We start from the raw sequence: 70,729 nt of genomic DNA, 5'->3' as shown, positions 1-70,729 counted from the left end.
CAACAATGAATGAGTTGTCATGTACTGTTTCATTGTCTAGTTACTTAGTATATTGCAATTCTTAATAGTCTGATTTTGTTTTTATGGTCCTAAACAATTCAGTGTCAGTAGGTTTTGCACACTCCTCTACCCATTTTTCAGGATCATTCACATGTATGTACAGACTATATACAACAGACTATTGCAAAGTTCCTTTTCAGACATAAAAGCTTTCCTTCATCCTTTGTGAAAGTGAGCAATTTATTTCTCCTCTTCAATTCTACTCTTAACTAGACAATAAAACAATAATACCTTGCCAGTTTTGGGGGTGGGCGGGCATTCTTCTTTTCTGGGGTGACATTTCGAGGTATTTCCTTTTAAATATTTAAAACCATCCAAATTCAAATTTGGCATTTGAACTGTAAGACCACTAAAGACTATTTGGTACTGGTAGTAATGACTTTTTTAGAAATGTAGAAAGTCTTTCAGGTCCTGGTTTTCAGTTTCCATCTGGAATGGAATGGGAGTGCCTAGTTGTTCCTTTTGGCTGTGAAGTAGTAAGCACGTTTGCTGTTGATAGGCATCTAAGCTGCAGAATAAAACCACTGCCTGCTCTGTCTTTGCTTGTTGAAAAACAAAGCAATGAAAAATGGTCAAATTCACCTCAGCCTCCGGGAGGAGTGGTTGAGTAGCACACAGTTCTACAATCGTTTGGGCAGAAGAGAATTTCTAGGGCTACAAAGCTGGTATCTTATTGCCAGCATTGTGCGAGTGCATTCACATTATGTAAACACAACTTGGAAAATGTTCTTTAAATTATTTTTTTAATAAATTGTTTTTTTTTCCTCACTACATCTTTATTGTAGGTTAACATATTAGTCCTTTGTGAAGTTTAAGAGGACAAACTGATCTCCAGAGCATTTTTATATAGCTACTTTTGGATTGTGTAGCTATGCACTGAAAGGTTTCACATGCTGCCTATTGGGCATTTGCACAACACTTGCATTCATTCACAGTCTGTCATTTCCATGTGACGTAGTTGAACATTTAAGATAGAAAGGAGGAGGACTGGGGAAGAAGCAGGTGTGGAAAGGTGGGTGCTGGTCCTCCCCAGTGCTGAAGACAGAATCCTCAGGTGAGAAGCTATTCAGATGTCACATGTAGTTTTGTCACACAGAGGGATTCATTTGGGCCTCTGAGGAAAGTGATCACAAGGTGAAAGATGTCATGAAATGCTGGCGACCTGGATTGAACCTCTTTAACCAGTAATTCATGTTTCTGCTTTCAAAAAGATTATTATTTCAGAGCTTTCAGAATAAGGGTAAATGAAGGAAAACAGATGCTTGCCATTTGGTTTTACATCCTTTCTTCTATGTTGTATTTGTCTTAGGAAAGAAAGCACATGTGATGCAGAAAACATCTGATTTTTTAGAGTTTAAGTAGACTATTTGTAGCTGTGCTGAACAGTGAAATGTCTGGATGGCCTCTCAGTGAGAAGTATAGTTTCATCCACTGAGTCTTTTCATTTCCAGGAGGAAAATAAATAAATATAAATATAAATATAAATATAAATATAAATATAAATATAAATATAAATATAAATATAAATATAAATATAAATATAAATATAAATATAAATATAAATATATTGTATATATATATATAATATATATATATATATATATATATATAAATATATATGTCTACTATATATATATATATAGTAGACAGTCATTCCCAAGGAGATGACTTCTAATGTGACCTTTTCTTATGAGCCTTTGAAGCCAGGAATAGAATGGGGGCTTGCTTAATTGCATTAATGATTTCTAAATAAAACGATTATTAAAGCCAGGAATGGAAGAATGGGGGCTTACTTTATTGCATTAAAATAGATACTGCTGAGTGCCTTTGCTTACTACTGTGCAAATTAACTGAAACAAAGAGTCTTGGGGCCCCTCACAGAGGATGTTTCCTGACAAAATGGGGAACCTGCCTCAAAAACCAGCTGAGACCGACCTTGTGGTTTGGACAAGAGCCAAGGAGCAGCAGAGTCTGTACAAAGGCAGGGGGTCAACTAGTGGTGATGAAGAAGAGTTATCAGCCTTCATCCCCACGGCCACCACCAGAAGGCACTGCACAGGCGCAGATGGAAGGAGTTTATGGAAATTACTTCTTGGAGCTAATTTTAATACAAAGCTGGGATAGGTTATGAATATGTATGGCATATTGGGAAACTTCATGCATATGTAATTCTTTACTGCATATAACCAAAGCAAGCTGCTGTGTTAGGGTGCGCATGCCTTTGGGAGCTATCCTGCATGCGCCCGGTGCCAAAATAAACCACATACCTACTTTATAACTCATTTGCTTTGAGTTGCAGAGTTCTTCCACGAATTACCTTGTTATTTCAATTCCTAATTCTTATTTGGACCACCAGGTGGAACTGAGACTTGTCATTCTTCTGTCTGAAAACATCATTTTACAAGGTATGTCTGGACCTGCTTAAGCCATTGGTACTTCTGCAAATGAAGAATGCAGCATGTGAAATGAAAGGATGGTAAGCAGGATGTAATGTGTGCTACTTGTTCTGATCCTAACTCTGGTTTCTACATTTCTCATAGATTCTAAGTGGGAGTCATTGGAGATAAAAGAAACAAGCTGAACAGTAATAGATTAGGGGAAAAAACAGAATTGAAATGGACTTACAGATTGCATTTAATTCTTCAGTTGTCACAGTGATGTACTCAATGACCTTTAAATACAACAAACATGGTGAGTCATGAGAAAAACTGATACATCTGGGAATAAGGTTTTACTGAACCCATAATTAAATTTATTGGGTTACTTTCAACCCTTACAGGAACCAAGTACTAATCTCATTGGTTCATCTCAGAAGTATTCCCAGATGAAGAGTTTATGAACTAAGATTGAAGCATATATGTATGAGAAAACTTTCAAAAGACTCACAGGACTCATCCAAGACCTGAAACTTGGATGGACTAGATTGTAGGATATGGTACATACTACATAGTAGTCAATAAAGTTAATCTAGGAAGTGGTAGGACTGGTGGCTCAGTCAAGAGGATCAGTAGGATAAGTCTAGAAGTCATTCCTCTTCTTCTGTGTGCCTCATTTAACATATCCCAGACTCTCGTCGTCTTCATTTCACCCCTTGCTGTCACTCAGGAATATCAGGATGGGCAATTTACAGTGTGTGGGCTGCAGTAGCAAGCCTACTATTGGTGTCCTTTTTAAATGAGACTGACTCAGGCCCAGGGAGGAGCAATTCTGTACTGACAGATCTGCTACAGGGAGAAATGTTGAATAAGATTTTACTGAATGTGAGATATTGCCAAATCCTTTTGCCAAATCACTTTCAGTCCCTGTGAGATATTTGCTATTTCCTCTCAGTCCAATTGCTGTTTCTAACACTAAGGTACAGCTAGAGTACACTATCAGATACATGAACCTGAAGTTACTGTTGTGACCTGTTGTTGCTGAGCTCTGGTTTAGAGCCATACTGTGGTATGGAAGTCCAGCTATTCTAGATTATAAAAATGTAACTCACACTGACTGCAATTTTAAGAACATTTGAAAATATCCTAATTACCTGAAGAGCTGGTGGATCATACCACTGTGCTGTGACAACAGGGTACATGCATGTCATTGGTCTTGTTAAAAAGAAAGTTTTTGCTCCTTTCATGTTCTGAAGCACTGCTGCATTATAGGAAGGCAAGCGGTAGATTTAAAACTACAGCATGAGTATGGGTGGATATTTTGCCTGTGGGTTCATAGGTATGTGTCAGAAGCTGAGTACTGGGATGAGTCAGTTCAGAAGTGTCATCAGATAAATATAGCTCTAGGGTACAGCAGGGTTTAGTAGCTACCAAAACAGATGAGAGCATGGCACTCACGTGGAGGGGAGTTCTTCTAACACTCCTACTCTCCCCTTACCCTCCTTCATTGCCAGCCTTCACATTTTCCCTTTAGCTCCTATCTGCCTGGATCACCAAGAGCTTACTTGGTTTACCTCAGGTACAATGGACTGGGTCATCGCTGCAGCAAAGGGTCAGATAGCACAGAAGAGTTAGTGGGGTTCCTATAGATGCCTGAAGTGTGGAGCAATAAACATCCAGGCACAGAGCCCAGCCTTCACCCCTCTTGGTGGCCATTTTGGCTTTGGCTACCGAGTGGTGGCAGAGAGAAGCAGTCAATGGTCAGGTGGCTGGATGCAATGTACTGCCTGATTGAGGCCAGGCAGAGGCTAGAAGCAGTGACAGTGCTGAGCACAAAGCCCTCTAGGACTGAATTACTACAGAATTGTTAATGTCTAAAGCAAACTGATTCCTGAAGACATTCTCCTGAAGGAATGGGAAAGTCACAAAATATAGAGTTTACAAATGGGATGCCTAAACAAGAGCATCTAGAGTCACCTTATATAACCTAGGTGTCCCTTCTGGCCTCCAGCTACCTCCCCAGAAGGGAGAAGGCCTCCTATAGATCCCTGTGTCTTCTGAAAGAGAAATATTTGAAACTACTTTCTCTAGATAACGCATGTTCTAAGTATTTTCTTGATGAAAGTATTGTGTGTAGGAAATTCATATGGAGAATTGCAGCCCCAGGGGAGCAACAACCTTACCAAAAATGCTTCTGATTGATGTTTTCTGAAGGAGAGCCATGGAGCCTCTGTCTAATGCTGGTCATTGAAGTCTCCCAACATCCTGTTTCACCAGCTCTCACCCTGAGCTTGCTGAAGAAACAGCCTTGCTACCCATTAATATTGCACTGGGAGATGGTCCTGTACCCCTGTGTAGAGATTCCCTCACCTTAGGAATGTGATGCCTTGGTGTTTGCCAGCCACTCTGAAACCATCCCTAAGAGCAGACAATAACTAAATTAGAAATGAGGAAGTGGAGCATTTACTACATGCAGATGCTGACAACACGTTTAATGTGTGCACAGGAACAGTCCTAGTCTCCAGTAAAGTAGATGGACATCAGAGGGAGCAAGCCTCCGGGAGCAGCGTGGGAAGACCAGGTTTGCTGCTGCTTTCTATGAGGGAGGGTTTGGGAGCTGCTGCTGGAAGGATTGTATCCTGCTGCACTCTCTCCCCTGCCTTTCTCTTCCAGCTCTGCCCCTTTCCCTCCCCGTTCCCCTTCCAAAGTCAAGAAGTCCAGTTCATGCACAATATTTTAGGACAACAGCACAGGCTTTGCCTGCAGAGTTTAGAAGACTTGAATTGGTTCTTTGCACACAGAAAATGAAGAATTATGTTCATTCAGTTTACATATAAATGTAGATTAGCTCCAGAAGGTTTCTCTTTCAGTGCACTGTCAAGATACCCCCAAGCAGAATTTTTTCAAATGCAAACTTCGTAGCCCAACCCTATAAAGGTTGGGCTACGTGACTCATACCTTAATCTGGTATTCAGCTTTAACACTCCTTCAGAGGACTACTGACCCCGAAATTTAACTGCAGAAAATACCGGGCAAGGCAAAGCCAACCTCCCTACCAGACAGTGAGAAGAACTTGGTAACAGCTGTCACGGCATTAAAAAATATACAAGTCACTACTATCACGTAGGATGTGTCTAGGTATGTCAGTGCATTACTGCTTTATACACCCTAACTTGTGTTTTATATATGCCTGATGCAAACTGATGGTTGTACTTTATACAAAACAGGAGCAGGAATCACATGTGCAGTTTATACTGGTTCTTTGCAGAGACTGTAACAAGAACAAGTAATTTTTTATTAATAATGGTGTGTCAGTGAATGCCTTCAGCTCTGCCTTAAAGAAATGCCATGACAAAGAATTTCCTTGTCATTCAATGAACCTTTCAGTTGTCCTATTTACAGTATTTTATTAGATTTCTCAGCTCTACAAGAAAATATGAGCAACCTGATCGAACACTGAAGTTAGCCACACTCTAAGCAGGGAGCTGGACTAGGTGACCTTCTTCCCAAATAATTTTTTTGTGATTTTAAAATGGTGACAGTTGTGAAATGGAGAGGAAAAGGAACAACAGTACATTTCAAGGAGAAATTAATACAAATTGGGACTTACCAAAGTGTCTTGTTGAAGTGTCTTCAGTGAACATACATTCCTCTGGGGTATCAGGCAGAAGCCATTAAATTAAGTTCAGCCTCCCACAATGTGTGTAAGGTAGATTTAATCTAAACCCTTGTAGGGTCATGACATGAGAGATCTCTCACTCTCAGCAGAGGCAGGACTAGAGCAGGAGTCTTTATGGTAGCTGATGACTCAGCTTAAGGATGCTCTTTCTTCTAAGTGTTACATATAGCTTGTGATTAAATGGCTTTCCCCTGAGAAAACCTGGAATTAATGCTTCTATTTTCATTGAAAAACTTTCTATGAAAAGTTTTACCTGCCAAAAAAGTTGCAATTTTGAAAAACTTTGAAGTAATTTTCTCTTGTCAGAAGACATCTTCTGTGAAAAATTTCAACCTGCTTTCAATCTGAACTGCACATTTTATTATTTAGATTTTTAATGTATTGTAATGGCATTAATTATATTAATTCTATATTTTCTATATTATATAATCATAATTGTGTTATGTTCATTACAGTTTATATAATTATATGTCATAGCTTTAGCAGATTGTAGCATATAAGTATGTATGGAATACTACAGGTGATAATTAGAGGGCATTTATGAGGGGGAGGAGGGGGGGAACAAACTGGTTTGGGGATGGAGCGTGATAAATCTAAAGATGTGATGTGGTGAGCATGGCTGCAAAGTCACGGTAAAACATCTGTGTCCCAGGGCTCCCTCCAGATTTAGACTCTCACGTTTCACCCCTCTTGCTGTGACAGAAGCCAGTCACGTCCCATAATGCCCAGGTGCTCATCTATTGCAGAGTGACATTGTAACTACAATGCCCAGCCTTTCATTCAGCTCACACAATGCATGCCTATGCAGTATTCTGCTGCACAAGGCTTTGCTTTGTGCAAAATGCACAGCCTGGGCTTTGACCACTGCACTTGTTCAACGTCCTGGGATTATTTTTCTTTGCCATATTCAATTTGCTAATCCAAGTGCTGACCAAACATTACTGTGGACAAATGGGCTCCCAGTTGCTTCCACTGGGTATATCTGTACGTCAGCTGGCCGCACTCTTCACTTTCTCTATGAGCTGTTGTTTAGTTGCTGGACCATACTTATTAGTAACTGATAAGGGGAACCTGAGTTTCAGCAGTTTGTGGGAGATCCTACCTATAAATTGGCCATTGTGCTTGCAACATTTATTTAGGAAATCTTAATCGTGGGATTAAATTGTGAAAACAAAGATTTGTTGTACAGAAACATTGACGTTCTTGTGCATCCAAATAACCTAAGGAGAAAGACACAAGTCATAAGAAAAAAAAAAAAGCTCTCCAAGAAACTATGCAATGCAGCCTTTCTAATCCAACTGTAAACAGTGTGTGGCACCAGGACACAGTAAAGTCTCTGAATAGCAATGAGAACCCGCAAGCCGTTTCTAAATTACAGGTTTAACCTTCATTATTCCCCATCTTTTACTGCCATCTACTGGCTATGACTGAATATACTCACCGTTGTCTCAGATAAACATGTTTTCTCCTTCACTCTGTTTATTTAAGAGCTACAAGTTTTGGCTAAAATCTTTTTTCTACTGGCCTTGGAAAGTTTGTCTTCCTTTCCTGCTTAAACCACTTTGATTCACTGTTAGCTTTTCAGCACAGCTATTGAGTTACTCGTGGAGAAAAAAAAAAAAGAAAAAAAAAGAAAAAAAAAAAGAGTAATTTTGGCAACTAGAAATTACTGTGAAATGTTTCTTTATTTTCAAAATATGAACAAAACCTTTTAAATTACACAAAAATAACAAAACCAATACAGTTTTCCAGAATCTCAAAGTTCTTGGTGTTTATTCCAAATACTCTTGCTAAGAGCCCTTTCCTTGAACACACTGGCAAGACTCTTCCCTCCCCTTTGACCTCCTCTCCGCGTGCCCTGTCACCAAGCTCCCAACACAAAGATCCAGTTGGAGACAGTAAAGAGTTGCATGGTTTTGGAGTCCACATCCAGGGACTGGGCCAGGAAGAACAGGTTGTCTGGGAAGCTTTAGTTTTAGGTAATGAAAAGTGATAAGAGAGTAGACAAAAAAGCCACTTCTCTGTTAGGACTCACTGGTGCAGCAGGAGTAAAATGTCAGAGAACTGGGAAATAATTCAGGTAGCAGAAAAAAATATATATAACAAAAGCAGTAAAAAATCCAGCTTAAAAGGGGCCAGGAGGTAAAGGAAATGTAGCAACCTTTCTGCATGTGGTGTGAGTTCAGCAGTTCCAAAGGAGTGCTATATGGAGTAGGGGAATAGGATCGGCTTTAACAGGACCTGACTTTTTATTATCTCAGACAATACTGAATGTTATGTTTTCAGAGGAAAGTAAATTCCATCACCACCTCAAATCTTTATTCAGTGGTGGGGTAGAGTAAAGCAGAACATCCCTCATATTCATGAGGATGGCTGGCATTCGCACACAAACACACGCCCATACACAATTTTATAATCACAAAACATCAGAGAGAGAGGCTAGGACAGGAGAAGTGAATTGCTTCTGTCAGCAGGGTTCCTAGTGTGACCCGTATCACTTCGTGGAATACATTTCTCCCGAAAAACAGTGTACCAATAAGGAAACCGCAAAGAGGATTTTTGGAATGAATTAACTTGCGGGAGTGTGGCCATGGGGGTCGACAAGCCCCATGTTTGGTGATAACATCGGACTCTTAACGATGAGGCCATCAGGAATGTAAAGAGTTTAGAGGGAACAAAGAAGGGTGATTCAGGAGGCGCCTTGCTGTCTTGGGTTGCTTGTTCTCCAGCCGTAAAGGCATGGAAGTTGCCGGGTGTTTGCTGTTGCCGGGCAAAGTTGTTGACCAATGAATAGTGGAAAAGTACTGCTGTGGGGTAAATGTAGAAGGGAGCCTGTCCTCGATAAGAAGACGAAGTTATGCCCTCAATAAGAGAGAGTTGAAGTTATGTCATTAGTAGCAGTTACTGATCCTAAAAGAACCCTGGTGTCCGTGTGATCATTACACCACATTAACTGAGATGCAATGCTTGTGTAATGGCAACCTTGGGCTGTATCTGAAGAGAAATTATGATTAAAGAAGACAAGATATATTTTTTTTTAATTTTAAGGCAAGCTTTTTATTGTTAAAAAAAATAAATACACAAAATGTCCCAAAGTTCAATTTAAAACAGGCCTTTATCAAAGGTGCTGAAATCCACCTTGAGAATGTATCTCAAAAGCATCACAGGTTTTGTGGCCTAATCAGCAACCAGGATCAGCAAAATGGCTTCAAGGACCTTCAGGCTCCCTCAGGTGAAGGAAAGCAACTTGCTCTTTGAACATCAACATCCTGCTGCACACCAGACAATAACAACATTTAGGTATTGGTTGATTTCATTGCTTCAGGAAACTGTCCCTGCTCTACTGCCCCAGTTAGTGTTGTAGCTTTAATTAGTCTCCTGTAAACAATCAGACAGACATTGTAAGGTAGAAATTGTTTGGAAAAGGTCAATGCTTTCATGTTTGCTGTTGACAATAGGAAACAGGACAGGATGGATTTTAATTACAGGTGGCCTTTGATAGATTTCTTCTCTCCTACAAGCAAGCATTAGTAAGCCCACCTGAACACACCAGTGCTCCCTGTGCCAGAACAGAACAGCAGGTTCCAAATCCACGACTTTCCCTACTGGTGCAACACAACCTCCCAGAAAAGCCGTCTTGCTATTTCGGCCTCTCAGTCCACTGGGAACTGCTGTGAGTCTAACAGGGTTTAGCTCATGTTGCATCTTAGGAGGAATTTCTAGAGCATATGCATTTCATAAGGTCTTATAAATGTCTAATGAAAAGGTACTGTATTAGATCACACCCTGGACACTTTTCTTATGTGGCAGATCAGGATTTTTCTCTGCGATCTGTTATTTGTGACTCTGATATGCTTTTATGCAACTTAGCTTTAAAGTAAATGGCCACCCCCACAGAGACTGAGACTGTTTTTTTTTTTTTTTTATGAAAAACGTACTGAATGACTTAGCTATAGGCATGTCTCCTTCTGCCAGGTAGAGTTGCTACCTGCCTGCAGATACTTGCCCCACAAAGATAATTCTTTACTTCAGTGCTTTTCTTTAGTAATCATAATCATAAACCTTTTACACTGCTTCAGACAACTCCCCTCTACGCTTGCCACTTCTAACCTTTAAGATATCTTTAATGACTTGCCATAAAACTTTGAATCCAGTAGGTTCAATCTCCCTACCCATTCTCCCTGTAGGCAAGTGCAGCCATTAGGTATATTACAGTTACTGGGACCTAGCTCAGAGAAACCAGAGAAAAGCCGTCTCCGACGAGCAGGCTCCAGACTAGAAGAGAATCACAGAGCCCATGCCTGCTTTGACACATCCTTCCTCTGCAAAACTCCCTGAGGACAAGAAAACAAGCCAATGACATTCTCAGAACTGGAATTTATTAACTCTGTGGTCTTCAGTCACTGTGACAGGCAAAAGCAGAATCCTGTATCGCAGACAGGTGCTCTTTTAAACTTAATCTAGTACTTACATATAATACACTTTCTACAAAGTGCATGTGTAGACGATACTCATGGGTAAAGGAGTGTGTTATTTACTCAGTGACAGAGGACAGTTTATATTCCTTTCATACTTCCACTCAAATACCCCAGATACTTACTGTCATTGTATTTGCCACAGTGATATGGAAAATAACACTTTGGAAAAGACTGAAAAAGCAGTCGATTTTCATGACATCAAAAATAGTCATGAAATGCAAGGGAAAGACCACTTCAGAGAGACGTTAGAGGACACAGTAATATGTTCCTATACCACCTAAGGAGCATTGTGTGTTCTACATTTCTCCATTACTTTCTCAACCTCAACTTTTCTCACTGCTGTACTGAGCTGAGCTTCTTATGCTGTGCCCTTGCTTGAGATTTGACCTTCAGCTCCCTGTCTTAGCCCAATCAAGGTTCCACATAGATCTGTGGTGTTCACTGTCAGTTCACTCTCATCTTTCCCGACCAAGCAGGAAGAGTGATCAGAGTTTCTGCCAACCGGAGTTTTTGTTTTGTAACAGAGGCAAATGCAAGTTCATCTGTAACCTAAGAAAGGATGTGTTGGGATAGTTCTCTGTGTGTGTGGTCTCTGTGTTTTTTATGCAGTCAGATTTGTGAATGTGTGGTTTGTGGTAGATGTATGTGGCTGAGGAATGGTTTTCTGATTTGAAATATAGGTACATTGTACTCTACTTGTTTGTCACTGTAACACAAATTATAGCTTCCAAAGTTCATTGTAAATGTAGACATCTTGTTCCTTTGCCTTTTCACATGGAGCCAACAGCTGGCTTTCATCCAGTCTTCTTAAAATGGTAAATAAACAAAGATACGGAAGCAAGGCAGTGTGACTGTCACTACACAATTCAGTGCTTGAGTGAGCAGATTCCTTTTCTTGATAAGGTCCTTCCAGATACTCGATTAGAAAAACACCTCCTATTGTGCATTCACTTTATGTCACATTAACCCATAAGATGCTGCAGGAAGCCTTGGCTGGAGCAATGATACACAGGAGCATCCAGAGAAAGGAATGGAGAATGAAGCCAAAGCAGATAGTTTGGATAGGGAAAAAGAAAATGATGGGTTCTGTGGCAAGGACCAGAGGTAAGAATAGCTAACAAGTAGGGGAATAGGCTTCCCCTCTGTTAGCTGCTATTTAATAGATTAGAAAGGAGCCAAAGGCAGATGGGAAGGTTCAGTGTCTGGGTGTGTGCACAAAGGTTTGTTTATAAGTGCTACTGCTGGAAAGTTAGCTCAGCGGCTTTATCAGTCTGTGGACACTAATGCTTGCACCTTTTTTAACATGGTTAGAAAATGGAAGGTCTGATGTAGAGAATGGTGTGATTTATCCAGGAAGATAAAACTCTCCATTAAGCTGAGCCCATTTCTGCTGTATGATGTGTGGCAGGGAAGCTAAGCTAGGGCAGTGGGCAGCAGAGACTCACCAGGTACCAAGTGAGCTCAAGAACAGCTCCAGCAAGCTTGTGCTAAATTTCTTCCTCAGTTTCTTCATGAAAAGGCATATTTGCATTGCAGTACAGTGCTATATTTTAGCCTTGCCAACTACCCAGCTTTTGACACACTCAGGAGCTGATCAAAACTTTTTAGATGTCAATCTGTCAATAGAAATTTTTCTATGGCCTTCACTGACTATTGTTCAGGTTCTTGATTTCTTAGTAAAGAAATTCTCATTTTCCATCATCATCAGCTTTTTCCCAAGTTTATCCCAAGCTTTTTCCCAAGTACTTCCCAAATAAGTAAAATTATTTTGTTTATAAGCTTTTCTGCATTTTGCAACACAAAAATCTTGAAGGAAAACACTGACAATCCTTTTAAGTTCTTCCACCTAGAAGGATCCAAAAATTATTTATTGACAATAATTTTCAGTTACTTCAGCCAAATTTGAAACACATCTTCTGTCTGGTAGAACACAGAAGGCTTCAGATTGCATTTGATCCAACACTTCCCAGAACAGTGCCAAGCTGGGTGTTAAATTGGGATGGGTTGGTCTTCACTTGCCATGCTGAAGCAGGTGTACTGTATGACTACCTACACATTCATTTAGCATATTCAACTGAATTCTTTAACAATTTTTAAGTACTTCATTGATTTTATTTTGGCAAAAGTTATTGATGAATGTGATCTGATTTCATTGCAATCTCTGATAAATTGTCCACCAGAAAATAGTAATAACAATAATAATAATAATAACAGATTCAGTATCATTTTTCTCACTGTCTGCTGGGAGTATCTTGCAGGATAACGTGAAGATCAAGGGACAATGACTTCTGAAGTCTGTTACCTTTCCACCACAGTAACTATATTATTTTTTCCAAGACAACCTTCCACAGCTTTAATGAAGAAAATATTCTTTACTTCTCTCTTATGCCATTACTGTAAAGTATTCTTGATACAGGTTAGGGGAGCAGCTTTTTGCATTTGACTACTGTACCCTGCAGATATTCAATTTATGAACAGTTTTGAATCACTCTAGATTAAAGGATTTACAAGATTATTAATACTTTCCATTAAAGTCAGTGTAAGGTGTTTTTTCATAGTAGAAGTCTTCAAAAACAAGCAAACAAACGAAACAAAGAAGGAATGACAACAAGAAAAAAAAAGTCTAGATTCTGTAAAATGTCAACAAACTGGTTTCAAAACAATATTAAGGATGTTATTTGAGAAGTATCTTTTGATGTTATAAGATGTAATGTAAAGGTAATCGAGATCAATCAATCCTCTACATTTTAGATCCAAGCATACACTTCAATCACAAGCCCATTTTTCCACTGACTCAGTGGATCAAGTCTTGCATTTTTTAATTTATTATCTTCTCCTTTTAAAACTTTTCTATCTTTTGATAAATGCCATAACTTCAACTTTTCAATAAGGAAGGTAAAGTGGAAAGTTTAAATAACCTGCTTGTGGTAGATCACTGTACTTCCAGTTTTATGACATCAACATACGTACCAGCTGCAGTGAATATAAGATCCCAATTATGCCAGCATGCGTGTAAAAGCACACTGTAGGACAGCTTCTATTTTGAAGAATTTGTGGTTTAAATTCATGCTTAAAGCCCAGACAGTCTCTTACTTTTCCAAATAGATCTGAGACGATATGGGTTTTCCCATTTAAAGGCAGTTCTGTAGCTTCGAATATCTTTCTTTTCCAAAATGTAAAGAAAAACATTCATTTCTAAATTTCTGTATTTTATAAAATATATCCCCAGAAAAATACTGTTTACTATTAAAAAAATATATTTTTTGTTTTACGTAATAAAAATAATTTGGAAATTCTATATTGTAATGTTACTTTTTTACCCTGCACATCTCACATTGTGCAAAATCTTCAGAGCTCCCATTTTCTCCTTAAATTTCTCAGTAGACCCCAAGGCCCCTAAGGAGCTACTTTATAAGTAGAAAATGTTATTCATCACTACAAATCCTCAAACAGACTCTACCCATCTGATCTAGAATTCTTATAGCATACCATTGTAATTTCCCAGCACTCAAAATTCATGGGGGTTTGTTTAAAATCATGATTTTTTTAGAAAAATTATGAATTTTAGCACTTCCAATCTGTCTTTTTGTATCCAAGCCTAAAGCAGTACATGTGAAGAGTTATTCCATAGCCAGCATGGAGTATGTTAGCTCTGTACAAGGGAATGCAAACACAGATTTTCAGGTTAACACGGAACTTCAGAGGCAAGGATTATGAAAGAGAGCCCTGTGGATAAATGTGATATTTGTTATAAAAATCACAAAGTATTTGATTTTTAGGAGCTGCACTATCTAATGCAGGTACCTGGGGAATTCCAAAGACGGAGCTGGGTTCCCTGGGCTGCCCACACAGACCATGGGAGGAATCAGAAACCTAAGGAGAGAAACTCACAGGACATAACGAATGACAACCTATGCACACCAGTGCAAAAGAGTGAGAGAAAAGGTGAGGTTCAAACCCCACCCCTCCAAGAAGGCCAGGCTCCCAGCCTAATGCAGCAGCAAGACATCTACCACTCAGGATCTGCAAGGGCAACCTCCCCTGGACTCAGGTCATAAAACAACCTTTCCTTGCAGTACCCAGGATCTTCCTAGCCACCTCCCAGCCTGTGTGCTCCCATGCACAGCTAAAGCTGATGGAAGCTCTGCTTGTGTACACAATATGCATAATTCAGTGTGTAATGACACTGGGTGCTTTAGGGTATCTCACCTGACCTCCATCTGCAGGTATGAATCTTCCATGTTCCTGTGCCATGTGTCCTAGCGTCGTGCAGGTGTCTCATGTCCCACCCAGCTTACAAAAAGAGCAAGTTCCCTGGAAAAGAAACACATGTATTATTCAAGCAGCTACCCAGAATCAGCAGATACTTGAAAACAGTAGCATTGATCTCTTTTTGACTCAGTTCCCCATCCCTGGAATGTGATAATAACCTCAGCTGTTTGCAAGTGCTGCTGGATAAAATGCATCTATTAATGCTTATGAACCATGGATATATAGCAGTACAAGCCCCACAGGATAAAAATAAAATAAAATAAAAATTAAAAAAAAAAAAGAAGAAAGAAAGAAAAAAAAGGGGAATTAATAATTCTGCATCTAGTCTAAGTGTTATATAATATGCATCAAGAAATAGCTTGAGCTGCACATTGAGTGAGGATGAAAGGGACTACTGAAAGACAGCTCATTTGCTGAAAAAGGAAGGATCCTGTGGGAAGAGGAATATGTGATCATCTAATTAAGAAATGTATAATTATCTCTACAAATCAGGAGGCTGAACTTCAAGCTTACAAGTAGCATCAATTCCAGTATTTCTTTATTTTTCCTTGCTTAACTTTTCTGTTTCAGTGTCTTTGTAAAATGTGTTTCAGTTCTCTTCCAATAGTAAAACCCTAACAGCAATAGAGCTCATGCTGAGGAATAGGGCAGTTGTCACAAACACACACTGACCAAGCTGCATGGGAAACAGGGTCTGGCTCTCCAGGGCTTCAGGTCAGACACCTTCCAACTGGGGAGCTGGAGCAACAGCAGGCAAAGCATATGGAGCATGAAATACTCGTGGCTTGTGGGCTGCTCCTGGAAGGAAGCTGAATTGCAGAGTCCCAGGCTGCTGTCAGGAGGGTGCTCCTTCATTCTCCCTGGCCTATTCATTATCATCTACTCTCCTTCACACCTTTTTATGCTTACTTAGTGTCTTCATTTCTTTTTGTTTGCTGCCAGACCTTAGTCTCTGCTCCCTCAGCCACTGTTTTCTCTTGGCTGCTCTGCTGGTATTTCATCCCCTGCTGACAACATGTTCATCCTGGATGCTTCAGTCCCTGGCAAACCCTGTTCTTGTGTTCCCCGAAGCCCGTGCTCCCTAGCCATCTACTGCTTCCTGTCTTCATTGTAACTTGGGCACCAGGAAATGCATGGAAAAGCACAGAAGGGATAGTCTTCTTGCTCCAAATATTGGTGACTGGTGCCACATTGACAAACAAGAATTGCAATAGCGAGGATGGTTGGCCAGTCAGAGTGTCCTATGGTGCTCATGCGGGAATGACAGACACAGAATTCAAGCAGCAGGCTTGAGCTGGAGCATGCTCAGTGCACCTCCAGACAGCACCTTCAGATAGTTTTCCAGTTCAACTCCAGAAGTCATTCCTAACTGTGTAATGAAAATATTTTTTCAGAATGCAATTACCTGGAAAAATTTGATTGCTAATATTTGGAGGAGTGGCTTTGTTCTCCCCTCACTTAGAAACTATAAAACACATAACACACCTAGATTTTGGCTTTCCATTCCAAAGCATGGAATCACTGCAATTTATGAAGCCAAGACCTAAAATAAATTCAAATGAGCAAAAGCAAAGAATTTTTATCTCACCTCATTTTCAGAACTAAGTTTCTTCTGCTGAATTCTTCAAACAAAAAGTACAAATTTCAGTCCAAGCTATCACAGTTTGGCCAATTTACAAGCAACTCAAGCTTGATATTTCCACCATTTGCAGTGTTAATTCCAGGGTGATAGTCAAGGGCATGGGGGCCCAGGTGGTGTTCTCCTCCATCCTACCAGAAAGGGGAAGTGGTGTGAAAAGGAGGAGGAGAAGGGGTAAGTGTGTGTCCTGGCTTCAGTTAGGACAGAGTTAATTTTCTTCCTAGTAGCTGGTAGGGTGCTATGTTTTGGATTAGGATGAGAAGAGTGCTGATAACACCCCGATGTTTTAATTGTTGCAGAGCAGTGCTTACACCAAGCCAAGGACGTCTCAGCTTCTCCCTCTGTCCTGCCAGCGGGCAGGCTGGGGGTGCAGCAGGAGCTGGGAGGGAACAGACCCAGGACAGGTGACCCAAACTGGCCAAAGGAGTATTCCATACCATCCAAGGTCATGCTACACAATATATAGGGGTAGATAGCCAGGGTGGGGAGGCTGGCAGCTCGGGGTTAGGCTGGGCATCGGTCAGCGGGTGGTGAGCAATTGCATTTTGCATCTTGTTTTGTACACATTATTATTAGTAGTACTATAATCATCATCATCATCATTATTATTATTTTTCTGTCTTAATAAGCTGTCTTTATCTCAACTCACAGGCTTCACTTTCCCATTTCTCTCCCCCATCCCAGAGAGGGAGGAGAGAGGGTGAGCGAATGGCTGTGTGGTGTTTAGCTGCTGGCTGGGTTAAACCACAACAGCATGTCAACAACTGTTTGCAGAGCCGTGTCTGCAACAGGGTTTTGTTTCTTTTACTCTGTTGGAGGATCAAAACAAAACAAAACAAAACAAAACAAAACAATAATAGACCCTTTCTAGGAAATCAGGGTGCCACTCTTTAGTGCCTGCACACTAATGCATGTAGCATGGGGAATAAGCATGAGGAACTAGAGATGTGTGTGCAATTGCAGGGCTAAAGTCTCACAGGGATCACAGATGTGTGGTGGGCTGGCTCATATGACTGGAGTGTTGCAATGGAGGGATTCAGGCTGTTTAGGAGGACAGGCTGGGATGACGAGGAAGTAGAGTTGTCATTTATGTGAGAAATAGCCTGGAGTGCCTGGAGCTCTGCCTGGGGATGGATGAGGATCCAACATAAGGATGTGAGCAACACAAGAATTAAAGAGCACACCAGTATGGGTGACATTGTAGTGGGTGTCTCCTGTAGGCCAACTGATCAGAAAAGAACATGTGGATATGGCCTTCTTCAGCCTCACACTTGCAAGCCCTGGTAATTGTGGAGGATTTTAACCATGCCCCATACCTACTGGAGGGGCAACACAGCAGGGCAAAAGCAATTCAGAAGGTTGACAGAGAACACTTATGACAACTTTTTAACGGAAGTGATAAAGGAGACAATGAGGACAGGTACTCTGCTGTATCTCATACTTAAAAAACAAAGAGGGGCTCACTGGGGATGTGGAGGCTGAAGGCAGACTTCACTGTAGTCACCATGAAATAGTGGAGTTCCTGAGAGGAGGCAGCAGGTCAAAAAACAAGGAGACAACCCTCAGCTTTGGGAGAGTGGGCTTGGAGGGAAGAGGGGTCCAAAATACCTGGTTGATATTCATCAGTCAACTCCTCCAAATTTAAGAGAGGTCTGTCCTAGTGTGCAGGAAAGAACAAAAATGCTGGGAGGCCTGCATGGATGAACTAGAGTCTCCAGGTCACACTCAAACACAGAAGGAAAGCATACAGAGGGTAGAAGCATGGATGGGTAACTTGTGAAGAATACTACAGAGACAGTGAGCATCCAGGGATGAGGTTAGGAAAGCAAAAGATCATCTGGAACTCGGTCTGACCCAGGATGTCAAAGACAACAATAGGGGTTTCTGTAAGTTCATACGTGACCAAATGTAGACTAGGAGAAGGAGACACTGCTGAAGGAGACAGTGGGCCTGGTTATACAGGTGATGGAAATGGCTGATGTACTGAACGTCTTCTTTGTCTCAGCCTTTACTAGTAAGACTGGCCTTCAGGAATCCCAGGTCCTAGAGTACAGGGGAAAAGGCTGGAGCAAGGAAGATGTATCCTTGGTGGGAAAGGATAAGCTTATTGGATAATAGTTAAGCACATTGGACATACATAAAGGGCCCTGATGGGATGCAGGATGTCATTGTGAGGCCACTCTGAATAAACCTTAATCAATAATGATGACTGGTTGAAGTGTCTGAAGACTGGAGGAAAGTAAACATCACTCCTGACTTCAAGAAGGGCAAGAAGGAGGCCCCCGGGAACTACATGTCAATCACACTGAACTCAGTTCTTGGAAAACCACTGGAATAGGTAATCCTGGAAACCATTTTCAGGCATATGAAGGACAAGATCAGTACTGGTAATCAGGAGTAGCCAAGGGGAAATCATGCTTGACCAGCCTGACAGCTTTATATGATGAAATGAGTGGCCTAGTAGATGAAGCGAGAGCAGTGGACATTGTCTTCCTGGACTTCAGCAAGGCCTTTGACACTAACCCCAGTAAGAATCTCAGAGAGAACCTGTTGATGTATGGGCCAGATGAGTAGACAGTAAAGTAGACTGAAAACTGGCTGAACAGCCAGGACCAAAGGGTGGTGATTAGTGGCACAAAGTCTAGTTGGAGTCCAGTAACTAGCAGCATACTCTCAATGGTCAATGTTGGGTCCAAACCTGTTTAACATCTTCACTAACAATCTGGATAATGGGGCAGAGTGTACTCTCAGCAAGTTTGCTGATGACACAAAACAGAGAGGAGTAGTGGATACACCAGAGGGTCATGCTGTCATCCAGAGGGACCTCCACAGGCTGGAGAAATGGGCTGACAGGAATCTCATGAAACTTAATAAGACGTGCAAAGTCCTGCACCTGGGGAGGCACCAGTACATGCTGGGGGTCACCTAGCTGGAAAACAGCTTGGCAGAAATGGTTCTGGGGTCCCGGTGGACACCAAGTTCAACATGAGCCAGCAATGTGCCCTTGTAGCCTTAGGCAAAGTATTGCCAGCAGGCTGAGGGAAGTCAACCCTCCCCTCTCTTCAGTCCTGCTGAAGGCACACCTGGAGTGCTGTGTCCAGTTCTGGACTCCCCAATACAAGAGAGACACAGACATACTGGAAAAAGTCCAACAGAAGGCTTCAAAGATGATTAAAGGACTGGAGCAGCTCTCTTATGAGGAGAGGCTGAGAGAGCTGGGACTGTTCAGCCTGGAGAAGAGGCTCAGCAAAGTCTAATCAGCGTATATAAATACCAGAAGGGAGGGTGCAAAGAGGATGGAGCCAGGTTCTTTTCAGTGGTGCCCAGTGCCAGGACAAGAGACAGGCAATGTGTGCAAACTGAAAAACAGGAACTTCCATCTGAATATTAGGAAACACTTATTTATGTTTGTGTTACTGAGCAATGGAAGAGGCTGTGGAGTCTCCCTCCTTGGAGATCTTCGAAAGCTGCCTGGACGTGGTCCTGGACAACCTGCTCCAGGTGTCCCTTGCTTGATCAGGGAGGCTGGATCAGATGAACTCCAGAGGCCCTCTCCAACCTCAACCATTCTGTGATTCTGCACTGTTCTAAACTTTATAAAATACTTGCAAAACTGTTCAGGAAGCATAGAGATGCAGAAATTAGTCTCAACATATGATAGTTATAATTATTATCCAAGTTGGCAGATTAATTTCTTCTTACACAACTTTTGAAAAGGAATGGAGTACCAAAGCAAAGGAAATGTGTTAACAACTGTCAGCAAGGGAAGGAAAAATGAGACTACCCTGTAATTCTTAAATTTTCTAATTATTGAAATAAATTAAAACATAGAGGAAAACATTGCTAAATGTCTAAAAAAGAATGTAATAAAGTACAGTACATTTCAATGGCTTGAACGTTGTAATTTTTTTTTTCTAATATTAGCATGAGAAAAAAATATAATTATCAACTGCATTGAAAATAAATTTAATGCCAGTGTCTGAATTTTGATAAAGCATTTCATAAAATTTAAGCATAATAAGATTTCCTTTAAAAATTAATTCAGATAAGCATCCTCCAAAATTTTGTGCCTTGAAAATTGTAAAAGGTCACAAAGTTCACAAAGTGACATAAACAAAGTAAGAAAATAAATAAAGAGTGGAGAATTCAAAATTGTGGGACAAATTATCTTTTTCTTTCTTATGTGTATAGCGGGGTGCAATGAGGAGAACTGCAATAATAATTTTCATACAGGATTTGGAAAGTGGAGTAAGTAATTGAATTGGGAGCATTGATGCCTGTGTGGGTGGAAGTGCCTTGAATGCTCTGATGGCATTTTGAATTTCAAAACAGCTCACTGGTTCAATTTTGGTCTCTGGGGTAGCTCAGGCTTTGCCTGCTTGCAGTTGTGGGAGGGTCTGCATGACAGATTTTTTTTCTTTTTTTTTTTTGATATCCGTCAAATCCAGGTTCACAGGTCATGGAGAAGTAGGTGATGCCTCATGCAGTCCAAGGGCATCCTGGCCTGTATCAGGAATAGTGCAGCCAGCAGGACCAGGGAAGTGATTGTCCCCCTGTACTCTGTTCAGGTGAGACCACACCTCGAGTGCTGTGTTCAGCTTTGGGCCCCTCACTACAAGAAGGACATCGAGGTGCTCGAAAGAGTCCAGAGAAGGGCGACGAAGCTGGTGGGGGGTCTGGAGCACAAGTCCTGTGATGAGCAGCTGAGGGAACTGGGGGTGTTTAGACTGGGGAAGAGAAGGCTCAGGGGAGACCTCATTGCTCTCTGCAGCTACCTGAAAGGAAGGTGTGGGGAGCTGGGGGTTGGCATCTTCTCGCAGGTAACCAGTGATAGGACCAGAGGGAATGGCCTCAAGTTGTGCCAGGGGAGGTTCAGGCTGGCAGCAAGGAGACATTTCTGCTCAGAAGGAGCAGCCAGGCACTGGGACGGGTTGCCCAGGGAGGTGGTGGAGTCACCGTCCCTGGGGGTGTTCAGGGAAAGGTTGGACGTGGTGCTGGGGGACGTGGTTCAGCGGGTGACAGTGGTGGTAGGGGGTGTTTGGAGCAGGTGATCTCGGCGGCCTTGCCCAGTCTTAACGGCTCCATGAGAGCACGCTCAGCCCCAGCCTCCTTCGCAGCCGGCGCGGGCGGGGCCAGCGGGGCCGCGTCCCCTTTAAATGCAAACGAGGCGGCGGCGCCGGCCCCCGCGGCCTGCCTTAAAAGTTCGGCGGGGCCATTTTGGGGCAGTAAGACCCAGCGCCGGCCCCGGGACGCCCGCCGAGCGCCGCGCACCCGCCCCGACCCGCCCTGCCGCCATGAGCCAGGCGGCGGAGAACAGCGCTGCGGCCACGGCGCCCACCGACACCACCACCACCGCCGCGGCGGCGCCTGACGGAGCCCCGCCGGCACCGCCCGCAGCCGCCCCGGACGCCAAGCCCAAGAGCCCCGGCGCCGCCACCACCACCACGACCACCACCACCGAGGCGCCCGGCGCTGCCGCCGCCGCTGCCCCCGCCACCACCAGCGGGGCGGCGGAGACGGAGAAGAAAGTGCTGGGTGAGTGCCGGGGCTGCACGTGGCCGGGACGGGCGGCGCCGCTGCTGTCCTCATCCCCGGCCCCCCCCCCCCTCCCCGCCGCCTCCGCTCGGTGAGTCAGGAGCGGAGCGGGGCTGGGCTGGGCTCCCCGCCCGCCCCCCCCTTGGGGCTGCCGGGTCGCCTTCCCCGTGCCCCAGCGCTGGGCTCCCCGAGGACGGCATCGCCTCCTCTCCGGAGAGGGGCTGAGGGCGCGGTGCGGCAGGTACAGAGCCGGGGTGGGGGGGGGGTGGCAGGGCAGCTGCAGGTACAGCCTGCGTGGTTGTTCCCCTCTCCTGTTATCAGATCTGTGAGTAAGCGGCTGAGGCGCGCTGGTATCGCTTACATCTGGCTGCTTCTGGCCTGAACTGCGCTCTTAGGAGGGTTTTCAACTAGTGCACCTCTTGCTGTTGCTTCGTGGGGGAGAGGAGGAACAAGTGCCTGCGTAGGTCTAGCAGGGAATGTAACCCACCACAGCGCTGCTTTAGCAAATTGGTCCTGCTGCTAGGCAGGCTCTTCAGCAGATGTGAGACAACGACGATTGATGCCCGTTCACAATGGGCTTGAACACCTGCCTACCTCGAGTGTCCCTGCTAACGGTCTTGTAAATGCGTTCACTGAAGTCTCCTAAAAAGATCCCATTAGAAGCAAGGTCTGAGATGCGCACTGACTGTCTGACTTCTGGGTGTAAGGGCGAAGATTAATCAGCTTTCTCTTCTATTTTTCTTAAACGTGTTTTCATTAATTCAGTAATTTGGGCATGGGTAGGAGTAGTTGTTGATTGTTTCCTCTGATAGGTGTATCGTGTCCTGTAGAAATACGTGGACTTCTGCTCCCTAGTGGGGTAGGACTCACTGCACCAACTATTTTTGAATTGTTAGTAAAACTGGTTATGGTTTCCTCTGGGCTTGTCCTTCTTCCTGCCTGATCTCTCCACTATGACAGCTCGGGCTTAACAATGTCTGTGCCATGGTCACGTGGACACAGGGTAAAATACTGCTGTCTGATGTTCTTCCCCTCATAGTAATGCTTGGGGGGACTGCATGACTAGTGCAGATGGGGAATATTTCCCCAGTATGCTATCCTACAGACTGAGGGAAGTCTTCAGGATGTTCTTGACAACTTGTGCAAAGTGATGTTGTTCTAGCCAGCTCTGAGACCGTGTGTGGACTTCCATTTGTCAGCAGCCAGCTGGCCACACAGAGTTTCGACTACTGCTTCTCTGAGGGTTTCTGTCAGACTTCTAGGCTTCTCTTCCTAATCTGATTGAAATAGGCCAACAGATTCAATGGCTATTTTGAGGGGGAGGAAAAGGATGATCATAAGGGAATCAGTGGCATTAGCCTTGTTTATTACAGCAGGCTAAAACCTGTGTGCACAACTGGCTCCTGTGCTTGTTCCCCACCCCCTTCACTTTTCGCCTCTTGACTTGTGCAGCGAGCTCTTGTACGTATCCAGTGTCTTCATGTTAGCAGTAAGTGTCTGTACCCAGTGGTGTCCCCATGAAACTAAACCTAAAAGCACATCTATAAATGCTGATGCCAAAGATAGTTATTGTTACACAGTCAGTGCTAGGCAGTGAAACTCTTATTTTTCTCTCCTTGAAAATAAGGAGAAATCTGGGAATAGATGCTGTATTAGGTAGTCTTTTCCCTAATAAGTCTCACTCTTAAATTGGTTTTGTTTGTTCTAAATAAGGATATCTGCCAAAACCTTCACTTCTTAAAAGTAAATAGTAATGGTATGGTAAATAGTCTGTCCACTATTTTCAGTTGACCACAGCAACAGTACAACAGTGGACTGCTACCAGCAAACATTGCTTCCATAACTGTGTATTGAGAGGAGGAGGTGGTCACTCTTCTTGTCTCTCAGGTATATGAGAATCCCAAGACTGTATGGGACTGAAAGTCTGTCTAGCTGTGTAATTGCCTAGTGAATCTTCATAGAGAAGAATGCAGGTGTAAAGCAAACAAACTTAATTGTTTGCAGTATGTTCTTCTTGCCTTTAGCGGACTGGCTTGGACTTCTGAACTGGAGACTGTCTCTAGACTTTTTCCCTTTAATTGATGCTTATTTTTTCCTGAACATATGTTAGGCTCTTAGCAAGTAGGCATTTGCCTGATGAGACCACTTTCAGGTATCTGCTGTATAAATTATAGGATGACTGTGGTACAGTACATTACACAGCATAACTGTGTGGTTATGCTCTGTAGTAAATAACATCTATTAAAGAACAGAGCCCAAAATTCTCTTTCCTACAGGTTTGGAAAGGACAAGTTTTGTCCCCACCCAGTTGCTGACAGGGAAGGAGAGGCTGAACTTCTTCCATCACTCTTGAGTTCCTCCCACATGTACCTATATGTTGGAGGAACAGGTTTCACCAGATCCTATAAAACACTGCAGTGTGACTTCTACATAAGATGCAAATTTGGTATTATATGAGACAGGAGCTTGTCTTCTTCCTAGAAGCCTCAGGACATGTAGTTGGTCAGTTTATAGCTGATACTTCATAGAAGGCTTCCAGAAGTAGGAATAAACAAAAAATAAATGTTGGGCTCTTTTGGTTAGAGTGAGGTTAATGGGAGGAAGAGCTCGTCCAAAACAAAGATGTGCTGCCTTTGAATGAGAGTTGTGTGGTATTTGTGATACTGCTTCTTTAGCCATTTCTGGTTTCTAGTGAAGAAAGAAAGTGTGACACCAAGTGAAAGAGGGGACTTCTAAATCAGCTTCAGCTAGATGCGAAGCATATCTACAAAACTAAAGAGAACTGGTGAATGGCAGGTTTACAGCTTCATTCTCTGTTTCTGGGATAAGAAATAGAGAAGGGATGAATGGCCAATTCTGAAAATAGAGCTGGGCTTCATTTTTAGATGCTGCATGCTAACTTCTTAATGACAAACAGTAAGTTAAGGCACTACTGCCTGCTACCACGTTAGTATAAACTGAAATAGAGAAATGTACGCCTTAACCATTAAGGGAGCAGAATCAGTGTAGTCTGACTTCATGGGCAGGTATAAAAGTGTTTTTGTAATACTAATCACAGAATCACTTCTATACTTCTGTTCTAAAGCAATTTTAATTTTTCTTTCCAGCCACAAAAGTTCTTGGCACCGTCAAGTGGTTCAACGTGAGAAATGGATATGGCTTTATCAACAGGTATGTTTAAACTATTTTGTATGCACAGTGTACAAGACTTTCGGTACAGATAATATGCCATACATTAGTATTACAGGCTCATGCAGTTAATGGCCAGGGTTGGCCAGGCATTTAGTAAACTTGGATGCCCTCTCTGGGCCTCTTTCTACCACATACCTACCCTTCATAGAAAGTGGTGTGGGGGGGAAGGTCAACACAAGAAGGGGAGGGTCAAACTCTGTACAAATGTAGTCTGAGTAAAAAATACCTCACTTCTAATGAGCTGTATGATCTTTCATGGCTACCTGGATTTTTGTAAAGATGTGAGGAAGGCTGGAGGATGGGGGAGGGGAAAATATTTTTGGATAAAAATCAAGTGTGTTTAGAGACTAGTCAAAACACCCATCCAAAATGCACTTTGAGCTTCTCTCGTATGAGCAGATATGCTAGGCCTGGGTTCACAGAACTTCATTCTCTGAGTATAAATGAATATCTGAATGGCACCAATAATAGCTGAGCTGTAAGTCAGGTTCATCACATTCCAACCTTACATAAGGTTGAGATCAATACTTCCAAGTTACTGGAGGGAATTCTGGCTTTTAAGGCTGGAATATCTGTGGTGTTGAGGAGCTTAAATATCTTCTTTCATAAGAGAAAAGAAGCCCCTTCATGGAACAGTTGTCTTGCAAAAGGCATACCTGGCACTTCATTTTTGTCCTGCAAGTTCTTAATCTATTACACAACAGGTGGACTTGGTGAAGTTGGACACTGTAGAATGAGATAGTCCTGTTTCATGGGTCTGAAGCCAGTTCCAGTACAGGAAATACTGGAATTACTATTCCCGTATCTGTTGACTACTATCTGGTGCTATGTAAAAAGAAAAGCTTGAATTAGGAAATATTCTTAGTATCTTGTAGCACTTGAAAGTGGGAACTTTCAGCTGGGTATTGTGAGACAGTTAACAAGTTGCTACACCATGCTGAAGTCAGTCAGACCAAGCACAGGAGAGTTAGGATGACATATTCACACTCTTTGTGAGGGACCCACCCATTCCCTCTGCAGAGAATTGAGTGACTGGACTGTAAGGTCTAGGATGTTTCTGCAGTATGGGAACACAGAATCAAGGTCTATGACATCTTCACGTTTTGCTTGCAGGAGTCTGAACTAGCTGGTGTAATCTAGACAATCTAATGACTTCTTTTCTGGTTCCCCTGCCAGTGGATGCTCCTAGTACTTCTTGTGTGGAGTTTCTCTGAAAGAAGAGCTCTGCTAACAGCTGTGACCAGTCCTGTTGATAGTCTTACTTGACCTCTAGGATAGCAGCTCAGGTTGCAGGCCCTGTAGAAGATGATGGGGGGGAGGGAGGGGGAGTAGTGAAAGGCAAGTCTAGTCATTACTCTGTCCTGTGTTGAAACAAAATACTGAATGTTACCCTGCAGATTACAGGGAACCTCCCTCCTGTCCCCCCCCCCCCCCCCATTCTTTAGAGCTGGGGGGTATCCTTTCTGCTCTTAAACATATGACTGGAAATTCAGAGGAAGGTCTTGATGGTACAGCCTTATACAGAATGTGTGGAATTCAGGGGATGTACAACAGCCTGGGGGAAGGGAGGTTTTTTTACTTGTAAAGTCAGGGATTTCTATCTAAGTATGTTAGTGTGAAGTTTTACGATTTATCACTTTCTTTTCACAGAAATGATACCAAAGAAGATGTGTTTGTTCATCAGGTAAGAGAGCAGTAATCACACTTGCAGATGTGTGTTATCCTTGGCCTGTGGTAGGTTTCTTGTGTAGCTTCTGGAATAGCTGGGTGGCTGAGGTCAGCTTATCTTTGCTACTCCTTAGAATATTTACTCCAAATATCCCATCTTGGCATGCATGCATCCCAGGGAGGAATAGGAGGGTATGTTTTCTTTCTCTCTGAATTCATAATTGATGGAGTAGGTATTATAAACCTTTATGCTGTCTTTTGTCTGCTCTGATTTGAACACTAAACTTCTACCCCACCCTCAGGGAGATTTCCTATGTTTTGTAAATAATTTGCTGTTTGTCCTTCTTCCCTTCCCCCACTTTATCAGGCTCCTCCTGTGTCTTCTGTTTCTTCCCACCCTTTTTTTCACTTGCAGGTCTGTTCTGTCTGCCCTCCCTGGTATTGGAGAGAAAGTGATCTAGCCTGGCTCCTGACCAGGCTGGGTTGCCATCAGCTGTTGCTGCATGAGGCAGCTGTTCTTGGGAAGAAGGGGAGGAAGGCTGTGTGCCAAGTGTGCCCAAGTAGGGAGAGATTGCCAAGCAGCCTGCCATTGGCTAACCTTCCTTGAACTGTTAGTAGGCTGTTCTAAGTTTATATCGTGAGCCTTGGGTCACAGACAGCTAATGGGAAGGCAGAGGATGCTGCTTCCATGCTGATGCCAACCGATTGGCTGGCATAGGTCTGGTTTTGCATCATCTGAGACTTCACCAGCAAATGAAATACTATCCTTGGAGCTTTTCCCTGTGAAAGGTCTGCAGGCCACGTGAGCCTTAAAAGCAGAGCTTTCTTCATGGTGTGACAGTATTTCCATGAAATGTAGCTGGTGAGCTTGCACTCAGAGTTGGTTACAGATGGAGAGGGTATGTGCATATGTAGTTAAACATCTTTGGTAAACATCAAGGGTCAGTTCAGCTCATGAATAGTGTATACTAGTGAATACTGTAGCTTCATGAATAAATACCCCAGGGTAACTGTTTCTCTAGGTCAAGGGTTTAGACCCCTTATCCCTAAAATGGGTGGAACCAGGAGGGAGTAAGACTGGTGCTTGTAGCAAGTGGAAGATACCAGGAAGAGTTCTCAGTATACATTGCCAGTTCAGTTAGCAGGCTGGGAGCAAGTGCTCTCAATGTGTATACAAACTTCTCAAGAGGTCTTAATTCATACACAAATGGTAACAGTTAACCTCCTTCCTTAATAAACATGTGTTGTGTGCACACTGACATACTCCCTTCTAGCTGCTGGTACAGCAGCTGTGTGTGGAGGAAGATGGGAAGAGTTCTCATGACTGAAAGGTGTTTTGAATAGGCAGCGCTGTAAAACTGTCTTGAAGGCAAAACAAGGTCTCCCTGAGACCTGTGTGAAGATAACCAGCTGTCCTACTGATGACAAACATGACACAGATCAGTATTTTTCTTTAAGACTGCCTGTGAAGATTCAAAACAATGAAGGCCCACGGCAGGATGCTATTATCTGCTGTTTTGTCTCACTTGTGGAGATGACTATTTACCTGCATGTAAACTGGTGGTGGCAAGAACTTGATTTTCAGCTGTGGAAGATGAGATGCTCTAGGCAGGAGCACTGAGCAAAACTGGCTTGGTGTCTCAGAAATCCCACATCACATGCGAGTTTGCATCTGATTAAACCTGTTTGGGGGCTCTGTATGGCAGTGTAGATTCCTCCAGATGCAGCCTATGTCAGACGTGATCAAATGTTCCTAAACTTTTCCATCCCAAGCTGTTCCGGGACATGGACAATGGCAGGAAGCGGGGGTGTGAAGGAGTGATGGGTCTGCTCTCCACTTAGTGGTGCAGTGGGGGGAGGTCCTTGCTTGGGGTGTTCTGGCTGGGCTCCTGCCCTGGTGCTCCTGTGTGGTGCTGGGGAGCTGCTGCGGGGCAGGGAGGGGTGTGAGGAAGGCAAATCTGCAAGGAAGGTGATTCAAACATGGCTAAGCAAACATCCTGCGAGCAGCTCCCTGGCTGTTCTGTGTTAGTGCCTGTGCAGCTCCTCCTCCCCTTCCCCCACGCCCTGCCCGGGGAGGGGCTGGATTATACATCTAATCCCTTTAGAATAAGGTTGACCTAGTTGAACAGATACACCCTCCTCCTGCCCCCCTGGCACGCACACAGTGGGGAGGGAACAGCCCGGTCTCATGATCAGAATGGGGGTTAACTCTCAGTGTGTGTCTATTGGATGCTATTTATAAATGAGCACAGATTAAAATGCTTTTCTCTTTAGGGCATGCATGGCTTGCTTTGAATTAACCCTTTGTCTTGTGGGGGACCCGATCAGTGGTGTGGGGAAGGGCAAGACTTGCTTGGCTTTGTCTTGCTTGTTGTCCTTGTGCAGTTTGCTCCTGTGAGGTGCTGCTGAGGGCACTGTGTTAGTCAGGTGCAGTGCGAGCAGCGGGCATTCTGTGTCCTCACAAAGGAGTGTGAGAGGGAAGGAGGAGGGGGTTCTGCAACTTAACACCGTTAAAAGCGTAGGTAGCTAGAGAAGTCTGACTTGCTTCAAGCTTGAATCAAGCAGCAAGGGGAAGCTTGTGCAGCAGAAGAGATTGATATCTTTTTCTCCACTTAACCAGACTGTATCTTCATGCACAGTGTTTATAGTGCAACCTGGTATAGATGTACCAGTAACTGATGTGACAAATTTTGGCTGTCATTGTGACAATGCTGGATGTGCACATGATGTGGTGATATCATGAGGGTACAGAAAGAACTCTTCCAAACAAAGTACTGAACTAGCTCTGAAGTTTATCATAGCTGTCTGTTCATCAGTGTTCCCTTGGGAAAGGAAAGGCTTTGTGTTAATTGTTCAGTGCTGCCTGTGTTAACACAAAGCTGCTTGAGCCTGCAGAATGGTGGTGAACAGTAACGGAGAATAGTGCTCTCTCCTCTCTGGATATGCAGAGTAAAAGTCTTTTCTCTAAGCTTGGAGCTTAGGCTTGTTAGCAGATTATTCCTTCAGTGTTTACCTACAGCTGAGGTAGTAGTAAAGCCATCCACTTAATGCTAAGTTTTGAGAGACTATCGAAATTCTTTGTGTATGCTTTTATGAAATAACTCCACAGCCTACCATGTGGCAGCCTCTGTCACCTATTTACAGATCATTCAATTGCAAATCTGAATCCTGAAGCTTTTGTCCATGAGTCTGAAACAGTACATGTGAGATCATGTTGATTTCATCTTCCATTATTTTTCTTGGAGGTTTGTATAGGTTGATTAATCTTAAGTATACCCTCTCCTGGAAGGATGTCTAGTAGTCCTCTTTCCTCTGCCCTTACAATGAAGGGGAGGAGTTCAAAATGCAGCTTGTTGACATCCATCATGTGCAAAGTGTGAAACTTCAGAGTCATGTCAGTTGTCTCAGCACAGAGGTAGTGAAATAATTAAACCCTTAATCTACAGTGAAGGTAACAATCTTAATGTTAGTATTTAGCATTTATGGAAAAACAAGGACTTCCAGGTGGTTTCAGTAATGGGGCAGTTACTAAAAGTTCGGCAAGAAAGTAAGCAAAGCTGTCCTGGCTGAAGGTGGGAGTCTCTGCTTGTTGTGGTGGTTCCCAAAAGAATGTGCTTGAGCAGCTTTTTCTCTTCGTCTTCCCTATCTCTTCTCTTCCTATTTTTCTTCTTTCCTATCAGAAAAATTCCTGGATTGTTTTTTGCTTTGGTAGCAATACTATCTACACTTTCATGGTCTAAGGCTTAACAGCCATTCAGGGACACTGCAGCATACAGAAAAACTGGATAGATGTAGGGCTATAGGGCTACAAGGACAAGCTGGCTTGTTGCCTGAAACAAAGGGGATTGTTTTCAGCAACAAATGAAAATACTTTTCCTAAACTGGTCAAGCTCAACTTTAAACTGACTAGAATTTTTCTTTCAGTACTTCAGTGGGAAATGTTTTGGGGCTAGTGTTGACTGAACGACTATAGTTGCCATGTGCTGGTAATAATTTCTCTGATCTTCATTCTGCCTGCCTTTCTTTGACTGCAGACAGATACTACAATTCTCTTATATTTTACTCTGTAAATGTATTTTACTAACACAGGATTTGTGCATTTCTGTGTACTGTCCCCTTCATGCTAACGAGACAGCCATATCAGGAGACTTCAAGTAGATTGGTCCTTAATTGAAGAGGACTTCACTAAAAAGCTGGTTCCCTAGATTGTCTTGTACAATGTATATGTGCTTAATGTCTTCTGATCTCTTTCAGTTTGAATCTTTACTTAATGGCACTTTACTTAACTGGCAGTAGCCTTGCCTTGTTATAAATGCCTCTTTGAAATCCTAGAAATAATCTACTAACTGAAAGGCATCTGTGGCTGAAAATCAGTCTAGGATGTTTGGGTGTTCTTGGGAGTCTGGGGTTAGAGGATGGGATGATGTCAGCTGGTTCTGATTCCAAGCAATGTTAATAGTATTTCAGGGATTTTTGTCTGGAAAAGATGATTCTGTTCTAGTAACATTACCCTGTATTCAGCAGGGACTTGCCTAACTTTCTGGGGTCTCCCTTACTTAGAGTGCTTAGGTAAAATGCATATTTTTGGTACTCTGTAGTTTGTAATTCTTTAGTTACGAAGAGTTGTCATGATACATTTATAGTTAATGCCACCACCTACAAAATACTCACAATCTTAACATCTTTATACATGGTCAACCAGTCTCCAGATTGTAAAGGAATGGGTCACAGTTGTTGCTGAAGGTACTTTGGTATGGCTTCCAGGAGACCAAACACTCCACTTGAGTGTATGGAAATACAGAAATATTTTAATACTTAGTGGGCTTGAAAAGGGGAGTCTTGGGGCAGCAGCGACTTGTAAGCTCATGAGTGTTGAGAAAGGAGTAAACCCTGACTAAGGGAGTAAGGAGGCCCTGTAGAAAAGTGGGGGGAGGGGATCAATATTTTTGAAGTATTTCAGTGTGGTGACTGATCTGGTATGCAGAGTTGGGACTGTAACAGGAAAATATGATTCTTCCCTAATCTACAGTGCTATGAAGGAGTAAGATAATAGTAAGATTAACTAATGTATTTTTCTTTATCTAAAGACGGCAATAAAGAAAAACAATCCACGGAAGTATTTGCGCAGTGTTGGTGATGGAGAGACTGTAGAATTTGATGTGGTCGAGGGAGAGAAGGTAAGACTATAGAGGTGTAATACAGAGTTCACAACACTCTCATGGGAAGTAACACAGAGCACTGTCTGTACCTGTAGTGTTTTTTGTCTAATGTGTTGATCCCCGGGGTGGGTGGCACTCATATAGCTTCTCTGTGGAAGATCAGGGTTTTTTAAGGCTTTATTGAGGTGTAATTAAGTTTTGAGAGATCCAGAAACACCTCTTACTGCTCCTAGAATTTTTAACTTTCACTTGATAGAACAGTTAATGCTTATTTGGAAGTCTGCAGGCCTCAACTGATATATATATATATTCCCCTGGATAATTTGTTTTGGAGTCTGGTAACTTAATGACTATAAAGAGCTTGGAGGTTCTTAAGCTTCTACTTTCTCAATTGCAGATATTTTGAGTTCTCTGAGCTTTCAGGATCTTTACTTTAACTAGTGATTTCTTCCTGTTTTTTCCTACCCTCTGAGCTTAGTCTGGCTGGTAGGATCTCAACTCATTAGCTTACACAGTCATAACTCCCATGTTGCAGGGTGAGAATAACCGACTTGCTTTTGCACTACAGGAGGAAGGGATCTATGTAGCTGGGAACTGATGTTATACTCATGCAAACAAGTTTCTCCTTGTTTCTTCCTTCTGATGCCTTGGGTTCTTTTCTCGCAGAACTGTGGCTTAACTTTTTTTGGCCTTTTAGGGTGCAGAAGCAGCTAATGTCACTGGTCCAGATGGAGTCCCTGTAGAAGGCAGTCGCTATGCTGCAGACCGGCGCCGCTATCGACGTGGCTATTTTGGCCGACGCCGTGGACCACCTCGAAGTGTAAGTTTGACTACTTCTTAGTGATCGTCCTACCTCAGCTGTCTTCCATTCTTCTCAGGAGATGGAACAACAGGTTCAACACTGGCATGTGCTGAGCTGTTAATACTTAAGTTGTTAGTGTTCTTCAGTAATATTCTTGAATATTTTCACTTTGTCCAGCATATCGTTGATGTTAATACTGATGGGTGTCCTGCAGGCTTTTTCTTAGCATCTTTCTGAATGGTGTTAAAGCATCTTTTTGGGTGTTAAGCTTTCTTGTTAAGGAGCAAACAGGAGTAAAACACCTAGGTGGTTCACCGTGCCCTTAACCTGAAGGAAGGGAAAATATTTTACACTGCCCAAAGTAATATAACCATCAACCATCATTTGGGAAGGTTGCTCAGAAAAACTAACTTGTAAACAAGTTCACTGTTTTTTGCATGGCATGGTAGTAGCTTGACTAGTTGAAATGTTAATGTATCTTCCCTTCGTAGCCCCCTGTCTGCAGCAGTATGGTGGAAGACGTTCTTTTCTTTAAACCAGCTATACACCACCCTTCATCAGATTTGCAAGCCTTCCTAAACAGCTTTCCAGCAAAATTTTGCAGGGAACTAATTATGTGGTACATATATAGTTCTAGCAGTTACTATTATGTTTTGTGCTTATGCTGCATTGGTACCTGGAACATAGTGCAGGCTTGACAGTGTCTGTTTTTCTAACCATTGAATCTGTGATCACTGTCACACAGGAGTGTGCAAATAACTCCAGGACTTTTATATTGGATAAGTCTCTAAGCAACATTACTCTTCTGACCTTGTTCTACAAAGTTGGCAGCATGGAGGCAAACAGAAGCCTTTCCTTACAGTCTAGCTGTTTATATTATTTATCTCAAGGTCTCTTCTTTAGTACCATTAGACACCACATACTTAAATACATGAGAGGTGTTCTTTGAGGTACTGCAGTGTACTGGAAGTTGATGATGGTAATTGATGCCTTGTTACTGAATGTCATTGTTTTTGTGGAGATGGAATGAAAGCTAAAGCTGCAAACTGTGTGGTAGAGATCTAGGACACTTGGTTTTGATCAGCTTTTTGGTGAGTTAACAAATAAGCTAACAAATAAGACTGGGAAACATCATCTACCTGTGTTCCAGTATTGTTTCCTTTTGCTCTCCTAAAACTAAAATCTTCCTCAACTGGCTTAGTTGAATGGCTTAGTTGATAGTATTGGTTTTATCTTGGAGCTGCTTCAAATTTTAAATGAGCAGACATATCAAGGCTTTGACACCCCTGTGTACTCTGAGTATGGAAAGCAGCTGTTTCCTTCTGCCTGAGGAGTGATAATGTGAGACCTGTCTTGGACATGGGGAACATTCAGTCTCAGGGTTCTTGCAGTGGAACTCCTGAATGTCTAATGGAAGGTTATGCAGCTAAAACTCTGGCTTGCGTGCGACACTAATGTGTTTGGATCCCAGCAGTTGAAAGTATACACAAAGGGGACAAATTGTGATATACTGTGTTTTCCTTAATCTTGTTTATGTCCAAGTCCCCATGTTAGTGTTGGGGGGGCAGTACTAGGCCTTAACTGCTTTGTGACCTGGTGCTTGATATGAGGCCCCTTTTGAAAACTGAAAACATACTGGTCTTTCTCTGGTAACACTTCTAGAAGAATTACAGCCTTCAAAACTTGCAAATGCTCACTTAAAGATGTTAACCTGGGTGCTTATTGCTCACAAGGCTTTGTCCTTCATTTAGCTTGTTGAGATTCCTTTGAATATCAAACCTGCTCACCAAAGCATTGATATGCCTTCCAGATCTGGTTTAATCTGTAAACTGACAGCAGAACAGAACTTCTGTGGTTTTGGACACACCATAGTACCACCCCATTAACATACCATTCTTTATCAAGTAACTAGGTAGACTGACTGCAGTGACTTCTCAAAAATGATAGTGGCCAGGCAGTGACACTGCCTAGCATCTTCAGTACTCCTAAATGTATCCTATCTAGTGTGATAGACCTGGATGTGTAAAATTATCAGAAGTGACACTTTCTCATGACCTTAGTTATAAGTTCTCCAAGAATGTCAGCTTTGGATGCAGCTATGCCTGCTAAACTCCTCATGTATTGTAGTGGAATGTTCTTATGTTCTGAGCTAGCTGACCAGTTCTGATGGGCCTTCTTTACTGGCTTACTGATTAATTAGTTGCCTGAAGGAGTAAAAGCTCCATTCTGAGTGTCCTAGTGGAGTGAATCCTCTTCTGAAGCACTTTCTTCTGGGGAATTTTTTCTTGTATCAATTAACGTATTCTTCATGTTGCAACTGCAAATCTACTGCATTTCAGGAGGCTTCTTTCAAATATCCTTTTTTCTTCAACAATGCTTCTGCTTTACCCTTGTGTTCAGACTTGCAAGGGGAAAGGAAGGTAGCAATGTCTGAGCCATAGCATTATGTGAACAGTACCACAGAAATAGTGTATACAGCTGAACTAAAGGTGTTGCTGCTTGACTTGAGGAGGTGTTTCCATCTAGGTATTTTTTCAGAGCTCTTCTGAAACTTGTTGAGTATTCATAATATCCTCTTCAGTGTCTTGAGGAAGTTAATTGCTTATAAGCAACTGCTGTTGCACATCTGAAGAAATTTCAGTGTACCTAGGCCTGATCTACTAGACTGCAGAGGTGACTTTCCAGAGCTCAGTTCCATGTCACTTCTGCTTTCTTTAGTAAAAAGCGAAGGGTTCAAAAAAGTGTTATAGCTCAAAGTTCTATAGCTTATGAATGGCAGTAATATTCAGCTTTAGTGCAGTGGTCTTTCAGGTTTTAGGAACTTCTATATTTGCTAAGTGAAGTCAACTAGTTCAACCTTGTAGCCCAGCAAGAGAGAACTTATCCTTGTTTACTCATGTTTTTGGCAAGCCTTTTGATGCTATTCATTCTTTGCCATGCTAGCTCAAATGTGCCTGTACTCTGGACATAACTTACTGGGCCTGTTTCTGAACACCTGTAACTTTTCTCAAGAATGAGAAGAACCTTCAAGAATTTTTTAACCAGTTGCAATGGATACTTGTCTGGATTGCTTGGAGGTTCTGTGGAGAGCAGAGATGCTTCTTAACTGCATTCACTGAAGAAAAGAGGCCATGGTCTTCCACAAACTGTGGTAAGACATGGCATGGAGCTGTAGTCAGAATGTTAATACAAGCAATGAATCATGAATAACCTTGAACTGATGATGTCATCTAAATACTGTGAACAAATGAGTCAGAGATGGGCAAAATTGTTTGGGAAACATTTTAAAGGCTGACATTTCTTGTGCAGATGTGAAAATACAAATGGCTCATTCTGTAGTGTTTGGACAGTACTGAAATGGAAGAACATGAATAAACTGGAGGAAGCGGATGAGTAAAAAGCACCTTGCAGTTGCAGCTAATGCTTAAAAATACACTTACTTATGGAGAGAATAAAGCTTCATATCTTTGTGGGAAGTAACTGTATGCTGGCCTATTTTGTAGGAGGAAAAATGTAGAGTGAAGCTGGCCAGCTTCTTGTATTCATCTTTTAGGATGACCTAATGTATTAACAGGTATCTTTTATTAGAAGCTTTCAGGGGAATATGCTGGATGAACAGGACTGTGTGCTAGAGATGTAGTGATAATTTAACCATACAAATGAAGTCTTCCCAGTCAATGAATCTAATAAATTTACTAGTAGTGTAATAAAACAGGATCTAAAGGCTCAAGTTCTGGCTTCTGGTTACACAGTGTGTCAGTTAGTGAAACAGTGTAACAGCTTTATTCTGGAAGCATACTACACCTCTGGCCAGCAAACCTAGGTAACTTTCAGTTAAATGAATGTATTTTTGTGATACTATAGGGCATGCAGGAAACTACTGATACTTGTAGGCTAAGCAGTTCAATATTTTCAACTAGCTCTACAACCCAAGCACATTTAAAATAGTGAAGCATCAAAATTCAGTTCAAGGTGAATAGGAAAAGTGTCCGCATTGTTTTCTAGTAATGCTTCAAGTTCAGTCATTCCTTTTTTGTCATTGTCACTATAGGAAATTCTGTTCTTCATTTGAGATTTCAATGCAGGCTTCTATATGGAGGAGTGGACCTAGGCTGTGCCATTAAAAGGCAATATTGAATTTGTGTCTTTAAAGAGCAGTGAATATGATGCTGATTGTTAAGTCCTATAGGAGAGATTTTGGCTGAAAGCAGTTTTTTGCACTCCTCCTTACTGTTAGCTTTGATGCTCTAACTTCTGACATGCTGTCCTTTCAAGAAGACCTTCTAGGCCTTCATGATTTCTAATTTCTGGTACTACATCTTAGAACTGATTGAAATTCCAACTGTCAGCTCATGTTGGAGGAGAAGTTGTAGTTATGCTGGAATATGCACAGGAGGGAGGGAGATGTGAAGGAGAGTCTTCTTTAACAGAGCCAGAACAGAAGTGGTCAGAAGCAACTTTCAGCATGATGACTTTCAGTTCACCATCCCAATTCAGAAGTGTCCACATCAATGGCTACCTTTCCATAATCCATTTACCTCTTGCAGTTCAGTGACATTTGTTTTGAAATGCACTTTTGTATGTGTTAGAACTGTTGGCTTCTCTCTCTTTCCCTAGAGAGAGGGAGATGGTATCAGCAGGTGACTTCTTGTTCCTCCTAATAGCAGATAAAGAGCATCTGTTAACTCTTGTTCTGCCCCCATGGTTACTTTGCTAAAATGAAAGCCTTATGGTATCTATGCTTTGAATCTAATGTGTTGGGATGCTTGTACAGGTTTACTGTTCTGTCTGAACTGGTATTCAAATCATTGGGCTATATAGTCAACATATACCTGTGAAGAGATAACACTTCATCTTTGTCTTGGTCTTTTGATTTACTTTGCAGGGTGTTGAGGGAGAAATCAAAGATGGGATCACAGAAGGAGGACAACTTAATCAGCAAGTCCATAGGAATCCTACGTATCGTCCCCGCTACCGCAGGTTTGTGTTATTTTCTCTGCTTGTCATTGCAAATAAATGTGGTCTATAAAAAGCTTAGAGTAGGAAGCTGTATTCCCTGACATTCGTGTACATGTGAATGGTAGGGAGAGGTGAGAAGCCTCTGAATTATTAGGAGAAAGGTGTAATTATTAGGAGTAAGAAGGTAACTGTAGAAGTAGTTTAATATGACTATGTTATTCAGGGTCAGGAATAGGTCAAGAAAGGGCAAAGTTTTTGTATTGTTACTTCTCACAACTGATCAGCATACTGAAGTGAGTTGTAAGCTCTTGTCCCAGCTGAACTCTTATACTTCCTTGTACAATGGTGAATCTAGATTCCACTTGATCTGGGACAGGTAGGTCCAGCATCTGCAGGGGCAATTTGTTCTAATACTTCACATGGACTGCATCCACATGTAGCATAGTAGTTTGCAGGTCATTGCTGGACTACTGGTTTATCTGTATCTAGCACAGTCCTGTGTCACTTAGGCTTATTTCCAAGTGCTGGTGTCTCTTGTAGGTGTAGAAAAAAGGCTACTGTTCAGGAAAAACTTAAGTCATGCACTACCTCTTAGAGGCTATTACATTATATGGTAGCATTTCAGTTAACTTGTAGTAACCTGTGCTGGTGAAGGGATCCATGTAGGGATCCATAAAATCGGGCTGGATAGTTGTTTGAAGACCAAATAGGCTATTCTTGGGTTAAGTCGAAGTTCAGACTGTACATGAGTGTACATGAGTACTCATGCTTTCCAATGGGGTATGCAGCATAACTTGCTGAGTGACATGTTAATCATCCCTTCACTTGGCCAGCATAGGATTTTTTCTTTATTTTTCAGTCTTAATTCTGACATGGCCACTCTTTCCATGTTTTTGCACTGAGGAAGCAATTCCATAACTGAGTAATTCAGTGTAGCTCAAAATATCAGTATATGAAATACCCAGCCTCTGACTGTTAAACATTTTGAGATGTTGCCCAACTTTTTTTTTAACTTTAAGTAGAGAAGTTTATTCAGATTCCTGACTTCTTGTTATTTGTTTTTCTCTTGGAGGATGAGTGACAAGGTAATTGCTGGATTGTTTGCTGGTATCTTTCATAATTGCTTATAGAGACTACTCCTAAGGAGCTGAATTGTGTTAGTATGCCATTCAGCAGACCTCACTTGCTCCTCTAAATCTTGTCCTTGTTTTCTGTAGTCAAGAGGGGTAACATTGTATTGGTTATTTCAAAGGGGATATCCAGAAGTGCTTCATGGGTGTAATAGGAATTCCTAGGAATTAAACCATTCAATTACAAATAAGGCTGGGCTAGTCCAAGGCTGACTTGGCAGAGTTATGTGGCCACTGCTGGCTTGTTTCTTCTCTTAGCCAGCAGCTCAGATGGCGTAACTACCTCTTTATTATAAGACAAGCAGCAGAACATGCTGATGTAGTTTCAGCAGTGAAGAGACACCCAGGCTGCTTGTCTATTCCAATGAAACAAGTCTTTCCCTTAAACTACATGACAGTCAAACTGCAAAGGGATTGTTTGCTTGCATTTGAAACCATGAAGATGGTGTTTGGTTAGAGAGGTCTTTTGCAGGGCTGAGGTTAAGGTAGTTTAACCTTCTCAGGATTCCCTTGTCCTTGATACATATTTCCCTGCCTCTTCAGAGGCCCCCCACGTCCACGCCCTGCCCCAGTGGCAGGAGAGGCCGAAAACAAGGAGAACCAGCATGAAGCCAATGCTATGAGTCAGCAGCCAATTCGCCGTGGGTATAGGCGCCCGTACAACTACCGGCGTCGACCTCGTCCACCCAATGCGCCAGCTCAGGATGGGAAAGAGGTAAGCATGCTCCTGGCAATGCAGCAGGAACTGAGTTCTGATGGTATGAATATTCACAAGCCTCTGTTCTGCTGGGAGGGTTTACCAGGTGTATTGGTGTGTTGGAGATTACTGATGGCTGACTCCAAGATGCTGACAGTAAAGGCAGCTGGTTTCATTGCTTGTTCCTTATGAACTTCTTTGAGCAGCTTACCTTAAATGGAACCAGCAGTAGGATAGGAATTGCTTCTGGATAATTCTTGGAGTCACTGTAACACTCTCTTTTGAAGTAGAGAGAAATGTTTTGAGCTTTCTCAAATATCCTCAAACCACCTCTTTCTAGGATAAGAGAGCTTTGAAAGCTTTGGATCAATTTTCTGAGCTGCTTGAACTAGTTGAATCCAGGTTGTAAACAGACTTTACCTAGTGAGCAAATTTCTTATTCTATATCTGCCTGAAGTAGTCTCCTCCATGTCAGAGCTGTATTGAAAAAAGTGGGCCAAAAATGATTTGTGTAATGCTTTAACTATAAGAAATATGCTAAAATTTTCTGAAGATTCATCTTCCTTGCTTCTACTAAAAACCTGGGTTGTATTGGTGCTGACACTGAACAGAGAAGAGATTTCTTTTTAGTCTTTGTTTCTAACAAGGCTTATTGTGTCTCAGACAAAGGTGACTGAAACACCTGCTGAAAATCCTGCTCCGGTGACTGAGCAAAGTGGTGCCGAGTAATGTCCACCTTCCCCAGGCACCTTTACCATCTCTCAGGTAAGGAATATGGATAGTCCAACTGAAGCAGGATTATGTATATTTTTAGTACTTTAGGTTGTGCTGTGTCCCCATATGTCTGGCCATCTGGTAAGTTACATGTAACTTCTGAGAGCCTTGTGTAGGTGAATCAAGGAACTGTCTACTGTTCTTTCTTTCTGTGAGAAAACAAGTTTTGCTTTATCTGTATCTTTAGTAATAGTGTCTGTTAATGAACTGGTGCTGTTTTGCTGTAGGAAGGTGCTGTATTTTCAGTTTATAGATAGGATATGCCAGTCATGCTTAATTTGTTAATCATAACACTCACCCTTCTGACATCCCACCTTTTCTTCAGTGAAGTGAAATTATGTTTTCTGTAATATATTTTTAATCTGTCTTTTCAACAGGTGTCCTAAAGTACAACTCAAAAGTAACACCAAAGAAATATTCAAGCAATAAATAGTCAACAATGATGAAAGCAAAGATTTGAAACATCAGAACTTAAAAATAATACCAGCAGCAGAGATCCAGGGAACGCCTGCAAGACAGATGCATGAAGAGAGCGAGATTCAGAAAGAGCAACCTCCCCAGTTTCAACAGCAACTGTGGGTTTTTTCTTTATTAGAATTTCAATATTTTGCTAGTATTGAATTTTTCAGTTTTTCTTTTGGTATCAAACTGAAAAGAAAAGGGAAAAATACCCAACCAAAGAACTGAAATTGAAATCAAATGCTTTTTTTATTGGATGCTGGTGCTAAGCCTCCCAAGTGTGTTGAGTTTTCATTTTTCTGTGCCAGTCCTGTTCACTGCAGGACATGGGGAGGAGAAATTTCAGCTTTCCTTGGTAAGATCTATTTGAAACTGTGCAGCATGGGTGACGTTCCTCACAAATAAAAGTGATTTCAAGCACCAAAAAAGCAAATCTGTTGAAGTTTGTTCATGTTTTCCTTTAAAATAATGAATGACTATCTTACTGCTTCAGCATTTGTGTGAAAATGAAGGCTACATCATTGAATGTATAAAGATGTGTCTTGTCTCCAGCTGTGCTGGATGACATGAGCAAAGATGTGGCAATGTTAAGTAGGGCTACTCGAATGCAAAACAGCTTCTACAAAAAATATACCAGGCAGCTATAACTTACAATGCCTTCTGATTTTGTGACTCAAATAGCTAGGTTTTTCTGTTACTGTCCTCCAGTAGGAGTTTGGAGGATTGGGAAAACTATCCTGCTAATTCATTCCAAATCTGTTTTGCAAGGCTCTTGTGTTCTGTAAACAGTAGAATGCGAGGTTCTCTTTGAGATTTCTATCTGCTCAAAAAGACAGCTAACATAACTGCCACTTCATTCTGTTTCAGGATAGTGGCAGTAAAATTTATTAGCCCCCCTAAAACTTTTTTTATTGGAAAAATAAAATATTGTATCTCTTCTGTGCTGAAGAGCAGAGTTCTCAAAGTTCTTAACTGTCCTATGAATGCATGTTTGTGTTCCTTCATGAAGTTTGGATATCTTGCAAGTGTTATCAGTCTCCTTCCAGCTGCTGAATATGGGTGTGTTCATTCAGATATCTTGTTGCATGCTTCATTCTTCAACATGTCCAACACTTACGTTTCTGTCCTACAGTTGCTGTTACTCAAAGTTTGGGTAGTGTATTTGTATCCTTAAAACACCTCTTCCTGAACTTAGCTATACAATCCTCACATAGCCTTTAATAAAAAGCACTTCAGATAAACCCTATTGGTACAGATCAACACTGTATATGTGTATAACAAAAGGAGTAGAGATCCCTGGCAGGTGAGTTCTGTCCTCATCTATTCTAGTTTCCATGTTTAGGAAAAAGGCAAGGATTTGGACTGAGATTTCTAAACTGTCAACATGTGAAACAGCCCAAATTTGTAGAACAAATCTAAAACATGGACTTGCCTTCTAAACCTTTGTAAGATGACCTGAATTGAGTTTATAATAAGAACTGTGAAGCAGAAGTGGTAAGCACCAGTACTGGAGGAAATAGCCCAGGCTTTGTTTAGAATGTTAATGTTCTGATGAGGATTGATAAGCTGAAACTTCCATTTGAAATGCAGAGTCCCTGTCCCCCCTTGGGCAGGCCTTCTCAATTCTATTTTTACAGTGTATCATTACAGCCTTTCTGTATCAGACAACATCTGACTTGGTTTGCTGGTTCTTGGATACTTGTAGGCATCCAACTCTTTCACTGCAGACAGGTTTACGTATGTAATAATGGACTGTAGATTTTGTTGTGATGAGCACTGTAAAAAGGTGGCAGTGCTAAACAGAGTGCTTACTGCCCTTAACAAGTGTTTAAAGATGAACTCTGTGCCCTTCTTGCTAAGGTTCACACTTATCAGCTGTGGAATTAGATTTGATCTTTCTATTCATGCAAAATGAAGCAGAGCAAACAGATTCCACTGTCCAGGTCTCAGCATTAATGATAACTTAAAAACAAAACAAAAGTTTTTAACTGATTCATGATGTGCTTAGTAAGTGTTACCATAAGTGGATAAGGGAAGAATAATTAAGAACTAATGAAACAGAATTGTTACTGCTATATTTGAGGTTATAGAGTGGCAGTGTACCAGTGCCCCCTTCTCTTACTTTTGTGGCTGTTTAAGGGAAAGCACGTGCTTTTTCAAAATACAGTGTAGGAATCACCTAGGAATAACTGCTGCACAGGCTGAAGTAACATAAGTGGAGTTCAATGAGAGTGAGCATAAAGCTAAACTGCTACTTATACTTCTCATTACAAAAATCTTCCATAGTGGGTGATTAGAAGATGTCAACCTAGCAATCATGATTATTGTTACAGTTGTGAACACTAGATGGAGATGTTGATCCATATCCTTTCTACTTCTGTAAACAAAACTTGTATTGTGCACTCCTGTCACAGAAAAATCCGTACTTTGATGTGGCTTCTGTGGCAAGTCTTAAGTATCCAGCTGGGCTAGAATGTGGTAGATGTAGACAAAAAACCTGTCAATCTCCACAAGATAATTATCAATTTAAAAAAGTTAGTGTTACAAGTAAAAAGTAGAGTCATTTTGCTGTATTGTATTTCAAGCAGTATGCGCTGTTCCTGTTCCGGTGGATATCCCTGACTGTCTTCCATTTATTGTGTACTTGGGAAGAAAAGCTTGGGGAGAAGGTAGGGCAGCAGTCCTAGTCCTAGTTGCTTTTTGTTTTCTTTTAAACACTGGTCACTTAAGTGAAAATGAAAATTGAGCTTTCTGGAACCTTATAGTCAATCTACACTTCGCACTTGATAGCCAAAAGGTCACACAAAAATTGGTAAGTTTCTACACAAATTGTTAAAGACAATGCCTCTTGAAAAAATTCTTTAATACAGCATTAAAGAACAAAGACAATGCTGTCAGAGGTACCAAAGTGACAACATGCCATGAAAAGTTCCAGGGATTAATCAAATCACAAGATTCATCATGCTGTTATGCCATTTTGCCCTACCTTGGCAGGAATTAAGACCTATCTGCTGGAGCAAAAGTCAAGAATATAGTTCTAATTTCATATTCTTTACTGTTTATGCCTCTAGAAATGCCAGCTAGCATTGCTAAACTGCATTTTAATGAAAGAGGAACTACTCAAAGCTTACACTGACTTCCAGCTCAGGTAAGATGCTCATTTATGCAGTAACTAGAAGCCACAAGGTGATGCTCTTAATCCACACCTCGACAAGAAGATAAATTTCTTTCTTTTTCTATTCCTTTTTAATATCCCACAGTAGGAACATATGGAGAAAAGCATGTTTTGTAATAATGTCAATTTGGTGTTTGCAGCAACCTCACACACAAACTACGGTCTATAATTATAAACAATTTTTTCTGAAATAAGACATGTTACCTTCAGAAAGTTTGAAAGAAACGATCTTTCTGGGATAACCAGTCCAAACAAATGGTTAAAAATCCAAGGAAACAAAGTGAAAACACTACAGGTGAGCTATCTAATAATAAAATTCTGTCACTGAACACCTAGTAGGCAATCCTACATCAAACTAATTCTTCAGTTTTCCTTGATAGGCACATGCTGGTGCAATGCAGTTGTCCATTGTGCACACACTCTCGCCCCAACACATTTGTTCAGAGGTAAAACTATTCCATGTGTACATATTTACTATGAAGTGAGAGTGGTCTTCCAGGAAGTTGTATATGCACACACGCACTACAAGGATGGCTGATGAATGCAATAAAAATAGACACCTTGTTACCTTGTATATTCAACAATATTAATACATGTATGTATACTCATCAAAATATTTCCATAAATGTACACATATAAGTATTTCTTAGTAAAATGAATGGCAATCCATTTTCCATGGTGTTTGTGAAACCTCCACGGCTGGAAAACAAAAAGACTGGAGAGATTTTCCAAGGAATGTAGCTCTGACAGCATGACTAATTTATTCCTTTTTTTGCTCTTCACCTTTAGATTCACTTAGCACTTCTTGCCATTTTTTCTCCATCTCTTTTTTGCAATTCAGGAAGGCATCTTCCAGACGCCTCATGGAATTGGTCAGGTCTGGGTTGGTACGCATTACTACCATGTCATATGCCATCCAGGTTGCCTGCACTTTAAACCAAAAGATATTACCAAGACAGGAATTTAAAAAAAATAAATAAAAAAATGCAGTGGCTGATTCAATAAAAGAATAAAGGACGTTAATTATTATTAGATCAGACCTTATGTCAGAGAAGGCCTATAATAAAATAGCAGAAACTGCTCACAGTAATGCTCAAAATTAAAAAATATATATATGTTTGGTGTTACTTTTTTATAAATGTCTCAAAATACTTCAGAATGGAAGCATACAGATGTAAAGTACAAAAAGGAAATGGACACTTTTACCTGATGTTTACAACAAAATGGGTAATTAAAAAAGGTGTAATGGACTTTTTTAAAATGAATGAATGAAACCCAAGGATTCTAGCTCCAGACCAGTAACAGGAGGCTTATGTTAGGTGAGGAAAAGAAAAGCCAAAGATCACAGCACGGAGATGGAAAAACAATTAAGAACAACCTGACTAATGAGATCAGTTCTTAAATTTCATTCTTTCCTTTTTGTTTTACTGTAGTTTTTTCATCAACATTCCTAAATCATCATTAATTACATATAATCTAATTATCAATTTCCATCCACTTGTGTTAGTTGTACAGTTTCTGATAGAATTGTTGCAGAATATGAAGAGGAATATGTAGTCTTCTCCATACATAAAATTAAATTTGTAAAGAGTCATCCAACAGGGTCATTGTCATGGACTGACTGAAGAGTTACTGTGTACTCCACCATTTTTGAAAATTAAATTTTCATTTTATGTTTTTATTTATGTTTTAATCTTTGTAAATTAAATGCCTTAATATTATTTCTGCTTTCAGCCACCACTCTGAACTAAGCATCATCTTAGTGTTAACGCCCAATTAGATTATTTGCACTCTTTTTCTCTCAATTAAGAACATTAGGGCATTTGCTGATGGCAATTTCTTTCCAACTAGATTTCTATCACATGAGGAAGTTCACAGCAATAAATTTAAATAATTAATAAATCTCCAGTGTCTTCGCTCTACTAGACAAATCCACACTGTTCTTACTACAGACCTTTACCTGTCATTTTTTCCATTTCCTCCACAAGCTTCTCTAAGTCTCTGTTCAGGTCCTCTACCATCTTTACCACATTATCGTAATTCCTGTCCTGAGGTTCTGATCTGGCCATCTGCAAAGAAAGCAAGTATTTCATACGTTATTTTACTTTGAGGTGAGTTGATTTTAACAGCTGAGGGGAGACGATATTGGAATACAGATTAATAATACGAAATGTGTGAGTTTCTCCGTTTACACGTTAAGCCATTAAGAACCTGACCTGGAAGTTACTGGTTACCAACTGTATGTCGCATGCTTCCTTCAATCCATTTCAAAAGCAGCTTAAGCAGAAAGAATTACGCTGAAATATGCTGTATTTGCGTGAGGTAAATATTTTGGTATCTGTAATGACAAAGATTACCGTGTCAAAGGGATCGTTAGAAAACGTTGTCTGTTTTCCTGTTACACTCGCGGCGTTTTAACGGCACGCCCGGCCTCACGGGGACGCTGAGGGCTCTCAGCGCACCCCCGCCTTTACCAGCTGCCCAAAACACCGCGGTTTGTCCCCAAACCGCCCCGTGCCGTGCCACCCTGCAGCCACGGCCCCGTCCCACGGCTCGGGGCCCGCCGCAGCCCCTCATGGAGCCGCCGGGCCCGCCTCGCCCTCACCCTCCCCGCTCCCCGCCGCCAGTGGGGCCCGCGCGCCACAGGGGCGGGCGGCAACGGGACACGAGAAAATGCCGTGCCGTCCTCCCCGCCCGCCCGCGGGCTGAGCCACCCCGGTAAATGTTGTGGTTCACGGAAGCGAGCGCTGCGGCGGCGGCGAGGTAGGCGGCCGAGGGAAGGGGCGGGGAAGGACACGGCTTTTTTTGGGGGGTGGGCGGCTGGCGCGGGGCGTCCCGGCCGCCTGCCCCTCCTGCCACAGCGGACGCCAAACGTAGTTGGCCTTCCCCGGAGGCCGGAAGGCAGGAGGTAACCCCCCTTCCCTGCTGCCGCGGCGTTTCGGTGTTGGGGAACCTCAGCTCCCGTGTGTTTGTCTGGCGCTGCCTTCCCACGTCCTGCTTCCTCGCTCCATGAAAATCGGGGCAGCAAGCATCCTCTGCTTGTAGAATAATTCATGTGCGCACGCAACTCCAGTAGCTTAGTAATAGGTACCTTGCTAGTGCATAATGCTAAACGGGCTGAAATCCATTTCCAGGGGCACTGGCAGACGGGAACAGTATGTTTTCAACGTGCCTTGGTTTATTTGTCTTCTTGCCAGTCCTTTAGGACACAGAGATGTGGTAGAGGGTGAATTACAGGTCAAAAATGTGTTGTTACATGGAAACAAGCATACTTTTATGTAACAGTGTTACATTAGGTGAACTTTTGTGATACGCATACTCTTAAGTGCTTGTGAGGTCTCTGTTGGCATCCTTGCCAGGGAAGAGCTGGCTTCACTGCTTCTTTTTGTGTGAAGCGACGCAATTTATTCAATATTTAGACTGGGTGTTTAGGCAATTGTACTTCTGTTCAACAGCTTCCAAGTTTTGCCAAGAGGTGCTGTTGCGTTCTCGCTTGGAAATGTGAACAATGTAAAAATGCAGTGGCAAAAAAAAATGAACTTAGGAGGAAAATGTGTATATTTAGCAGAAAGAACATAAGAAGCTGAAAGAGAAAAGGTAAAAGTAACTGAAGAATGTGCATTGCATGCCTATTGTGCTCAGGGTGTTAGTTGCTAAGGTCAGGAGCAGCAAGAAACCACACAAAGCTGAAGGGAATGCAAATGGTATGTGCTGCACCTAACTTCCAGTCTAACAGTTCGTCAATTGATGACTACTGATTTGGGGATCCCAGTGAGCTCTCGCTCTGGGAAATTATTTATTTGAAGAAGAAAACAAGAGAATCTAGCTCAGACGCATGTTATCTAACTTCTGTCATTTGACAAAGGTGTGAATTAGGAGCTGGGCTACCCTTTATACCTGTCATGTAGGGAGAGAGGGTTTTAGTGCTTGAACTGCTTACAGAAGTGCCTATGACCTTGTGCTAACTATAACAGAGAGTCTGTGGCAGTCATACTCCTAACTTTGTTTTTCATCTCTGTCAAATGAATCCAAGCCTCTGGGCCTGGAAAATCTGCCAAAGAAGCCAAAGGGGAAAACTCTACCATAACCTACTGAGCTTATGTACTTCGAGCATCTAACCATCCTTCAGGATCTTTCCTGAGCATCTGGTTTGAGTAGGGAGGGCTGACCACCAAGGCAGAGACTGTAAAACTGCAAAGGAAATTTCCATTTAGATTCAGGAATAGAGTTGGGAAAGGTACAGTCTAGTTTGGCTGGAAAGTGGGTGGAAAAGATTACTATTAGTTGTGCCTCACATTAAATAGTGGAAGTGCTGGCAAATTACTGGACCTTCAACTGGCTGATGAGAATTAATCTTTTGATCTTTTAGTTTTTGTATGGAAGAGCTCTTTTTTTTCTCCTCATTTCTCTTCATATAATGCAGCTCCTCCTAGTCTTCATTCTTATGGAAATTTTTAATAACAAAAGCGGTAGGGATGAATTGAAAATCACAGTAGAGATACTATTTTCAAGAAAAATCGAGGCAAATGAATTGTTCTCAAGTCAGAATATCTTGTCGTCATGAGAGGCAGAGCTCCTGAGGCAGAAGTGACTTGGGATAATGATGGGAATGTTTCTTTCACTTCTAGATCATCTCTTCTGATTCTTACCCTGCTCAGGGACAAATGGCTAGCTTGTGGAACCAAAGGAAGAGGTACTAAGCCTTTCAACCTCTGTGGGCTTTGTCTGACCAAAAGATCAGTCATGATCCATCATCTATGGGCATGGTTTTCAAATCTTACAGTAGGATGTGAAAGTAAACATCAGAAAACTTACTGCCTCTAAATTACTGCAGAAAAAAGTGTGGATACAACAGCAAGATTAAACAAGAGGATCCCTTCATATGAAGCTTACTTTCTGGACCAGTGACAGTTTCTTGGAGTTTGCTGACTTTCTGGAAGTTAAACTAGAAAAGTAGCAGCCTGCTGAACAGTCTCATCACATAGGACAAAGACTGAATGGTTTGTGGCTGCATTGCCACTCAGTCTCAGAAGCATGTTGTTGAGGTTACTTAGCATTTGTGTGTGGTTTGGATGGTTGCTGTGTGTGGTAAAGAGGATGTTTTTGTTAGCAAGACTGACAGTCCATCACCTTTCAGTGCACCTAGTCATACATAAGGAAAAAATTGCATAAGGAAAAAAACAGAAGGACATTTAAACAGGCAATGTTTTCTTTGTGGATGTGCACACAATAGAAGACTTGTAGCAGAAGTTTGCTTTTCACAGGACAATAAACGACTGCTGTCCCTTAACCAAACAGGGGGAGGGGGTTATGGATCTGTGAGGAAGACTATAGTTGAAGTCTGAACTCTGAACTGTTAAAACATCTTCTCCAACCAGTCTGACTGGCATCACAGCAGAAAGATTGACTGGGGAAACTAAAAGCAACAGGGGTTGCTACTTTTGCATATGCATACCTTGAATATTAACCCCATGCCTTTCCTACTCTTTATTTCTACAGGTTGGGGGCTGTAGAAATTGTGGAACAAGGATCAAAATGAGAAAGACTATCACTTATTATATTCTTAAACAGTATATTTGTTCCCCCAGCTGCCCTTAGGGAAAGTGCCTCTGGAAAGCAACATATTTCAGTAGAGAGGACATTTAAATGAGGTACTATTCTTTGCAATTTATCTGCTTCTTAATGAGGAGTGAGGTATAGATCCTCATATCTTTTACTTATTCAACTTATATGTACTGTTGACAGTCAATGCAGGGTAGCACCAGAACAGGAGGAAAATAGAAAACAGAGCCTTAGCCTATGGTCTGCAGCTGTAGTGATCTTTGTAACTCGAGAAAATTTTCAGTCTAGAGGATTTCTGCTGATTTCTCGGGGTACAGAAGTCCACATTATGTGACTATTTCACTAATATTATTTTGCTCGCTTCTGCCAGGCTCTGTAGAGATCAAACCATAAAGAGATACACTCCTGAGTTTAACCATTCTTTACACCTAGAAAGTAAATGCCAGGTGGAATGATAATCCCAGAGAGAAGTTTGAGAGGTACTGCTGTACAGATACATCGATATGCAATTGCTCCTATGGATAAATTAACTACTGTGTTTCCCTATCTAAAGCTATTGCCTCTACCGCAGCTAAAAACTTCCCAAAACTAATTTATACAGCACCAAAGTGTTAATAGGAATAAATCAGATCTGCTCAAACAGTTGTCAGAGATCATATGATTTTTACCTATCCAAAGCCACCAGTAGAGCGTCATGACTGTGCACTGAACTTTGTCTCTCAGTGGTAGGTCTCATGTTGCTTCCTCTTGTAATACAACTGCCTCCCACTAGTGTGAAGTAGGTAAGCAAATAATCTTCTACAGGCTCATATAATCAGGAGTCAGGAATCTGAAACACAAGATGTTTTGGTGAAACACAAGATGTTTCGGTGATAGCTGAGGGCAGTCTTTGAGCTGACAGGGGGAGCCTACAGCCCAGCAGCTGGGACTCAAATACACTGGTTGGTTGGGAAGGAAGTCCCCAGGGCAGAAATGCTAAGGAACTGAAACATAATGAAGAGTATACCCCATGGCTGCTCAGGACTGAGGGCACTGACAGAGCTGAACAGTGACTTCAGGGGCATGGCAACAAGATGAGATTGCAGGGTGTGTTCTAGAATATTAACAGGATTTATTGGGGAGGTTAGGATGGATTTTGAAGGGGCTTTGTAAGTGCAAGTCATTGTCAGGGCTGTGTGGGAAGCTCCAAGCTGGGCTACTGAGAGGAAAGGGAAAGGGAAGAGCTGAACAGCAGAGATGGAAAATGCTGGCAGAATGCATGGGCAGCCTGAGCAAGAGGGATACAAGAAGCAAGTCTGAATGTGAAAAAACCTTGCATTGCAACTATCTGTTTGGGTATTATTCATCTTTTCTCCCTTTGTTCAGTTGCATGTTCTCTACCGGGTTGTGTTCCTGATAGAAAGTTTTTTCAGCATCTGGAATTTTTTTTAGGGGGGTTGTCCAAATGTTGTGTTCTGAGAACCCATTTTATTTCTAAAGATGAACCATTAATCTGAAGTGTGCAGTTTCCGTTTGTTATGTTAGCCCGTCCCTCTTGATGGGCGCTTGCCTGCATTTCCAATTATGCTCGAAGGTCCCGCCCAAGGAGTCTTTGCTTTGCCTGTGTCTGTCATCAGTGGGTGAGCAGCTGGTGTGTGCAAGCCAGGCAGACCCGTTTTACGAGTGTGTGCCTACCTGTCAGCTTGCGTGTTGGACTTAGGCTCCTGCGATACCCCTGGGGAGACAGCCGAGAAAACCTCGAGGAGTAAAGAACTGCAGCTGGGCAGGTCAGGGGCAGGCAAATCAGTGAGGAGGAACTTAGTCATAAGAATTACAACTGCACGAGGTAACCATCAGCATTATCAGGAGTGGCTTCAGACAAACAGGGAGCTGGCAGCAGGTGGGTTCCAGGAAAAGAGTACTGCAGGGCAAGAGAAGTGGTGTGATTGAGGTAAGTGAGAGAAAACACTGCTAGAAGACTAGCTGATGAATATTTAAACATTTGAAAAGACTTCTATTAACATAAATGTGACCTGAACTAGGATATAACTGCACTGTAAAATTTATACATCTGTGTGTGTGCTTACTGCTTGTACAGAAGTTACTTATACATCTCTGTGATAAAATCTTGTCATAATGGTATTGGGGTTTGAGAAAATAGGGAGATACCCTCTACACACAGGTTGATGAAATAATGAAATAACTTCTAGGCACATTTTAAACAGGGAGAAAATAAGAAAGGAAATAAGTACTGTTTAAAATTAGTTTCAATTCACTGAAATAATGCAAGGCAATGCAGTGCCCATGAATGTAAATATGTTCAGTGCTCAGTTAAGTAATATGTGCCTAGGTGTGGATTCAGAATTGATTAGCATTTGATTTGTCACTACTGCTTGATTGTAAGGAAACTAAATAATCCTACGTGGTGCAGGTATCTAGCTTTTTTCTGTGTATTTACCTGTTTCCATCCATGTGTGCGCACACATAAGCTACTTAAGCATAAAGACAATCTATATTAAATGCACCAACAAACAGCCAAAAGTTAAGGACTTGCGAAGCTAAAGTTATGTGCACAACTTCAGCTAAATTTCCATATGGCTGTGTGTCTGTGAAAGCAGGTTCACATCGTTTCTTAAGCCGTTATGCAGCAACATGATATGCAGTATTTTTATCATGCAGTGTTTTTTTTTACAACAAGAACTACATGTGCATGTGATCCTTTGAAAAACTCTCAACTCTTCTAATGCCCTGGTATGGCTTTTTCTGTCACAATATTTCACAATATCTGTATTAGGTTTGTACTAGGGCTTGAGTACAGGCTTAGTGCTTGCAGCTACTACCAAAATCAGTGAAAAATATACAACATGGCTGGTGCTTTCAAAAGTAGCCTGTGATTTTGGAACTACAGAAAGGAAGGTCATGGGTAAATGTAGGTTTGCGAACCTGGCCTCTAGGCGTTTCATATTCTTTCTCACTAATGGCTTCAGGTTAATGTATTTGTTACTTTTTTTTTTTAATTATTATTATTATTTTATTTTATCTATTATTTTGCAGGCTACCTATGAGGAATATTTTTTGTGGCCTTAGTAAAGGGCAGTGTGATTAAAATGTATGTTAGTATTTCAGAAACTATATGAGGGCTTATCTGTATTAGAAAAAAATATTTTTGTCTTAATCACCATTTAGTTTCTGTACTGTTTCACACTTCTCTGCTCAGGAATTCCTCATGATGTACAAGTAAATTCATTTTTTTTGTGAGATGATCTGAGTTTAAGCAAAACTTAGCACCATAAGATCTTGCATATCTCCATTGACATGGTGCCAGTTTGGACTAATCTCCTTAGGATAAAAGCACAACAGTGCAGAGTCCTCTTCACTCATACTTTTCAGTGCAGTGGTGACTGCTGACTTCACCTGTTTTTTCTGCTCCCTTGAAAAGGAGCCAGGTTTGCCCTAAGTGATCCACCTGCCCAGGTAGTAGCATGAACCTCGTTATTTGCTTTTTTTTTTTTTTTTTTTTTTTTCCATGGTATATCTATTCAGAAGTAGTCATCCTGATTTTCTTTAACTCCTTAAAATACTTCAGTAGCAGCTAGCCTAGATTTGATGTTCAGGTATTGCTTCTAATTTTGGACCAAGAGAAAATTTTGAGTCACTGTATGGGATTTTTTGAAATACTTTGTTTTTTTATAGAGTGTTACAGCTGCCACCTGATGCAAAAGTGAGTTAGAATACCAATCTTTATAGCTGAGAAATTATGACAGCGAGTGCAGCAAGCCACAGGGCATTATCAGTAATCCCTGTTTGGGACAGAAGTGAGGTGGCTCTGGTATGTTATTACCTGTACTGACCAGTCAGAATTTCGCATTCTACACGGCAGGAGATGCTGCTCAGACTAAGTAGCTCAGAGGTGCCTTATGGTGAGATGGCTCAGTGGGTCAGGGAAGCCTTGCAAAAATGTCATGATCTGCCTGGCTGTTGGAAAAGTCACTAAAGTCTTCTGAAGGCAGAAGGGACAGGACATGCAGGCTAACAGGTGCATAGCTTTTGTAGACATGAAAGGTATCATGTTGTTCAGTTTGAGACCCGTGGGAGCTGTTTTTTATTTGTTTTGGATACTGCTTTTGTGTAAAATGGTGGACACTGCAGGGAAGAAGTCTCTATTTCTCTGCTTGCTTTTCTGTGGTATTTTTCTTCTCCCTCTCTCACATTCAGTGTGCACAGCTGCCTGGCTATCTGGAGCCCAGACACTGTGCTTTCACTGCCATTTCGGTTCCTAGTAGCTCCCTTCCTTTCCAGCTGCATGACCTGAGTTGCGCGCTTGCACTCATAATGTCTGTCATAGCCTTGACTGGTAGCAATGTTCAAAGGTCATATAAAACAGAAAGAAAATAATAAAAGCAGTACAGAACTGGAAAAGCTTGAGTATAGATCTGCTGCTGCAAGGAATAAAATAGGAGGCATTATAGTTAAAGGATTTATTTTGTCTTTTATCAGTCAGGCTATTTAGTATGCTAGATTGAGGAGAATAATTACTCAGCTGTTCCTTACCTACCTGCAGTCATATTACAGTTGGTCCTAATGATGAGTGCAAGAAAAACATTTGGAAGCATATTCTGATAATAAAGTGGTGTGCAATTATGCAAGTCAGGAAGTCTGATGAAATGTTAACTTCCACATCAGCTCATAGCACAGTTTAAAAGGTTTAATGAAGATCTGAATTAATCTTAGCCTTTAATTTTATCATATTTAATTAATTTAATCACCTGTTCCTTTAGCCAGAATAGCTAATCAGTACACATGGATTTGTTTCAACAATGGGAACTGATGTTGCAAGTCAGATACATTCACTGGCAAACTGTGTACCATGAGTATGTACAGCATCTTATTTTCCTGAATGTGTCAGCCAGTTTGTGTGCACAGTTCTCAAGCCAGTTATTCCCATATATTCCATTGACATGTAAGACTTTATGTTTCTGTTACTTCTCAGTCTTCACAGCAATGTCTGCCTCTTAGGCTTCTTGACTTTCAGGTGCTGGCACTTAAATAAACGTAAATTGAGCCTGATGAAAAATGCAAGAGAAGATTATTTATTTTAGGGCAATCACCTGCTCAATTCATTTTACCACATTGCCCTGTAAATGCTTGTGCTAGCACTAGAGGGACAACATGAACATGAACATGGGAATGAATGACAGGGAATGGAAAAATTTGTAGCAGGGCTTATGTTGGCATACAGTGCCTGTGGCTTGGTGCTGACCCAGGGAATGGTGTCATGATACAGCTTTAGACAAAATAGCCATTCAATATTCTGGGTAGCAGAAGATCCCTTTTCCCTGTTCCTGCTTCTGGGTGTATGGTCTTGCCACTTCCTTGAGCCTGTGTTGGCACTTGTTAAATTGTTTGGTTGAACTAGTACCACTCACAAAAATGGTAGTAAAGTACTGTGCCTAAGTCTAAGGGCAGCTACTTTTGCTATGTCTAGCTACCACAGTCTTGATTATATATTTATCTTGGATGTGGGGCTTTGGATTCAAGTATTGGCTGAAGAAAAGCTTGATTGTTGTTGTTAGGGTTCACATGGAGCCATGTTGTATCTGAATGTGGTTAGTAATACATTGAGCATTACTCTTACAGGCGCTAGCAAAGCTGTATTTCCTTTTGCCACAGCAAAAGCTCCCATGTCTCATCAGATCATTTCAGTGAAACTCCTGTCCCCTCTTTCTGAGCCCTTATCAGGGAAAAAGGTGCCTTTTCAAAATTTGTTTACCGAGAACTTCGCAGCCTCTTGTTGCTTCCATTCAGTTCCTTGTGTTGAGGAGCTTTGTTGAGAAAAGCTAATCTGCATTCTGGTCAATGTATCAAGGGGAAGGTGTCTTTCAGGAAGTCTTGAGAGCCTGAAACTGCACAGAAACATATCGCTGTTACCTTGATCTTTGGCATTCTGAAGGAAGAGTAGCCTGGTACTGTGGTTGTTACCTTCCATGTTTTATTTTTATATTTCATTACCAATTAGTTTTCTTGTATGAGGTGTACAAGCACAACGGCACATCAGATCTGGTGGAAAAAAATGCTTGTGGTAGGAAAAAAAAGGAAATTCAAGGATTTGTGTAAAAACCAAAAATCACGAGTTTGTTGAAACAAGCAGAAGGAGAAGGAAATCAGAATAACCTGAAAGTCTAGATAGGCTCAGGCAAGGAGAAGCAAATGTATTTTTAGAAGTAAGCAATGAAGAGAAATGAAGCTCCAAGAGTTCCAGGTAGTCGATTTTAGTATATGCAAAAGAATACTAAAAAAAACAACAGTGGAATAACTAAACTGATATTTACTTGTGATTGCACAAGTTGTCCAATACAAATTCTAAATTGAAATAATACAGGATAAGTTTTCCAGGTGCTCATGATTGAAACAACATGGTCTTGGCACAACATAAGACAGACAAGGAAAAATACAGTTCCAATAAGGTATAGGTTTTGAACCTCTTAACATATTTTCGTTCCCTGTATCCTTGCTTTATGCTGGAAAACTGACTTCATATATTAAAGTAAATATTTGAGCACTGTCTGTATGCTTTCTGCTCTGTGGTGACAATGCACCTGTAAATTTAAAAATGTTGGTTCCACATAACCTCAATGGGTGCCTTACAGGTATGCTGTAAAAAATGTTTATTAAATATGTAAGAAGATTAGATATGTGAGATGAGATCTGTGTATTTCTGAGTTAGCAGAACAGTCCACAAGAATGCTAACTCAGGATGGAAATGCAGGAACTGCAATGTTGTTAATGTTTGACCAGCAAGCTGCAGAGCTAAGTACAAGAATTCATTTGTTCTTGGCCTGGAAAGTAGCACTGAAAACCTTTTCAGAATTATATCACTAAGTGCAGCTTCTTTTTCTACTTCTCTGAGTTTTGGAAGAGGATAGAGTGTAAATGGACTTGTCTAATCTGACTTTAACATTGGTAACACCAATGCGTCTCTGTAAGCAGTAGCAACCAGTGGGAGTGCCAGTGCAATTAATGCGCCAGTGATTTTATTTCTGGATTACATAGTTCTGCCTGGGTATGGTTAGAAAATGCATGTGCCACCCACTGACATTGCTAATGGCAAGTACCTAAGGTAGGTAGGAACCTTTTTTACAGAAATGGGAGCAGTATATACGTGGTTGCTGCATCAAAGCTTTTTTTTGTGGATCTTCGTGACTGTATGAACATGTTTCTGCATAAGTAACAGCTGGTATACCTGTGCTTATGTGAGCCTGTGCATGCACCTTGTTTAAATATAAGCATGCATTTCTAATGAGCATCTGCACAAAGCAAAGCTATTGACTAGTGGTTAAGATAGAGCTTGGACTGTTTGTGATTTAGATTATACAACATGATAGCTTGCTAATTGTCCTAAAGTCAGTTGTCCTGTGTTGACATCCTGTCTATTCCTACTTGTCTTTTGTATCTGTGTATTTGTTTGAGAATGAAAGAAGCTAGGAATGTTCCTCTTAGGGTGATGCCTGTGTATTTGTGTGTAAGTATGTTCATGTGTTATAGCCGAGGTTGTTTGACTTTGTCTGCTTGTTTTCAGAGTTTACCTGAAAAGCTTGGAGTTATTTCTGTATCGTTGATATTTTTGTAGCCACACCCTGAAAGCAGGTGGATTTGCTGACATATTAAGAATCAAAGGAAATAAAAAATGAAGTAGACTTTTTTCAATCTCTTAAAAAGCGGATATACTCTGTTTTCCTCTTTCCATTGCATATTTTTTACAGCTGATAAAGCATAAATTCACCCCTTAATTTTAAGCATGAGAACAAACTCTTTAATGTTTTATCTATCACCAAGTTCCATAAAGCCATGTTAGTATAAATAAGAATCCCATATTACTATTAGCATTTGTTGTTGCAAATAACTGCCTTAAACCCATAGCCAATAAATAAATAAATGCTTCCAGGAAAAAAAGTCCTAACGTCTATAAAACATTCTAGCTGATACTGTTTGTGAAGCTAAGTCTTAACATTTGGCAATAATATGAGTTGTGAAAAGAACTCTAGTCAAGCATGGCAGACATTCTGTATTCATACTTCTGATTTGTTTGTTTATTATGGACCAGAAGATAAAAACCTAAGTAAATCTGGCATCTAAGAAGTGCTAGGCTCTTTAAATATGATTGAATTAGTGACTATGAATGTTTGTGCATATGACAACCTTTAGACCTATGGGTACCCAATTGTTTGTGTAGCACTGCAGAAAAAAAATAATCTTAAATTCTCATTGATTGTGCAGTCTCCAGTTCATGGGATTTGATAGTGGATATCCCGTGTCATTCTCTAAGCCTTGAAGTCCCTGTGCTGTTTCTTCACACTACTACTGAACTTAAGGGGTGGAAATCTCAATATTCTTTTCACTAATTGTTTCCTAAATCATCCTTCCTCCTAACAAATTTCATTAATATTCTTCATGTCAGTGCAGACGACAGAGGTTGGAGAATCGCTTGCTTGTGATTGAACATGGCAGGGGATGTGAAAAGATTCACACGCATGCTACTGGAATGCAACAGCAATGACAAGCTCTGTGGTAAGATTCACAGATTCCTTTAGCATCTTTCATATGCTGAGCTTTGCTGGCTAGCTTTGCTAAAAGGGGACCAAGCTCTTTCCCCTCCTCCACTTGCATCCCAGCCCAAACAGAAGGATTTGACCGACCCTGGCAGCCAGGAGGGCCAACTGTGTCCTGGGGTGCATCAAGCACGGCATCGCTAGTAGGTCAAGGGAGGTGATCGTCCCACTCTACTCTGCGCTGGTGCGGCCTCACCTCGAGTACTGTGTGCAGTTCTGGGCACCACAGTATAAAAAGGATGTGAAACTGTTGGAGAGTGTCCAGAGGAGGGCTACGAAGATGGTGAAAGGTCTGGAGGGGAAGACGTACGAGAAATGGCTGAGGGCACTGGGCCTGTTCAGCCTGGAGAAGAGGAGGCTGAGGGGAGACCTCATCGCAGTCTACAACTTCCTCGTAAGGGGGTGTCGAGAGGCAGGAGACCTTTTCTCCATTAACACCAGTGACAGGACCTGCGGGAACGGGGTTAAGCTGAGGCAGGGGAAATTTAGGCTTGACATCAGGAGGGGGTTCTTCACAGAGAGAGTGGTTGCACACTGGAACAGGCTCCCCAGGGAAGTGGTCACTGCACCGAGCCTGTCTGAATTTAAGAAGAGATTGGACTGTGCACTTAGTCACATGGTCTGAACTTTTGGGTAGACCTGTGCGGTGTCAAGAGTTGGACTTGATGATCCTTAAGGGTCCCTTCCAACTCAGGATATTCTATGATTCTATGACCTTTCCCTGCATTGTCTCAAGGTGGAAACTTCTGTGGGGATTCCAGCCTTTATGGTGGGATTCATCTCACATAATTTTAGCTTAGAGTATTTCTACGTTGAATGAATCATAAAGGTGAGATTAAAATGTCATGACATAGTCAATAAGATTCTCTGCTGTTTTTCTAAGGACCAATTTTGTGAGATTTTGATTTCATCACTTCATGTCATCTTTAGAAACTGAAATGGTGCCTTGCCCCAGTGCAAAAATAGCACCACCCCCAAATCAAGACAGTCAATTACCTGCAACATCCTTGTTAATTATAGTGTTTTTGGGTCAAATTCTAAACCAGATGATCCCACCCTTTTTTCTTTAAAATGCTCCCTATAGTTTTAATGGAAGTAGTTGAACCTGTATAGCACTGTTGTTTAGATTTGTGATAGCACAGCAATGTCCTGCCCTTCCTATATCCCTCCTATCCCTCTGTCAGGGCCAACTATGTTTCACTGGTGGGATACTTACACTCAGCTACAGTTCCTCACCTCTATTAAGGCATCTAAATAAGTGACCTGAGGTGCAAGAGTCCCAATGGCTTCATGAGGTTTTAAATATTCAGCACCTTTGAGGAATAGAGTTGCAGCACTAAAAGTGTTCAGTTGTTATTCCAAGGAGCAGCGGGTGAACACCCCCCCACACCTTTAGGGTTGAAGTTTACTGAAATGATTCATTACTGCTATGTAATACATAATTTGTGCATATCAGGTAATGCTGCACACAGTCCTTTTCAAAACAGTGATGCTTATGCCTTGGCTTCCCATTTTCTTTGTCTGCTTGTAGTTGTGCGTGAATATCAGACCGAAGTGATTGTTGTCCCAGCTCTCCTTGTGGGTTTTTTTGTCATCCTGCTAACCGTGATCCTTTGGCTCCATTGTCGAGGCTTGCGAACAAAGCGGGAGGGATCTTCAGCATCTGAACAACAAGGTAACCATCATAGTTTTCAGAGAAAAGCATGCTGGTTTCAGTGGTCCATGTCAATCCATTTCCTCACTGCTTGAGCCGTTAGGCAATACTATTTCTGAAGAGCCTGAGTGGTATCCAGCAATCTAGTGAACATAAAAATTGGGAAACCCTCATTTACCCCACTTGTGGTAGCAATAATGGAATTTGTAGTGCAGATGGTTCTCAACAAACCTGAACCAACATACCGTACTGTGGTAACATCATGTGAGATCTGCAAAATGTGCTTACATAAGAGTCTTCATGGATGCTCATGCAAGGAGAGTTTCACAGAGGTATGACAGTCTTTTGGATGCAGATCACACCTAGTTAACTTGTTATATATATTGTCATTGAAGAAATTTCATTTCAAACTCCTGTATTTCACTTCTTATGGGGATGAAAGGAAATAGAAAAGGGAGTGGTGAGAATGTGAGAAAAGGGTTGTCATTACCACAACCACATGCTGCTCTGTGGAAAGGAAAGTTCAGTTCTGAACTTTCTTGTTTCTACACAGGAAAAAAGCATCTTCAGCCTACATTAAAGGAAATAACTGAAAACAAAGATAAGGTGTTTGTGGGAGCACCCTATGTGTGTCTCTCTCGTAACAAACAGTAGTTGGTAATAAAAGAAAATGGCTGTGGCTTCAGCACATGGGAATCAAATACAAATTGTGTCTTACCTAGAAAGAAAGTTTGTACAGTTAAATACAGCACAGGTCTCCAGACTTGTTCTGCCTTTTCGTCAAGTCAAGTGGGAGATAAAAGATCTTGAACGCCTCAGGGGCTGGGATAAGTAAGATACACTAACATTTCTTTACTTCATCCTGATTTCCAAAAACAGTATGGAGCAAAAATCAAAAGAACATAAAAAAAAAAAAAAAAAAAAAAAAAAAAAAAAAGACAATAGGAGGGGCACTGCCACCTACTGCAAAAGTTCATCCCTTTGGTTTTATGCATCACATATATTTGTTTTTGTCAGTGAATGACAGGAACCAGCAAGAATCGAGCTCACCTAAGAACCAGTATATACAGATGAGTGAAACAACTGTGGAGAACCTGCTAAATTCTGCATCCCTGACTCTGAAAGAACTGGAGATACCACGAGAGAAACTCTTACCAGGCACCTTGCAGGTGATAAAACATGGTCGGTATGGGAGCATCTACAGAGCAGAACTGGAAACTGGAAACCCTGGGAAGACTACGACTGTCATATTGAAAGCCTTACAAGGTAAGGCACATGGCCAGAAAGCATTTTGTTACAGATCTGTGTACCAAAGACATGATGTTGGTCAGAACTTTGCAGTCATTACTAGGAGAGATAGAGCTGTGTTCAGTAACATAGCTAGTCATAGTAGCATTTTGATTGGACCAAAGAAAACTGCAGTCATGTTGATTTTTAAGTTACTTGCCCTTTTCTTTGCTGCCTCCATGTGGTGCTAGACTGGGATTTCTTTGATTCTTTCAGATCTGGCTGGTCTTCAGGAAGTAAAGGATTTCCTGGGAAGGATTAAATTCCATCAGAGTCTTGGCCATCATGAGAACCTGGCTGAATTAGTTGGATGCTGTGTAGACCGGTTCCCACTTTATATGATCATGGAAGATGTGTCTCTTGGTGACCTGTTGACGTTTCTATGGACATGTCGGAAGGTGAGTCAAAAGAAGTGATGACAGCATATCTTCTTAAATTGCTTATGTGCATATCTATGTGTAAATCACGTAAGATTCTTTTCATCTCTCCATGCATCCAATCTATATCAATCTAAACTATTTTCATCCCCCAATGATGTTTTACAAAAGTCTGAGCTGGTCTATAAATAGTGTATTTCTGTATAGATGTGCTGTATTTTGCAGAAGTTGGCATTTTGTAAGTAGAAGTCCTACTTTGCAGGCCATTGGAGTTTCTTGAAGAGTTAAACAGGCATTCGAAAAAAGAGTGAGAATTGATACAGCTACTTGGATTTCCAAAAGTTTCAAATGAAGTCCCACTCCAAAAGCTTTTAAAGAAACAGAGTACTCATGACAATAGGGAGAAGGTGCTTGAATGATAACTAATTAATTGATGAAAAGACAAGAAACAGAGGATAGGAGTGAAAAGTACTTACAGTGAAGAGGGGTCACCCATGAAGTTCTGCTGGGAAATGTGCTAGGACCTGGTGCTTTTCATTGTATGTGTCAATATCTTAGAAAATGGGTAGTGAATGAGAATGAGGTGGTGATGGTTGACAATGACAACAGTCAGTAAGGGCAGGGGCTGACCTTGAGCAATTGCAGAAGAACAACTGTCCAATTAAAAGGACCATAAAATTCACCATAGACATAAATGAAATAATACAGAAGCACAAAAGCAATCTTGGCTTCACATACATACTGATGGGCCATTGCTGACAAGATGTGAAATCATGGGACCGATTCTATGAAAACATACACTCCCTTGAAAATATTACCACAAGCCAACAAAAATAAGCTAAATATTAGGACATTTCTTGTCTAGACTTGCAATGCTCTGTGATTCCAATAGTGCAAGGGAGTTGCTGAGCACCCAGGCAATGCTTTGCAATGTCAGCACTTTCCCAGAGGCTGCTCTGGAGGTCCAGCTAGAATAAGACACTAAGCATGCTTTGTGAATGACAGAAATGGGAGATGTGCAACCCCTTGCTTCTGTGATTTGTTTCCTATGCTTCTATTTGATACTTCAGAAATTTAGAAAGCAAGACAACAAAATCAATGGTGCTGTCTAAGTATTTTACATCACACCCCTCTTACAGTGCTGTTTCCGTAAAGGAAAGGTTTGATGTCTGGATGCAGGACTCAAATACATACTAAGGAACTTTACAGTTGGAGGAGATGCTGACTCCTTGAGGGTGGAGAGGCCTTGCAGAGAGATCCTGACAAATTAGAGGGCTGGGCAATCACCAACTGCATAAAGCTGAACAAGAGCAGGTGCCAGATTCTGCACCTGGGAAGGGGCAACCCTGGCTATACATGCAGACTGTGTGACGAGAGGCTGAAGAGCAGCCCCATGGAAAGGGATCTGGGGCTTCTGCTTGACAGCAAATTGAATATGAGTCAACAGTGTGCCTTGGCAGCCAAAAAGGCCAGCTGTACCCTGAGGTGTGTCGAGCACAACATTGCTAGCTAATCAAGGGAAGTTACCTACAGTACTTTGCCTGGTGCAGCCTCACCTCGAGCACTGTGTGCAATTTTGGGTGCCACAATAAAACAAAGACATAAAATTGTTAGAGAGTGTCCAAAAGAGGGCTAAGAAGATGATGAAGGTTCTAGAGGGTATTGCATTAAGGGGCGTAGCCGATTAACCATTATGGGTCTGGTCGGATTCAAGGAACTGAACTATCATGGTCTGTCCTGGTTTCAGTTAGGACAGAGTTAATTTTCCTCCTAATAGCTGGTATGGTGCTATGTTTTGGATTAGGATGGGAAGAGTGCTGATAACACACTAATGTTTTAATTGTTGCAGAGCAGTGCTTACACCAAGCCAAGGACGTTTCAGCTTCTTGCTCTGTCCTGCCAGCGGGCAGGCTGGGGGTGCAGTAGGAGCTGGGAGGGAACAGACCCAAAACAGCTGAGCCAAACTGGCCAAAGGGGTATTCCATACCATCTGGGGTCATGCTAAACAACATATAGGGGTGGCTAGCTGGGGTGGGGAGGCCGGCTGCTTGGGGTTAGGCTGGGCATCGGTCAGTGGGTGGTGAGCAATTGCATTGTGCATCACTTGTTTCGTACACATTATTATTAGTAATACCATTATAATCATTATTGTTATTATTATTTTCCTGTCTTAATAAACTGTCTTTATCTCAGCTCACAGACTTCACTTTCCCATTTCTCTCCCCCATCCCAGAGAGGGAGGGGGAAGGGTGAGTGAATGGCTGTGTGGTGCTTAGCTACCAGCTGGGTTAAACCATAACACGGTCGTGGATTCACCAACAACATAGCACACCCTCACTCTAGCTGCATTCAATGAGAACTATCACTGCTAGGAACAATGCAATTAAGTGCAATTTATTACAGCAACAGCTACACAGGTTCTTTGGATTGCCGGTGATAAATTCACCGTCTGCAAAAGCAATCTAACATGCATGAAATACACAGGTGCACAGCCTGGCTATTAACGCGTTAAAAGGCACAAAGACTCTAGAGATTTCTAAGTTTCTGCAGAGATACCTGGTATAACCAAGTCTTCAAATCTTACCCCATGGTGTCCCAGTGGAGGGGGGAAGAGAAGCTCAGTCCATTGACTGAAGTCAGAAGGTATCCTTCCTGATGGTATCTTCCCTAACATCCCCTTTCTCTTAAGCCAGTTTATATTATTTTCTATCTCTTAGGTGGAACTTGAGTGACTCTAGTCAAGCATATCTTGGTTATTACTGGTAAAGTTTTCTTGCTTTCGTTTAAAGGTATAGGCTCTGAGAAATTCAGAGCATGTGCTCAGTGAGGGGTGGTTGCACCTTGGAGGCAGGTTGCTTTGGGGATGGAAGTGTGTTTTGGTATTATAATGATATTATAATGAGCAAAAGTTCACTAGAGCACAGCATTTTGTCAAAATCATGACAGGTTGTTATCTCAGTAGCAAATGTGCAGTTTATCGGTCTCAGTGTGCACAAGAACAGTCGAGACCTCATCTTGTCACAGAGCCTAGCCACGGTGTCTCCACTCTGCTCTACGCTCCACACTGTTCCTTAGAGCCAGCACACCAGGTACCCCTAGTGCAACAGCATCTAAGGTTGGAAGCCTAGGGAACGGTCAGGTAGTGCAGCTACACTCCACCCAGAAAGCTACTTCAATGCTATACATTTTCTTTAAAATGTGAATATTAGTTTAATTTTCCTAGTTACTTTACTCCACAGAGGGCAAGACATATGAGGAGCAGCTGAAGTCACTTGGTTTGTTCAGCATAGAGAAAAGGAGACTGGGGGGAGGCCTCATGGCGGCCTGCAGCTCCCTCACGAGGGGAGCAGAGAGGCAGGCGCTGAGCTCTGCTCTCTGGGGACAGCGACAGGACCTGAGGGGATGGCATGGAGTTGTAATGGGAGGTTCAGTTTGGACATCAGGAAAGGTTGTTCACTGAGAGAGTGGTTTTGCACTGGAAGAGGCTCCCCAGGGAGGTGTTCACAGCACCGAGCCTGTCAGAGTTCAAGAAGCATTTGCTCAACACTTCCAGATGCATGGTTTGATTTTTGGGTGGCCCTGGGTGGAGCCAGGACTTGGACTTTGATCCCTTCCAACTCAAGATATTCTGTGAATTAGTAAGAGAGGATTAGAAACAAAACACTGCTATGTTATTGTAGAAATCTGTCATTCTCCCACCTCAGGGGCGCTAAATTCAGAGGGATTGTTCTTTGTCTTGTTCAGCAGAAAGACAAGATGGTAACAAATAAAGCTTATAAGTGCCATGGTCAAAACAAACACGCGTATATGATTTTTCAGAAAGTAGGGGTTTAACCAATGGAATTCCTTTCCATCAACTAGTGTGGATACTTAAGCTTTATATTGGTTCAAGACAAGACTGAATAAATTCACTGAAGATAACCTGTTAAAGTTTACTGAACATATTGAAACCATAACCATCTTGGGAAGTCTTTAGACTGAAAATTGTTGGGGGTGGAAAACTACTCAAGAAAAGCAACATATGCTTACATTGTTCTCTCTCTCTTACTTTGGTATCCAACTAGGGTTAGTGTTACAGACAGGGGAGTAAGAGAGATGGACTGTCAGTCTCATCCCAGATATTCATTTGTATGTTACAGACATGCTTTTCTACTTGTCAGTCTAATTTGTAGTATTTAATTCACTCATAAATATTTCATTCATATGTATTTGTCATTCTTTACTGGTATTCTGCCAATTTTGTCTAACCTATTCATCTCTTCTCTATACCTCGGTTTACTCATCAGTCTCTAGTGTGCCAATCTTACCCAGCATACCATATATCCGTCCTTGTACCCCTATCTTTCAGTCAATTTACAGTCAATCTATGAAATTAGTTGAGGGAGCATAAGATTATACACGTAAAATACTCATTTTATTAGATTAAAAGGAAACAAGAGGGCTAGAGCACCTGTCCTATGAAGAAAGGCTGAGAGGGCTGGGAACATTGAGCCTGGAGGAGAAGGCTCCAGGGAGACTTCATTGAGGCTTTCAGTACTTACAGAGGACTTATAAAAAAGATGGAGAAGGAATCTCTTCTCAGGTAGATAATGATAGGAGAAGGGGGAACGGTCTTAAACAAAAAGAGGATAGATTTAGACTAGATATTAGGAGGAAATTTTTCACTGTAAGTGTAGTGAGGAACTGGCACAGGCTGCCCAGAGAGGTTATGGATGCCCCATCCCTGGAGGTGTTCAAGGCCAGGCTGGATGGGGCCTTGGCCAACCTGATCTAGTGGGTGGCATCTCTGCCCATGGCAGGGGGGTCAGAGTTAGATGAACTTTAAGGTCCCTTCCAAGCTAAGTGACTCTGATTTTATGAAGTTTTTCAGTACCCTCCAGCTATGATCCAAGATCTGCTCTTTTATCCTAGGATGTAATGACAACGAATGGTATCCCCTATGACCTCACTGAGAGGCAAGTATATGAAGTTGGACAGCAAGTTGCAGCAGCTCTGGTAAGTCTGCTCACATTTGCTGCATTTTTTTGCTTCCTGCTTGATTGCAGCACAAGTCTGCATGGTGGCTTAAGTTTTCTTAGCCTAAGCTGTGAGGATGTAGTTTGTTAAAGCTGAGCCAAATATGATGGCATTATTTTGGTAAGCATATACCTCTGTTCCGTGCTGTGGAGGATGGGTGCAAGCTCAGTAAAAACTTCTATTGATTAGAATTCCTTTTAAAATGATGGTCTCTTCCTCTTCTAACCTTTTAGGCATACCTTGAACAGAAGAAATTGTTCCATGGTGACATTGCTGCCAGGAATGTCCTTCTTCAGAGCAGCTTCACTGCCAAGCTGTGTGGTTTGGGGCTGGCCTATGAAGCTCATGCAAAAGGTGCCAGCTCAGTCACAGGGATGGTACCAGTAAAGTGGCAAGCACCAGAGCGGCTCCTGAAGAAACCCCCTAGCATTAAGGCAGACATGTATGATTTTATTTTTGGACTATACATTAACCTATCAGTCAGATCTGTCTCTTTCACTTCGTCATGTATCATTTCATGTCCTGAAGTTTACAGTAAGGCATACCTATTCTCAGTGCAATGCTCTGCTTTACATCTCATACCTTTTCTTCTCATTTCTGCAGGTCATGCCTAGTCATTTGTATATGTTTAAGCTTGCTAGCTAGCTAGTATGGAAACTTAACACTGCTTTGTTTTCTTTTCTTGCAGCTGGTCTTTTGGAATTCTACTGTATGAAATGATTACATTAGGTAAGAAGATTTAATAATAATTAAAAAAAAATACAGAAGGAAGCAACAAATTAACAAGTTCCAAAATCTCAATTTAAGAATGCAAAGTTGGGGCATTTAATTATGCATCCTGTTTTTTTCCATCTTGCAGTGTCTCGATAGTTGTTTTAGCCTTTCTCTCAGTGTGAATTGTGATAGGAAATGAATGGATTTTGGTAGGAAATGAAGACATTCTTGCACAGAAGCTGCTACCTTTATCTCACGGTTTTCTACTGTTACTCCTTTCCCCTTCCAGGTGCTCCACCATATCCTGAGGTACCACCTTCTGACATCTTGCCATACCTGCAGAGACGGAACATTATGAAACAGCCTTCAAGCTGCCAGCAAGCCATGTAAGCCACTTGCTTTATGGATAATTGAAAGTGAGATTTGCAGAGATAGATGGAAGTGGAACACACAAAACTGGATCTTAACAAAGATCTCTAAGTCTAGACTGTACAAAATAGAAACCTGATAGTTGAGGAGACTTGTTCTCATGCCTGCCACATCTTACTGAAACCTTGACTGCCAAAAACTCTCTTACCTGCTTTTGAAAATTGCTCTTGTTCCTGTTTCTTTCTCTGCCCTTGAATTTTGTTGCTCCACTGCTTCCATGCAAGGCACTGAGCTATTCTAGAGTAATCATTCTCCTGTAAATCTCCAGAATGATCTAAACATCCACAGGGGAGATCTGAGGCATCATACTTCCTCTCATGAAGACTTTTTTTTTTTTTAATTTAATATTCATAGGCTTTTTAATCTCTAAGAATCCCAGTTACTGTTTCAAAAGGTAATGCCAAATGTAATCTTTTCCCCTTTTCCCATACTCACAATTGACAACCTGGTAAACAACTGTAAGTCTGCCTTTGTCCTCACACATTATTATCTGGTTGCAAATTTCACTGAAAGAACTTTCAATGAAGCAGAAAAAGAGGAAGCCTCTAGACATGCTAAGTACAATATGATTTGACTGTAGTAAAATTTGGTGTTGGGGCTTTTCATTCCCAGCTCCTCTCTCTTCTTCATCTTACAGGTACAACATCATGAAGTCCTGCTGGCAGTGGAATGCAACTGACAGGCCTTCTCCTGCAGACCTGATTGAGTTGCTACAGAAAGCTGTAAAGACCAGCAATGACCATGCGGTACTGCAGGTGCCTGAGCTAGTGGTGCCTGAACTCTATGCTAATGTTGCTGGTGTTGCAGTAGATAGCCTAGTGAGTGAATACACTGTACTCTGAAGGACCCTTTCCCATATTGGTAAAGGAGTCATCTCTGAATTTGCCCTTTCTAGACAGTTTGCAAGCTCAGAATGAGGTGTGTATGTTGTGAGGGATCTCTTTGTTTTTCAGTCACATGATATATTTCAGATCTCTGCTCCACACCTGAAACAACAAACTGCTAGTAATAATAATATTAAATCACCTCGTTGATACCACTTTGATAGTGGTCATTTGAAAGCAAAGTTGATCTAGGAAGCTGTAGCAAATGGAAGGACAAATTTCAGTTGAAGGATGTTTTGGGAAATACATCCTCATCTTGCTGTCCTGTAAAATTGCATGATTTAGAATATGTTTCTGAGTTGTATTCAGAAGAGGAGGTATCCTGAGGAATATTGTATGGGGCACAGTCCTATTAGAAAAAGTGGACTGAGTAGGTAACGTAAATGGGTAGTTTTCTGTCCATTACAATTACACATTCTCCAAGGACCTATTGAAGTTAGTTGTATTCTTGCCCATTAAGTGTTCAATAAATGTCTTATAAATGGATAATGTTAAGTGTCCAATAAATAGATAATTTCAGAACAAGCTGAAGACTTGCAGCATCCTACAAAGCCAAAACTAGGTTTGTTAACCACATAGGATGCATGTCTGGAAGAAAAAAAAAAGAAAAAAAAAAAGAATCATAGAATCATAGAATATCCTGAGTTGGAAGGGACCCTTAAGGATCATCAAGTCCAACTCTTGACACCGCACAGGTCTACCCAAAAGTTCAGACCATGTGACTAAGTGCACAGTCCAATCTCTTCTTAAAAAAGAAGAAAGGTTATGTGAAAAAAAGCTAATCAATGGCTCTTCTGAAGGGGAGTATTCATCCTGCAGGAAATGTTCAACCATTAGTAGTACATCAGCATGGAGATGGTTATATACTGAGAATATATAGCTGTACAAAAGAGCTTAGGTTCTTTTTTTCCATTAAAATTTATACTGTAATTGAAGTTTTCTCCTCTAAATGTAAAATAACATGAATAAAACATGTTTGTTTTTTTTTTTTTTTTTTCCCTGTATGGTGTAGGCTTTTAACAAAACTGTTTACTTCCAGAAATAAAGGGAACTTTGGTTTATTATGTACATACATCACCACTGTATACTGGCATATTGCAAACTCCGTTAAGGAGTTGCTCAGTTAGCTTTCTAGCTTGAGGAATTGAAGAATTGAAACAACTTTTTTTTTTTTTTTTTTTTTTTTTTAATGCTAACACATGCTAAAAAATGTATAATAATATCCTCTTCTCTGTCCCTCGTTTGAGAAGAGGGTTAACACTACCTGGTCAACATAGGTTAAACTCACAATTACCAGTCAGTTGATATTATTTTTCATGTGTGAATAAACTATTCATTAAAAAACATTTGCTTGGCTCAAACCTTCCGCACAAGAATAGGATACTCTCACAGGTTTTGCCAGCAAAAAGTGTGTGTATTGCGGACATGTAATACAATCTTAGAACCATGAACAGCATCCATAGTACTGCCGCAGACCCAATGAATAATGCACAGTTGTTCAGAGGGAGCTTTGTTAAATGGAGAGATAAATGTGACAAATGCATCACTGTTCTTAAGCTCCCTGTCTTGTTACATCACAAAAAGCAATGTTCTGGTTTACACGAAACCTCATACTTGATCAAAACTTTGATCAAGGGAATTCAGGATGATGAGCAACTTACGGCCTCTAAGAAAAGATCTGCTTTAGTTTCATCTGAAAGCAAATCTGTGCCAAGGCACTGTTTGTGATTCTGTCCACAGAAACACATATTTCTGATACATATTAAGGTCTAAAATCATTTAACTTTCATTAAAGTGGCGTGAGTCTCAGCATGTGCATTCTTATGATGATTTGACAGCCTTTTCCCCAGGTTAGTTCATACAGGTTTGGAAGTGACTGACTCTAAATCTGATTTTTATAGTGGAAGAGATGAATTAAACGCGTAGATGCCCTACAGTTCATGATAGTTAAAATAGTTTATATAGAAACCTTTTCCACATGTCAGTCTCCATTCATGCACAGGATTTTTAGGGCAGCATAGACTCATGCATGAATTCCTCATTAGTGAAACAACTGAGGACTTTGTGAAAATCTTTTACAGTTGTTTATTGGAGAAGAATGGGTTTGTTCCCATAGACAATATTGACTTTTTCATATTACACTGTAATTTTCCCCAAGATGGTGGAAT

At 41.5% G+C, this 70,729-nt stretch overlaps 3 protein-coding genes across 12 annotated transcripts; 2 read left to right on the top strand and 1 right to left on the bottom strand.

Moving 5' to 3' along the window:
• Positions 1 to 21,719: 21,719 nt before the first annotated feature.
• On the top strand, positions 21,720 to 41,311 carry YBX3 (Y-box binding protein 3). Of its 2 annotated transcripts, none has more exons than XM_068653816.1 (9): positions 21,720 to 22,038; positions 25,146 to 25,209; positions 26,881 to 26,914; positions 31,986 to 32,075; positions 32,755 to 32,877; positions 37,745 to 37,839; positions 39,492 to 39,663; positions 40,309 to 40,403; positions 40,795 to 41,311. In XM_068653816.1, exons 1-8 carry the CDS (start codon positions 21,798 to 21,800, stop codon positions 40,372 to 40,374), a joined length of 885 nt encoding a protein of 294 aa, XP_068509917.1. In that variant the 5' UTR covers positions 21,720 to 21,797; the 3' UTR covers positions 40,375 to 40,403; positions 40,795 to 41,311. The 2 variants fall into 2 exon arrangements, with proteins under 2 accessions (XP_068509917.1, XP_068509908.1); XM_068653807.1 differs by having other exon boundaries at positions 40,309 to 40,410; positions 40,797 to 41,311.
• A 2,413-nt stretch (positions 41,312 to 43,724) lies between these two features.
• On the bottom strand, positions 43,725 to 46,798 carry SYCE3 (synaptonemal complex central element protein 3). Of its 2 annotated transcripts, XM_068653900.1 has the most exons (4): positions 46,659 to 46,798; positions 46,270 to 46,391; positions 46,014 to 46,122; positions 43,725 to 44,983 (listed from the first exon to the last, which is right to left on the bottom strand). In XM_068653900.1, the coding sequence occupies exons 3-4, from the start codon at positions 46,120 to 46,122 to the stop codon at positions 44,814 to 44,816; spliced, it is 279 nt and encodes a 92-aa protein (XP_068510001.1). In that variant the 5' UTR covers positions 46,270 to 46,391; positions 46,659 to 46,798; the 3' UTR covers positions 43,725 to 44,813. The 2 variants fall into 2 exon arrangements, with proteins under 2 accessions (XP_068510001.1, XP_068509993.1); XM_068653892.1 differs by lacking the exons at positions 46,270 to 46,391; positions 46,659 to 46,798 and adding an exon at positions 46,411 to 46,614.
• Positions 46,674 to 69,550, top strand: STYK1 (serine/threonine/tyrosine kinase 1). 8 transcript variants are annotated; one of them, XM_068653775.1, is made up of 10 exons: positions 46,674 to 46,816; positions 58,055 to 58,159; positions 59,732 to 59,875; positions 60,872 to 61,120; positions 61,358 to 61,539; positions 66,430 to 66,513; positions 66,768 to 66,976; positions 67,223 to 67,263; positions 67,538 to 67,634; positions 68,315 to 69,550. In XM_068653775.1, exons 2-10 carry the CDS (start codon positions 58,093 to 58,095, stop codon positions 68,517 to 68,519), a joined length of 1,278 nt encoding a protein of 425 aa, XP_068509876.1. In that variant the 5' UTR covers positions 46,674 to 46,816; positions 58,055 to 58,092; the 3' UTR covers positions 68,520 to 69,550. The 8 variants fall into 8 exon arrangements, with proteins under 8 accessions (XP_068509876.1, XP_068509866.1, XP_068509858.1 ...); XM_068653765.1 differs by having other exon boundaries at positions 46,677 to 46,816; positions 58,050 to 58,159; XM_068653757.1 differs by lacking the exon at positions 46,674 to 46,816 and adding an exon at positions 46,823 to 46,961.
• Positions 69,551 to 70,729: the final 1,179 nt, after the last annotated feature.

This window comes from Anas acuta, chromosome 1, assembly GCF_963932015.1.
Source record: "Anas acuta chromosome 1, bAnaAcu1.1, whole genome shotgun sequence".
Classification (NCBI taxonomy): Eukaryota; Metazoa; Chordata; class Aves; order Anseriformes; family Anatidae; genus Anas; species Anas acuta.
Note: the sequence above shows the minus strand (reverse complement) of the source record. Positions and strands in the feature narration are given on the sequence as shown.

Coding starts and splice junctions, on each gene's coding strand:
- YBX3 (XM_068653816.1), top strand. CDS start 21,798: ATGAGCCAGGCGGCGGAGAACAGCGCTGCGGCCACGGCGCCCACCGAC. Junction 22,039..25,145: donor GACGGAGAAGAAAGTGCTGG/GTGAGTGCCGGG, acceptor TTTTCTTTCCAG/CCACAAAAGTTCTTGGCACC. Junction 37,840..39,491: donor TATCGTCCCCGCTACCGCAG/GTTTGTGTTATT, acceptor CTGCCTCTTCAG/AGGCCCCCCACGTCCACGCC.
- SYCE3 (XM_068653900.1), bottom strand. CDS start 46,122: ATGGCCAGATCAGAACCTCAGGACAGGAATTACGATAATGTGGTAAAG. Junction 44,984..46,013: donor GGAAATGGAAAAAATGACAG/GTAAAGGTCTGT, acceptor TTTGGTTTAAAG/TGCAGGCAACCTGGATGGCA.
- STYK1 (XM_068653775.1), top strand. CDS start 58,093: ATGGCAGGGGATGTGAAAAGATTCACACGCATGCTACTGGAATGCAAC. Junction 59,876..60,871: donor TTCAGCATCTGAACAACAAG/GTAACCATCATA, acceptor TGTTTTTGTCAG/TGAATGACAGGAACCAGCAA. Junction 61,540..66,429: donor TTCTATGGACATGTCGGAAG/GTGAGTCAAAAG, acceptor CTTTTATCCTAG/GATGTAATGACAACGAATGG.